The 58402-nt window shown below is 39.0% G+C and overlaps 2 protein-coding genes across 5 annotated transcripts; both read right to left on the bottom strand.

Annotated features, from left to right (window-relative positions):
* Window positions 1-761: 761 nt before the first annotated feature.
* On the bottom strand, window positions 762-7641 carry FAM162B (family with sequence similarity 162 member B). Of its 2 annotated transcripts, none has more exons than XM_046006583.1 (4): window positions 7427-7641; window positions 7156-7267; window positions 3734-3842; window positions 762-897 (listed from the first exon to the last, which is right to left on the bottom strand). In XM_046006583.1, exons 1-4 carry the CDS (start codon window positions 7596-7598, stop codon window positions 799-801), a joined length of 492 nt encoding a protein of 163 aa, XP_045862539.1. In that variant the 5' UTR covers window positions 7599-7641; the 3' UTR covers window positions 762-798. The 2 variants fall into 2 exon arrangements, with proteins under 2 accessions (XP_045862539.1, XP_045862540.1); XM_046006584.1 differs by having other exon boundaries at window positions 7156-7264.
* Window positions 7642-31080: 23439 nt separating this feature from the next.
* On the bottom strand, window positions 31081-50784 carry GPRC6A (G protein-coupled receptor class C group 6 member A). Of its 3 annotated transcripts, none has more exons than XM_046006384.1 (6): window positions 50591-50784; window positions 47402-47705; window positions 45012-45848; window positions 38243-38455; window positions 34709-34832; window positions 31081-32195 (listed from the first exon to the last, which is right to left on the bottom strand). In XM_046006384.1, exons 1-6 carry the CDS (start codon window positions 50782-50784, stop codon window positions 31081-31083), a joined length of 2787 nt encoding a protein of 928 aa, XP_045862340.1. The 3 variants fall into 3 exon arrangements, with proteins under 3 accessions (XP_045862340.1, XP_045862342.1, XP_045862341.1); XM_046006386.1 differs by having other exon boundaries at window positions 45537-45848; XM_046006385.1 differs by lacking the exon at window positions 38243-38455.
* Window positions 50785-58402: the final 7618 nt, after the last annotated feature.

Genomic DNA, 58402 nt, shown 5'->3' with positions numbered 1-58402 from the left:
TTTGACTAGAGTCAGTCATCTATTTTTTTAAAAATCTCTACTTGTTTGAGAGTTCATATTTTCTTGTTACCCTAGAGATCTTAGCATATATATTTAACTTAAAAAAAATCTAAAGTTGATAGTTTTACATTCCTCTCAGTCAGTGCAAGAGTCCTACCCAAATACAGTGGAAATTTGGTTGAAAATTTAGATTTTGAAGAACACTTAGTGAATGACATACACAGAGTGCTCATTTTAGCATTATCTGTATTGGCCCCAAACTGGACCAAATATCCAGATAAACTGTTGCATATTCACAATGGAATACTTTAACAAAATAAAGATGAATAAACTCATGTTACACAAAATTTGTGTAATGATCTCACAACATAATGTTGAGTCTAAGAATTCACCCTCACAAGTGCATATTGTGTAATTCTATTAATATAAATTTCAAAAAGAAGCAAAACTCATCTATGGTGATAAAACTCACAACAATGGTTACCTTTGGATGGTAATGACTGACAGAGGGTGGAGGAGAGGTTTCTGAGATGTTACTGGTGTTCTGCATCTTGACCTGGGAGGTGGTTTTGCAGGTGTGTTCACTATGTAAATAGGTATCGAGCCATACACACTTCTGTGCACTTTTCTGAATACAGTTCCACTTCAGTAAAATTTTACTGAAAATAAAAAGACTTTTTGCTTCTCTTTACCAAATAAAACCATGGCAGTTATTTCATTAAATATTCTATTTTACCTATCTTTTATTGTTTTGGTAATAGTAATGATCCTCTGATTAACATCGTGTCACTCGTAATTTCATTTGGCCTTAGCCTGTGCGGCCAGTGCAGCTTCTTCACGCCACTTAGCTTTCTTCGCCAGGTTCCAACTTGTTAAGGATTCATGTCGTTCTGCTGCCTGAAAAATAAGAATAACGAACAAAAACAAAACAAAAAATAAAGCAAAGCATTGCAACTCTCTGGAAAGAATTTGTATTTCAGACATATACGAGATCCTCTGTGAAAAGGAGAAAAGTAACTTAAAACATCTGTCACAAACAGTATCCAAGAAACATGATCCTTTGGTGTAGAAAAAATAGCTATATAAGTTGCGAGACTTGTAGTCAACAGGACAACTGACAACGGAAATCTGCCCTGGATCTCTTGGCACACAAAGACATATTTTTTGGATAAAAAAAAAATAACAAAAACATTTTCAAATAGTTATGCTAAAAATCAAGAAAGGGAAATCTTCAGTTATCAGAAATGGAAAGAACTCAAAAGGCATGAAATGGTGGGGAATAAGAAGGGCTGAAGCCAGGAAGGGAAGGAATGATTTCAGGCAGGGGGCATTAGGGGAAATTACAGGTTTTAACAGCTGGGAGCTGGGAGTTTAATCTCTGCCCCAAAAGGTGAGTGCAGAGTTTGCGTTGGAAGTATCAGGTACTCCACTGAAATGACTAAAATTCCTCTTACTAGCCCAAGGAACTGGCAAAGAAAGTAGAAATTTTCTGGGGGGAAAATCGCTTCTGAAAAGAAAAGATGATCAACATCATAATTAAGACATAAAAACTCCAGCTAGAAAATAGATCTGCAGGAATAATCTAAGTGCAGATACAAAAAATAGAAAAAAAGTTAAGAGACATGGAGAATAGAATTTGGAAGTTCCAACATATATACAAAACAGGTGGAAAGAATAGAGAGACTGGGTGAAGGGGCCATATTTGAAGTTACGACAGCTTAGACTTTTTCAACAGTGAGGAAATCTATATATAGGTCCTCAGGCTGAAGAGTGTATGAAGTCCTTAGCAGGAAAAAAACAAAAGATACTGATGAATGCCTAATCTGTCCCTCACACTTACTATATTCCCGGTATCGGACTCGGTGTATTTTGCCTGTTGTGCCTACCAGTTCTCTCCCCAGCATTACACATCTCCACAAATGGTGGCATCATCAACCTAGTTGCTGAAGTAAAAAACCCAGGCTTTTTGGTTTCTTTCTTCCATTTACTTTCTTCTTCCCACATCAAATGTACCACAAAGTTCTATCCTTTCTACCTCCCCAAATATATCTCAGATTGCTAAACTTTTCTTCACCTCCATCTGTCACAATCTCAGTTAAAGTATATGCGTTAATTATTTAAAACAAAAGAATTGGAGAGAGGCAAGAGGGACAGCCATGAGTACTCTTTAGAAGATATTGGAATCAATTTGGCAACAGATGTTGGTTATCTCAGACCAGGGTGATATCAAGAGAGATGGTGAGGAGTGGTCCAGTCTTAGGTATATTTCAAAATGGAATCAACAGGATTTCTGAGGTATCATGGCTTACTCATGAGCAGCTGAGAAGATGATAAAATAGTGAGCACCTGGGCAAAGCCATGTTTAAGCAGGTGGTCATGGAAGGTCTCTGCCTGGAGTGAGAATAAGCCAGCTATGGCAAGGCCAGAGGAAGGAAGGAAAGCCTAGTGAGGAGAAAGGGTTTAGTGTATTAAAAAAATAGAGAAGACCCAGAGTAGATGGAGCATAATGAACAAAGAGAAGATGTTATAAAACAAGGAGGGTCCAGACAGTATCAGGCTCCATTCTGTCATTCAGGAGCTAGAGAATCATCGCCGTGGTGGATAGTCATTTTATCTACAGTAGGTTATAAATAAGAGGTCACCAAATTTCTTTATTCCTATGTTTGAACACTTAAGAAATATTTAATAAATTTCCCCTTTGATGAGAATCCTTTCAAAGCGCACATTCTCTGACACATACCCTTGAATGGGTATGTACGTGACAACAGTCAACTTACAGGCTCAGTTCCTATGTGAATTACTGGGCTCAAATATTCTCAAAAACCTGAAAAGTAACCCAGGGCAGAATCACAGGACGAGGGAGAATGGTAATTGGCTACACACGCCCAGAGAGTGAAGATGTGCAGTTCCAAGCAAATTCTTCTGTGTGATGCGGCTGCCAAAACTTGCTTTCAACTCTGGTTGTGTTACTAGAATACAGTTCACGAACAAGAAAGTTAGTCGTGCTCTAGTGGGTTCAGTTGCAAATGCCACAGTGAAGGGAGACACTGATAAAGGGCAGTGTGTTCAGAGGAGGGGAAAGTTGTACAGGATAGGGAAATTAAGACTGGAGAAGAAAAGACTCATAGGTATGTGTTAGATGTCTCCCAATATTTGTGGGGCTGCTTTTCGTGGTAAAAAGTGATCAGCAGATAGAAGGATTTGGGGAAGCAAGAAACACAATTAGAGTAAACATCTCTTAATTTCTCTCTAGAAACCAGATACTGGAGATGACAAGGCAAGGGCTCACGTGTAGGATACAGACAAGTTGGCCTTGAGCACGTCCAGTATTTGCCATTTCTGAGGATTTCATAATTCTGTGCGATAGTTATGATTGAGTTCATGACTTAAGGAACAACCAAGTTTGGGTAACTTTCACACAGCAAACTTCTTCTTGCACAGATTTTAACCAGGCTATGAACCGTCCTGTTTAACCAGGCTATGAACTGTTTTTACCTTATAAACGGAAACAAGCTTTTGTTCCTCCTATCTAACCATGTAGTTTGCATTTGTGGGCTGAAATTTTCATGACAGAAATTGTTTCCAGGAGGAGAGATATTTATGGATGGCTCAAGGAGTCTATGACGAAATTGTGCTTGCATGGAAAATAAAACAATAATCCCCAAATCAAGAATAAAGCTCATAGTATTTCTTAAAATTCACCGGTCCAGCTGTATTTTAAAGAGATACTCACCCTTTTGGCTGAGACGATCACCGCAAAACAGGCAATAATGGTGAGTCCAATCATTATGTAACAAGCTTTCACTCGAGCCTTGTTTCTTGCAGCATCTATCATTTCTGGCCTAAACCAAGATTTGTATTCTGTTAATTATATTGCAGCAATCTGCTTTTCTCTCCCTGGCATGATAGGCAATCCCTGAATGCCAACTGCAGACGTCCAAAGCCGAGCCCATTATATTCCCAATTTCAAAATAACAGGTATAATTATGTCTTCATTAATGTTAGTCACCATGAAACCACAGTGTAGTATATTTAGTTTCTAACTTCTCAAAATATAACTTCTAGAAATGATGGCCTGATTCTCCTTTTTTTTTTTCTTTTTGGTCACAAATCAGGGTAAAGGTTAAGAATTTAATTCTATATATGTCTATGACCTGTGTTCATTTGGTCCCTCTGTTATTCAGTGGGCTTCATCTTTAGTTTTTATTAAAGATTTTATTTATTAATTTTGAGAGAGAGAGTGAGCAAGAGAGCATGGGGGCAAGAGGGAGAGCCAGAGGGAGAGGGAGAGAGAATCTCCAGGGGGACTCTGAGCTGAGCCTGAAGCCCGAGGTGGGGCTCCATCTCACAATCCTGAGATCATGACCTGCTCTGAAAGCAAGAGTTGGGCCTTTAACCCACTGAGCCACCCAGGCACCACTCCTTCTTGGTTTTAATGAGGTTGTTTTTTTAAAATTTGTTTCCCTCATTTTGTTTTCTCACTGGGCTCCCAATCCCTTCTGGCCGTCTCCCATTCTATCCTGATTAGTTTTGTGGGGATCTCTATAGAGAAAAGGTGTTTCCTTTGTGGCTTTTGCATGAAATTTTCAAAATAAGTGATCTAAATGACAATGATTTGTTGAAGAAAAAGAGAAGGTCACCTTCGTTTTCTTATTATTCTGAAATTTTCTATACTTGATCGAATACTGGGGATACTTATTTATTAATATAAAGTTACAGGCAAGTTCTTTAAGATTTTTAGCAATGTTACTTAACAAAGCAGAGTGACAAACTTAATTGTGTCTGTGGGCCTTTTATACCGAAATAAACTTTAACAATTTGCAATAATATGAAATGGCAGTTTATAGATACACATGATTAAAGAATGATTCTTGAGAATGTAAGCAACAGTATTCTTTCTTATCTAATGCCAAGTTTAAACAGAATGTAGTTACAGTCTTCTATTACTTCTATTATTTGTAGTTGCTTCCTTCTATTACTTGTCAGAAGACAAATTGCAATTTCTCTTAAAAATGAAAAACCTTTTCTTTAACTTTTCCACCAGTTTAAAGAGCATGGCAAACCAATATCTAGCCTGTTTTCCTTAGATTTGAGACAGTCAATGTGCGTTTTAAGATGTTAGTTGCAAACAGGTAAATATGAAGACATTATTAGATTATATTTGTTGCTGACTTTTGTTCCAGATGGAGCCTAGAAGATATGATCTTTTTTACCCATCCATCTGGCTTTGATCTGCTATACCAAATTAGGTGTGCACTGAAAAAAAAAAACAAGAGAAAGCACAGTTATGATTAAATATCACTAGTGTATAATAAAAAATTATAGCTCACTTGCCAATTACATGTCCATTAAGAGCATAAAAAGTGAAAGCTGTTCACATTGTAAGTCTAAACTTAGTTTGGGAGGTATATCCCTCTTCAACAGCAATGTTTTAAAAAATTATAGAAAACAGCAAAGTGAAAAATATTCAAATACTTTAATGTTTCCAACACCAAGCTACAATTCGTTTCTTAGACAACTTATTTGAAGTTAAATTCTGTTTATAACACTTCTTTTGACTGTGATCCTGGGGAAATTAAATTATTGCTATAAAATGGGTCTCTTCACACACAGAGCTGTATTAATGCAAAACTAGGCCTACTGTCTCCTGACAAGTATTAATTTACAATACTGAAGGTTCTTTACATTCTTTTTTATGTTTATTTTTATTTAGTTAATTTATTTTTATTTATTATTGAAGGATTGATTATTCTGTTATAGCACTGAGAAACTCAAAATTCCAAAAAATTAAGGATGGTATTTTAGCCTTTCTGAGGATGATTTCTGCTTTGGGCTGAGTCTGTAGTTCGAAGTCTACAGATCTCAAGGAAAACAATATTTGTCTTATAATATTAAAAAAAGTCTCCGGGGTTGAATAAATGCTGAATATAGATTTCAAATTCTGTGTTATTTCAAATTCCATGTCCATTCCTCATTAAATAATTTGATCCAAGAAAGGGATAAAAAGGTTTGAGAATTCACTATTGAGCCAACATTTCCCAGCACGTGTTTCTTTCCTCATTTTTTTAAATATGCTTTTGGTAACTAGTAAATTACAAAGTAAAAAAGTGTTGACAAGTACACCTGAAACTAATGTAATATTGTGTGTCAACTATACTTCAATGCAAACAAATGTACATTTAAATTTTGATTTTAAAATGTGTAGGTAATATGTGCAGAACAAGCTGCAGGCCTAGTTTCCGTTATTCATTCCACTAGGCATGGATTATTACATCGTACAAAAATTATATACAGGACCTCTGTAATCCGTATCTGATATTACAGTTCTAGTCCCGTCTTTTTTTTTTTTTTTAAGATCAGCTTAAAAAGTAGTAGATTGGTTTTATGCTTAGTTTCCTTCATTCCCTTTTTAAAATCCACTCCCTTGTAACAAATGCTGAGAAGTATTTTGGGCTTGCATAAACCGAAACTGTAGAAAAATGATTTCTACAGGTTAAATTTACCCTTGGGGTGAAATTGTCAGCTTGAGTTTTATCATTTAAGCGACCCTCTAACTTGGTTTTGGGATGGTGAAGAGACCAGCGATGCTGAGGCTCCGAGGGCCCCAGCCCGAGGGAACCCCGCGCTCTGTGGGCTGCAGAACCAGGAGCATCAGGCTTCTCCCGCCCCAGAATATGAGGTCTCGTGGATGTGGCTTCCTCCCAGAGGCTCTTTAGTACTCCCAGGAGCCACGAGCCTTCGTTAGGTGGAGCAGGGAGCTGCTCCCTGGGCAGAGTCCCTCTCCCTCTCTGGGAACCCTGCAGCCACCCCGGGTGCACGCGCCGACCATGCAATCTGTGTGACCCAAGCGCTCCGCTGCCTTGAGGGTCTGAGCTCCTCGGGGCGGGTATCTGGGCGATGGTGCAAGTGCCCACCGAAATGGGTTTTCACCCAACTTTAACAATCTCCTTGTAAGCTTAGGTGCCCACTGTTCAGTCAAGGCATTTGACATTTAACCGCATTAGGGGGAGGCTGGGGAGGGGTATTCCTCAAGGTGGTGGGTGTTGTGAAGCACCGCGGCTGTCTTTTTTCCGGGGCGCGCCGAGGTCGGGAGGTGCATGGAACCGGCACCCCTCCATGCGCACGAAAACTGGCCGCCGCACAGGCCACACTTACGGGATCCGTGGCGGGATGTCCTCCATCGCTTTGAAACGCCCGGTCCACACCAGGATTTTCTTATCGAATTGCGAAGGTTTGTACTCGGCGGGGACCCGGTGGACCTTTCCTGCTGCGAAGGTGACAGGGGTCGCCGGAGGAACCGACTGACCGATGGCACAGTGGCTCAGAGCGCACTCACACCGCCCCCTCCCTGCCTCACCCCAGGCGCGGCTCCTCGCCCGCTGCTCGGCACCCTCTCCTTTCCAGGTCTTTCCCAGCCCGGGCTCACCTGGACCCTGGGGCTCAGAGCCGCTGGCGCCCCGGCCGTTGCAGTAGCGGGGCAGACCCCGAGGCTGCAGGGGCGCGATGGGCCGCGGCGCTGCTTCTCCGTGCGCTCCCGGGGCCCAGCGGAAGATGCGCCCCAGGCGGAGGCCCCGGAGGCCCCCGACAGCCGCGAGCATGCTGCGCCCTGATTCTGCGCTCCCAGCCCGGGACGAAGTTCTGCTGCTGCTCCCCGGCCCGCCCCGGCCCGCCCCGGCCCGCCCCGGCCCGCCCCGCCCCGCCCCGCCCCGCGGCGCTCCTAGGGGAGCCCGGGCAGTGCAGCTGGAGCCTCCTGTACGTGCACACTCGCTCCCGGCCCCCGCCCCCGGCCCGAGACCCTGGCCACGACCCTGGGGGCCGAGTCCCCTGCGAGCAGGGCCCAGGAGGCTTCTTGTCTCTGCTGGAAAACTTTCCGAGCAGATTCACCACCTCCTGAGACCGCCCCCGGCAGTTTCTTTTAAAGCCATTACTTTGAGTAGAAACACTTCCCTCAGACTTTACTCTTTTGGTTCCAATGTTTGGTGTCAAGAGAATAAACCTAAACTCTCTCCTCCAGAAAGAACCAACAGTTCCTCAAGGGCAGGGCACGCCAGATGTTTTCCAAGTAAGTGTGAGGCCATGCAACAAACTTCTGAATTCCCCATGAAGAGAGATTTTGAAGTTGGCTCCTCATTCCACCCTCCGCTCCCACACTTTTTCTCTTTCCTAGGCAAAACCACCTCAGTTGCTGCAATTTCTTTTTCCCCATCTTTCATTTCTTCCTAAGATCACACACTCCAAACGTTCTTCAAAATGAGCCTTTCTTCTACCTTCCACCATTTTCCCTCTGCAAGAAAGGGGTGAGGAGGAATCTGCTATTCTCTGGCAGACTCTGGGAAAGGCAGTGAGGAAAGCTGCCTACTCTGAAGGACTTTACTTAACTCTGCTTATTCCTATTCCCCGGACAACCAGGTAAGGGTGCTTTTCAGGACCCTGCCCCAGGCCCTCCTCACCTTCCTCCCATTATTGTCTCTGAGGTTCCTTCCAGAGCCAGACACTGCCTTACACATTTAGTTGGATCTCCAGATATTTCTTTTCTTCCTACCCAGACTATCAGGCTCTTGAAGGCCAACTCCCTGTACCTCCAAGTGTCTTTCACATAACAAGGCTTAGCAAAAGAAGAGAGTCATACCTCCGTACAGAAATATGCATTTGAAGGAGTGGCTGTAGAAAGAACACTGACTTTGCCTTCATACAAAGGTTGAAGCCCCTGATTTATGACTTAAGAGTCTCACAGTCATAATAAGCAAATCATTTATGCTATCAGTCTTGGTCTCATTTGTAAAAGTATTCCTACCTCTCAAGTTCATTCATGAAATGACTACAAAAACGGTACAATCGGCCAGCTACTTCTTAGAGCCGGGGATAGAGCCTTGAACAATGTCAAGTGGGAATGAGTAGTTGAAAAAACAAAAAGCAGGATGAAAAAAAAAAAAAAAAGAAAGGAAGCAGGGTGGAGTGGAAGATATTTAGAAAACTTGGTTAGGGATACCCTTCTAACTGCGCCTGGCACATAGTAACATTTCAAAAGATGTTATCATTTCTTCCCTTCACATCTTTTTGTTTCACTTGTCCCAAAACACACGGGCATTTTAACTTGTGAAATCTCATGGAGTGAGTTATGGGAGGCTATGACCTTCCGGAAGGTAAGGGTTATGTTTTATATCCTTAGGATGTAGCTGAAAAATTTGGCACTTAGATCCTTGATATGTATTTGTTAAATGAATAAATGAGTGCAAGTCTTCAATGATAAAATAGACTCTGTTTGGGCTAGTTTAAGAAAAGACTGAAGTATTTAAGAACACAATGAACTGAATGAATTCCTGCTTGACAAAGTATATCACCATGGATGACATTTGATTGTTTCAGGAAAATGCTACTTGAAAATTCTCCCATTGCTCAGACACATTCCTTTTCCTTTTAAGATTTTATTTTTCTTCATGTTTCTGAGAAAAATATCTCTTGGAAACAACCCGTCATTAATCGTTCACCGAGGAGTTATTAAACTGGCCAAGTAAGTTTATTTCCCTGGAAAGAACCAAATGTCAAGCATCTGTGCATGATTTTCTATCTCCAGCTTCTCTAGAAAGGCAGAACTACAGAGCAAGAGTGTAAGAGTTTCTATCATGAGAAAAAGAACAATTTGCATTCTATTCTCTATTCCTTATGGGATTAAAATGCCACTATTTGGCTGTGGTCTGCATAAGAAAAAAAAATACAACTGCATGGGAGATGTTCTCTTTAGTTCTAGAATGGGACCAAATTAAAAACAAACAAACAAACCTCAAATCAACTTTTAATAGACGAAAGCACTAATTGTAGCTAATTGTATTCTTTTCTTTTCTTTTCAAACCAGGACAGCTTATTTATTCATTGAACAAATATTTACTGAGTGCCTCCCCTGTGCTGGGCTGTGTTCTAGGATCTGACCTTGCAGCAGGTAGGCGAATAAAACTCTTTGCCCCTTACAGAGCTTATTACTAATCCGTGGGGGTTTTAGTCTACCCATTGTGTACTATATTTATATTACTTTTCAATCCCATGGTTCATCTGATTTGTATATACTATTTTCAGTTTTGTTCCTTCCGGGTTTTTGATTAGTATGGTTTATGTTTTCATTTCTTAGGATGGTTTATGTTTTCATTTCTTACAGTTAATTTAGTTACTTCTTAAGATTCACAGTTAAGGAGCACCTGGGTGGCTCAGTGTGTTAAAGCCTCTGCCTTCAGCTCAGGTCATGATCCCAGGGTCCTGGGATCTAGCCCTGCATCTGGCTCTCTGCTCAGCAGGGAGCCTGCTTCCCCCTCTCTCTGCCTGCCCCTCTGCCTACTTGTGATCTCTGTCTGTCAAATAAATAAATAAAATCTTAAAGATTCACAGTTAAAACTAGGACTATATTTTAAATGAAGCTATTATGTAGACTGAAGGGAAAATGGGAGCAAATTTTAATTTATTTTATTATTTTTATTTATTATCAAGAGCCACCGTGTGCTCTCCACTGGGATAGACAGGAGATGCCAAAATTGCCACAGAGCTATCCCTGAGAATTTCCCACTCTGGCTAGGATGATGAGGGGTTGGGAGGGAACTTGGCTAATTTATTTTCTAATCCCCTACTAGCCTATCTGTAGGGAAAGTTCTAAGGTGACTGTTGACCTGCAGACCCAATTCACTGGAGTCTCCAGTGGTTCAGGCAACCTTATTTAAGTGCATGGTCCAGGTGGTAGCCCAGTTACCCAATAGGTGTTAAGCGTAACTTTACAGCACAAGCAGAAGCTCAAAATGAGATCTGAAAAACCATTAATGAGCTCCTACACTCAGATCTTCTTGTTATTCCTCTTAATTCGCGTTTTCATTCTTATAGTTCAATCTTTCATTCTCTCTCAACCATGCCCTTGTAATAACCTCTAAAGCCTTTTCCCAATGTCTAGTTAATTCTTTCTGTCATCCTTTCTCTGCCTAGCCCCCAGAGATAGTTTTCGAAAACTCAGAAGCTATCATATAAAACTTTCATGGGGCCAGTCTCTTCCCTATTCCCTCCCTAATCCTGCCCTCCACCTCCTTATCCACAGACTACAAAGAGGACCCTGAAAAAAATCATAATGAGGCAGGGAGGATTCTTTCAAAGTCTCCTGCTTTGATATTTTGCAAAGTCTGATTCAAGTTCTTTGCCTTTGTCGTGTCCCTAGACATTGAAAATGTCACTAACCACAGGTAGGTGGGTCACACGGAATTATTGTGTGCTGTCACTGATGTGTGCTATCAGTTAACATCACAATGTAGCTCTGGCTTGGATGGTGGGATAGGCACTGTGTGTGTGACCAGCGCTCATCAGGACATGGCTGAGTTCTGACTGGATGAATTGCTTTTGTCCCATTGTTTTAAACATTAGTCGGAGAAATACATTCGGAAGAAAGCAGATTGGATTAACTTCTCCTGCACTATTTAATAATACATGGCTTTTATCAGAAAGGATGAATACCCAACATTTGCATCAACATGGCCGGGACTGGAGATTGTGCTAAGTCAAATAAGTCAAGCCGAGAAAGTCCATTATCACATGGTTTCACTTACTTGTGAAGCATAAGGAATAGCATGGAGGACATTAGGAGAAGGAAGGGAAAAATAAAGGGGCGAATGAGTGGGGGAGACCAACCATGGAGACTGCGGACTCCGAGAAACAAATGGAAGGTTTTGGGGAGGTTGATGTGGGGAGGGGTTAGTTAGCCCAGTGATGGGTATTAAAGAGGGCACGTATTGCATGGAACACTGAGTGTTATATATTAAGAATGAATCATGGAACACTGCATCAAAAACTAATGATGTATTGTATGGTGACTAACGTAACATGATTTTAAAAATAATACATGGCTTTTATTTGTTCTGGAAATAGCAAATCTGAAATGCATGTATATTTATTAAGTACTGTTTAGGCAGACTGCTCCAGGACAGTGAAGGGGCATCTGCGATGCCATGTCTCTCACATTCTTTGGCTGTTTCCATATCTAATAAGCCTCTTGCATGTGTCAGATTGTATGCAACTGCTTAACCACTTCACAACAGGGCAGCCTCTGGTCCTTCCCCAGTGATCAAACTTCAAAATTTCTGGTAACAATCTCTTGTAGCAAAATTAGCATTTTACAGTCCCAGGGTCTAAATCTGCTACAGACTTTTCACCCTTGAGGCACAATAATGATTTTATGTAATTCAAATCTGTATGCTTTGGAAAGAATTTTAGGATGACTTAAGACTGCTGCTCAGCACCCTGTCCCACACCACCCTCTTCAGACGCGTATAGAGAAGAGGTCTTGCAAAATGAATCAGACCCGTTATAATTGTGCAGTGTGATACCTTTCCTATCTAATTACAATTAAAGAAGGCTGTTCGCAATCATAACGTGAATGATGCCACCCCGAAGTCCTATAAGATAATTTCCTTTTGTCCTACCTGCATTTATACAAATCTTAGCTTCTCTCAGCCGCTTGTCTCTCTCTTGACTTATATGGTCATGTTTTCTTGGAAACTGGGAACTGACCTGTTTGAGTGTTTTGCCTATTGAGGGATAAAAACAAACAAACAAACAAACAAACAAACAAAAAACTTATCAAAGAATTTTCTTTGTTTCTCTTTCAATCCTTTTTACTTGGGGCTACATGTACTGATTTCTGATTTCCAGTGTGAAGTATAGTAATATCTAGGCAGAGCTAATTAAAAGGGCAGAGACTAAGTTTTTTTGTTTTTCATACTTCTCATGACACCACCACCTACAGATGGAAACAATTTTTATTTATGATCATGATAATAAAGATATACAACAGAATTTGGTACAGATGATTAGCACAAATCATTTAAATTACCGAAGCTCTCCAACAAGAGGTTAGGTTTGCTTGGTTTAAAGAACCAAAATCTAGGGAAATTTTTTAAGTTTGAAACTGAATAATCTATGAGAATGTTCTAGAGGTTAAAGATCAGCTATTTTATTTGTTCATTAATTTATTCATTTCTTCATCTAGTCTCCTGTCTTTTGAACTTTTATTATCATAAACTATGCTGCAATGAGTATTTTTGACATAGCTCCTTGGGTGTGTGTGTAATATTTTGTCTTGGGATATTTACCAGTAATGAAATTTTTGAATCTAGAAATGATCTCATTTTAGAAATTAAATGTCGAATTTAGTATAACGATAAATATCCTGGGCTTTATTTAAAAAGAAACTGGCCTCTCTCTCTGAGCTCAGGTCTATTTCAGGCTGGAAGACTGCCACCGGTATGGGCGTGTGTCATCAGTTTCTTGTCTGTCACCTCCCTGCTACCTGCTGCTCTTCTACCTCTGATTGACCCTCCCTCTCATCCCCTTCACCAGGACCCTGGGGGTTCCTGCAAACCTGGAAAGGAGAGGGGTGGAAAGAGAGGCAAGGGACAAGAAAGGTCTTGCTTGACAGATTTATTTATTTATTTATTTTTGTGATCTGATGTAGGCATTCTGTCTTTGATGGTTGTCAGAAACTGACCTTTTTTCTTGGTGGGGGCTGGGGGTTTTCTGGAGGTTCCTGAGGGATACTGTGTACAGCCTGCCCCCACATCAGTGGAGGTAGGGCTGACTTCTGAAGCAGCCATCAATTCTCTGAGGCTGGATAGATGGCTTCTGTCACAACCTTTTGCCTTTAAATGTGATAGTCATGGGTCAAACTCTGGGTTACATGGATCAGGTTCTCCAAGAGGTTTTTCCAGAACTTGTCTCCCTGGAATTGAAGTGAGAGAAAAGAATTGCTCCTCCACTCTCCTCCTAACTTACATCCCGTATGGGAATGAGGGAGATTCCAAAGCACTTCAATAGCTTTTTCCAAAAATGTCTCTCTTAAACACATACATCCTCCTGGCTTGTCCAACATCTTAAATATTCATAAGGTAGGTAATAAGGATCCTGTGTCTTTTGCATATGACAAATTTGTCTAAACCGGAGGGATTATTATGGATAGTGTGAAGCTCCTGGTATCATGGGAATGCTGGAGGGGTGCCGCTGAGCTTCCAGTAACTGCTCTTGGAAGCCCACACAGAATTGGCCTGGTAGGCAACTCTGTCTTCTCCAACTCAGAGCCACCCCAACCCTGTCCCAGTTGGGCAGCTCTTGTTGCCATGGTTGACCCCAGAACATGCTGACTTGTCACTGCTAAGCCTAAATTTCATATGGAGGCATAGCAACAGCAAGGAGAATGGGAAATGTATCTGTTGTTATTTTTTATTTCATCTTGAAAAGCAGCACTCAGGGTGGGCATCCGTGAGTATGTCCACATGTCCACAATCAACCACAGAGTTCTTTTTGGTGATTTCTTTTTCATGTCTTCATGGATGGTCTAGCACCTTGCTTTGAGACATGGAGATATTTAGCACCTAGTGTTTTGTGTGTTTTGTGAGTTAGGGATCTAATTTTTTTTTTTTTTCCCAGTAAGGAATGCTGCTTGTTCCTGTCATTATTTAATGAGCCACCCATATTTCTGCATTGATTTTTATGTGGCCAAAACATAGATCTGGCTTTCATTTCTGTTTTATTGGTTGGAATGCTTGTCCCTTCACATCACCATGCTCTTGGATCCCTTTTCCTTATTTTCAAGAGTAACTTAGTTCTTTGTTCTCCCTCATACATTTAAAATCTGTCAATCTTGTTGAGATTTTATTGGAAATGTGTTGAAATTAATCATGTAGAAGATGACCTCTCTATGATAGCAAGTCTTCTAATTCATGATTAGAAGTTTCCATTTATTCAGGTTTTCTTTCATATCCTTCATAAACATAGTTATTTCTCCATAAAGACAATACTGTATCTCTGTTAATTTATTCCTAGGGATCTTATAGTTTTTGATGCTTTGGGAAATGAATATTTTATCAATACTAATTTCTGACAGGTTATTAGCAGTATATGGACATGCTATTGAATTTTCTATGCTGATCTTGTATCCACTGATCTTGATGAATTTTGTTATAGTTCTTTTAGTTTGTTTGTACATATTCTTGAATTTTCTCTTTATATAATTATATTATCAACAAAATAAGGCATTTCGGTTTGTTTCTTTCCCACTTTTGTACCTCCTTATAACCATTGGCTATGAACTCTAGAACAGTGTTGATAAGAAAGCATCATAGTGGGGGCGCCTGGGTGGCTCAGTGGTTTAAGCCTCTGCCTTCGGCTCAGGTCATGATCTCAGGGTCCTGGGATCGAGCCCCCCATCGGGCTCTCTGCTCAGTGCGGAGCCTGCTTCCTCCTCTCTCTCTGCCTGCCTCTCTGTCTGCTTGTGATCTCTGTCTGTCAAATAAATAAATAAAGTCTTTTAAAAAAAAAAAGATTTAAAAAAAAGAAAGCATCATAGTGGATTTTTGTCCCTGAATTTGATGAGAATACTTTTAAAAGTTTCACCACAAAATCTAATATTGGTTCTATTGTCTGAATGTTTGTGTCCCAAGATTCATTTCTTGAAATCCTCACCACCACGGTGGTGGTGTGGAGCCTTTGGGAAGTCATTAGGTCATCAGGGTGAGGCCCTCATGAATAGAATTAGTACTTTTACTAAAAAGGTCCAGGAAAGCACCCTTGTTTTTCTACCATGTGGAGCTATAGGGATGGTCATCTAGGAAGTGGACCTTACCAGACAGGGACTCCGCCAACAACTTGATCTTGAACTTCCAAGCATCCAGAACTACAGTAAATAAATGTTTGCTGAGTTTATCAGATTTTTGTTGTAGAAGCCTGAGTGGACTAAGACAACTGTCTTTAAAGTTTGGGTGGTGTATTAGTTTCCAGGAGCTACCATAACAAATTACCATAAGCTGAGTGCCTTAAAACAACAGAAATTTGTTCTCTTTGAGTTCTGGAGGCTAGAAGTTCAAAACCAAGGTGTTGGCAGGGTCATAGTTCTTTGAAGTCTCTAGGAGAGAATCCTTCCTCGCCTCTTCTACATTCTGGTGGATGTCATCAATGCTTGGTGTTCCTTGACTCACAGATGCAATCTCTGTGTCTTCACATGGACTCCTCCCATGTGTGTTTGTCTCTGTGTCCAAATTTCTTTCTTATAAGTACACCATCATAAGATTTTGGATGCTTGTATTAAAAGCTGTTTACTATATTATTATTATTTTTTAAAATTTATTTATTTTTTTCAGCATAACAGTATTCATTGTTTTTGCACAACACCCAGTGCTACATGCAAAACGTGCCCTCCCTATTACCCACCACCTGTTCCCCCAACCTCCCACCACTGACCCTTCAAAACCCTCAGGTTGTTTTTCAGAGTCCATAGTCTCTTATGGTTCGCCTCCCCTTCCAATTTTTTTTTTTATATACTGATGAATTTTATTTAACCAGCACATTTCTTAAAAGGACCCTTATCCTAAGTTAAAAGCTTGACTGAACATAAAATTCTAGGACAAAAGAAATTACAGTTTTAAAGATTGTTCCATTTAACTTTAGCACCAGTATTGCTGTTGAGACGAGCAGTGTTACTCAGATTCTTAATCTTTAGAAGTAAACGCTTTTTCCCCCTTAAAAAACTTTTGGAATGTTCTCTCTGGCTCTGGTGATTTGAAATTTCAGAATGCAGTGCTTTGTCATGGATATTTTTCATCCCAAGCACTTGGTGTTTTTTGGATTCTGTTTTCAAAAATGCATGTTACTTACTAATGAGAGTAGTAGGCAATTTCTTGAAATCTTTCTCTGATGAAGTCCATCTATCATTTCTCTGTACTCTATTTCTGGAAACTCTATTTAGATGTGGGTCTCTTAGAGAGGTTGTCTGATTTTTTTTCTAAATGTTTCCCATCTCTTTGTCTTTTAACTTACTTTTCAGAGATTTTTCTCAGGTTTATTTTTCAAACCTACTTTTATTTTAAAATAATTGTTGATTGCCTATGCTGTGAAAAAAGAACAGTCCTAAGCACTGTGATAACGTCAGTGACTAAAATGAAGATCTCTGATCTTTTGAAATTATTAGTCTGTTCGGAGGAAACAGAGCAAAAACTAAATGTCATAAATAGGAGAATTAGTATGTTAAAAGTTATACAAAAATTTGTTTTAAATATAATATTAAAGAGGATTCAGAATGCCACGATTGAAGGCAGATTGCAGTTTTATATAGGGTAGATATATTTTGAATGTTCAGTTAGCAGAATTTCTGTAGAGAATGATGGTGGCATATGAGATAAAGAGAAGACTCAATTCAAGAAACTTGATAGATGTAGTTGTCAGTAGATGGAGAAGAATATAGGACTGTAGGCTGAAAGTGTTTGGGGGGGCAAGATATGTTGTTCAGTTTAGGATATTTTGAGCTTAAGGTGTATTAGAGTTCTCCAGAGAAATAAAATACATATGTATGTATGTATGTATATGTATGTGTTTATATCTATATATGCTTTCTGCCTCTCTCCTCCAAATATTTACATATATATTTGGGGGCTGGGAGAGCGGGAGGGAGAGAAAGAGGGACAGAGAGAGACAAAGAGAGAGAGGGTGAGAAATCAACAGATTTTAAGGAAATTGCTTGTGGTTAATGGGATTGTGGAACCCGACAAGTCCAGAAACCACACTGAGGGTCAGCAGACTGGAGACCTAGGGAAGAGTTGGTGTGGCAGCTTGAGTCCAAGATAGTCTGGGGGAAAATTCCCTCTTCTTTGGAGGACTTCAGTCCTCATCTCTTAAGACCATCAGCTGATTGGATGAGGCCCATCCACATTATAGAGAGTAATCTGCTTTACTCAGAGTCCATTGGTTTAAATGTTAATGTCATCTAAAAAAAATGCCTTCACAGAAAAATCTAGAATGATGTTTGACCAACTATCTGGGTGAGTATCATGGCTTATCCAGTTGACACATAAAATTAACCATCACCAATGTCTATTAGACATCCAAGTGGAGATGTGAAGTCAGAATATGAATATACAAGTCTAGAGTTTAGGACATGAATGAGAGATATCTCAGTATATTTAGGGGTTGGTTGAGATCACCAAGACAGGAATATAGATAGCAAAAGGGACCAAGGACCATGTCCTGGAACATTATGACAAAGAGATCAAGGATTAGTGGAGGAACCAGCAAAGGAGATTGAAACAAAGGTCTACTTGTTTGGAAGAAGAAGGAAAAAGGAATGCAATGTTTCTGAACCCAAGTAAAGAAAGTACTAAGGAGGAAATGTGATCAACTGTATTCACTACTACAGAAGGTCAATAAAACAGATGAAGAACTGGTGATTTTAGTCATTAACAACATGGCACCTTACTGAGAGCACTTTTGGTGGGGGATAGAACCTCATTGCAGTGGGTTTAGGAGAGGATGGGAATCCCCAAGGGGTTGGGATGACTGTTGTCCTGGAATAATTGTTATTAGTGCTTTCTTTCATTTCCAAAGGGTCCCTGTTTGGATGATAAAATTATATATCCCCAGAGGAAAGAGGGAATATAAATACCTCTGAAAAGGAAATTTGAAATAGACATGAAAGAGCAGAAAACTCCTTAGACATTAAAGAAGCAACGGTTACTTTGTTTTGATTTATTTATTTTAAAGATTTTTTTAATTAATTAATTTATTTCACAGACAGAGATCACAAGTAGGCAGAGAGGCAGGCAGAGAGAGAGGGGGAAGCAGGCTCCCTGCCAAACGGAGAGCCCAATGCAGGGCTTGATCCCAGGACCCTGGAATCATGACCTGAGCAAAAGGCAGAGGCTTTAACCCACTGAGCCACCCAGGCGCCCCTGTTACTTTGTTTTTAATCTTAAAGTTTAGTACATCATGATGAATGGATGTCCAGCTTAGCAGTTTTCTCCTTTTTTCCTTTAGTCTGAGGCAAACACTAAGGTGTATTTAGTAGCTCAGCAAGAACCCAGCTGCAAATCACTGGAGAATATATACTTCAGACACATTTAGTCTTCCAGTTGGTTATTCCCTCTGCTCCTGTCCATCTCATCTTCAATACTCCAGGAAGAGCAGAGTTTGTACCTGGAGAAATGCCAGTTCTCCTGTGGTGCCGGTATCATCAGGTCGACTGGTAATGGCTAAGAGTCTATCAGTGCCCAGTAACCAATGTCATAGCACCTGTGGCATGTTTTTGCCCTGATGCTAAAGAAGCTTGAGCTTCTCACCAGGTCTTCTTTGTTTCTGATGCTCCAGCTTTTCAAATAATTCCTAGAAGTAAATCTTAGCTATGATCAGGACTAGGCAACTGAGGCTTTGCAAACTTAGATGATGCAAAACAAAATTTCTAATAAAGATTGTTAAAAATTGTGCAGTTTTAAATCTTGTTTCATTTATATGTTGACAATACAAGTACTTCTTTGACATCAGAGAAATACTTAAATATAGTTCTGAGTTAGCACAGAGTTAAGCTAGGAATACCTGAGGGTGTTTAATGCCTATTATAATAATCAATGAACCAGGACATGAATTATACAATATATTTGAAATACCTCAAAATAATTTTCTTTTTACTTGCGTCAAGGCTGCCGTTGTACACATATGGTGAACGAATAAATGGTGAAATTGTTTAACAGTTTTCTATGAAGGTTTTGTTTGTATACATTATAAATATTTGGGAAGAAAGAATAATTTCTAAAACCAATTTTTCCTAAGGAAGAAAAATGTGTGAAAGTTGAAAATGATGAATTATTGCCCTGCTGATTTAAAAATTGTATTTTTTCCCAAAGAATCAATTCAAAGAATCTTTGTTTCTAAGAATATATATCTACATTATCATTTCCTAATTTTTTTGGCAAACTAATAAAATAATTAAATATCTAAAAATTTTTAAATATATTTAATATATTTAAATATATATATTTTAAAATATTTAAAAATTAAATATAAAATAATTAAAAATTTTAATGCCTGTATTAATCAGTATTGGTCTAAGTGGAAACATCATTACTAGTGTTTTCTAAAAGTGTTCACGAGGGTTTCAGTTCCCGTTATTCTATGGTCTATAAGTAAACAGTAAAAACATAACCGTCCACCAGGTGGCAGTAGTATATCAAATTGTTCTACAAACGCACATTTGCCAAAGTAGGGGCCCCTTACTAAATTCTTAGGATGTGAAGAAATTGAGTTCTGTCCCGGCCTTCAGCCAACTCACAGTCTGTTCTGCAACATAGATATATGTACTTCGTGTCTCTTTTTCTTTTTCTAGTAAGAATTCTAAGTACAGACTATTCTCATGTGTTATGGGGGGAAACGAGGCTACCATAGCTCTTTTGCTAGTGCGGACCCTGAGCTACCAAATGGTTTTGTGATGTTCCTGGAATCATATTATGAGCCTCGTGTCCCTCCCCTGCTGTCCTTAGATTAATCTAATAGACATTCTGTGATAGTATTTCCACTAAAAATATATGTGATTTTAGGCATTGCACTTTTTTGTGTGTTATTCTGTTGCTCCTAGACAATTAAAACTGGTATTTATTGATAAGAAAGTTGTGCTTTCAAGGTATCCTGTCACATCCTAACTAGTGGCCACGGAATTGCAAGTTGGTGGGAAAAATCTTACTCTTGCCATCTGTACATTTCAATATGCTCCATTAGGTTATTTAAATATATATTGTTACAATAAAATTAAAGGTAACACAAAATTATCTCATATTCTCACATTCTCAACACAAGTATTTTCTCTCTCTCTCTGCTTCCTGAGAATCTTTATCTACATTTATACAGAGTTCTAATTAAAGTACCCATAGCACCGAAAATCTTTCACTTAGTTTGTAAACCATTTTTTAACTTTAGCCTCATCTTTATATCTATCTTTTTGTGTGGATTTTAAAAAATTGTTTTTATTTATTTATTTGACAGAGAGAGAGAGATCACAAGTAGGCAGAGAGGCAGGCAGAGAGAAAGGGGGAAGGAGGCTCTCTGCTGAGCAGAGAGCCCGATGTGGGGCTCAATCCCAGGACCTGGGATCCAGGACCCAGGACCCAGGATCATGACCTGAGCCGAAGGCAGAGGCTTAACCCACTGAGCCACCCAGGCACCTCTTTTTGTGTGGATCTTACTATTTAATTTGAAAGACATATTATAATTTATTTTACTTTTGTGGTGGATACAGGTTATATCTAATTTTATATGTTGTGGTTTCTAGAATGTATGATGTCCCAGATGGGCTTGAGGTCAGATATCTTGTTTAATTCTGTCTGTAAATACTCTCATCTTTATCAAAACATGTTCTGAATTTGATTCCCAACACCTGTCAAGAACCATGTAAATTGTGTGTGTGTTTGCCAAGAGTTTTATTCTGGGAAATTGACTTAAGGAAATAGTTCAAACAAACAAACTAAAAAGTCTGAGTAATACAGTGTTAGGATGTTTCTTCATACTTTATTGAAATTCTGGAAATGTTAGCATAATGTTATTTTTTGTAACTAATGTTTTCCTTTTCTTTTTTCTTCTTTCTACGATTCTATAACCAAGTAATTGATAGGGAGTTCACTTGAGGTATAAGTTTTAGTCTAAATCAATTTTCTGTATATTGTACTGTAATTATCCCTCTCTATTTATTAAATAATATTCACTTGCCCAGAATTATGTGGGATTTTTTTTTGTTTTTTGTTTTTTAGAGAGGGAGAGAGAGAAGGAGGGGAGGGACAGAAAGAGAGGGAGAGGGAGAACCTTAAGCAGACTCCATGTCCAGGAGGGAGTCTGATGTGAGGCTCGATCTCACAATCCTGAGATCATGACCTGAGCTGAAATCAAGAGCCAGACACTTAACTGACTGAGCCACATAAGCATCCTGAAATTATGTAATTCTTACTTCACTGAACACTTAAACATAACATATAAATTGATATATCTAGGTTTTAAAATTCTAATTTATTTATGTTTGTTTTTGTGTCAGTTTTGCCTCATTTAATTACTGTTACTTTATCTGGAAAGACTAGAGATGCTTGGCACTTCTTCCACCTTTATCCTTATTCTTTTTTGGAATATTCTTTGCCACTTATCTTCTATTTTTATTACATAAAACACAATTTTATGCTTTTCATTGAGATAGCACCAAATCAACAAACAAACTGGTTAAGAAATTATCTTTATTTTGAAATAAAACATGCTCATTTTAATGAACATTCAGACAATAAAATTAAGAAAGTGAAAGTCTTCTCAATCACACACTTAAAAAAAAAGATTTTATTAATTTATTTGACAGAGAGCATGCACGCACAAGCAAGGGAGCAACAGGCAGAAGGAGAGGGAGAAGCAGGCTCCCCGCTGAGCAGGGAGCCCTACACGAAGCTCAACCCCAGGACCCTGGGATCAAGACATGAGCTAAAGGCAGACGCTTAACAAACTGAGCCACCCAGGTGCCCCTCAGTCATACGCTTTTAGGGAAAACTTGTATTTACACTCAGATACATGTCTTTCTAATCTTTGTATATATTATCTATGCAAAAATTATATTATTCTGAGGCTGGTTTCCATTACTTACAATGGATGGCACGGTCTTTTAATATCTGTTCATATAAACTTACCTCACTTTTTCAAATGGCCGAACAGTCTTTTAATGAATAAATGTGTTATAATTTATTTAACAAATTCTTTAAGGACCTTCAATTTTTTTCAAGTTTCTAAAATTTTTTTATTATTGTAAGGGTTGTTATAAAGAACATCCTCTAAATAAATATATCTATGTGTAGTTGAGAATTTCTATCTGAGGTTTAAATTTGTAGTAGAAGAATTGCTAAGTCAGAAACTGTTTAATTATGATAGACACGGACAAAATGTCCTCTAAAAAGTTGCTCTGAACTGTCCTTCCCTGTACAGCATGTAGTAATTCCCATGTCCAAACTAGTATATTTAACATATTTTGAAGGTCTGAGAATATCTGTCTTTTTATGGCTGGGTAAACATTCTGTGGAACAAACACATCCTCTCTTCTTGTTTCATATCTGGTTTTGGTTGATTCACTGGACAAACAGATTTATGATTCTACCCTGGCATTTTGACTCAGATGCCTGTGAAATTATTTAATATAGCTCTTCACAAGTTTAAGCATGTTAGATCAAGGGTATGAAAAAAAAGTGTTCCTGTACGACTCTGGAAATCTTTTCTCTTTCTTATGTTCAGAGCACGGATTTTTATGGTCTAGTAGCAACTTAGGGGGTGTGAATTCATATCACCTTGGGCAGCAAATAGTTTTGGGACTCGAGGCAAGACACTTAATCTTACTGTTCCCTGATTTCCTCCTTAGTAATAGTTACCAACCTCACAAGCTTGTTGTGAAAACAAATGATGACAGTGATGAGGATAGTAATAATATTTCGAGTAGTGATATATACCTTTCAAAGAAGCACTTTAATGCCCATTACCTTTTTGATCTTCATAATAACCTTATATGGTAGATAGGACAAACATTTTTATCATTGGTTTTTCACATAAGAAAATGAAGGTACAGTTAAGATTGATAAAAATATCAACAAACGTTCCTTCGAGAAGTTAAAGTTGTTTCACAAAGTTAATACCAAGGACAAGGAAACCTAAGTGTTGCTGGCAAGGAGCTTTGGGGAATGCAGTATGTGTATGTGTATGACATGACTTTTCCCAACGTTCCGGAAGATGTTTGTGACCAGCCTTTCCCCCTTCTCTTTTCCCATCCAAACTCCTTGTATGTGGTTATAGAGAAAGCTTAATTACTAGAAAATGGAAATCTGCATGTGATTTATAAACGTTTACATTGTTTAGAAACCGAATCATCAGACAGGCATTGGGTTCATATAACACTTCATCTCATCCATGCCCAATGAAGATAGGACAGGTACGTTTTCCTCCCTTGATCACCACTGGAAGCCTTGACTGTGCATCTGGCTTGTAGCTTCTCTTTTCTGAGCTTCCACTGGAGCCTCATTATAAGCCCTGATATGTTTGTATACATATATATTTTGTATACATATATATTTTGTATACATATATATTTTGTATACATATATATTTTTTGGAGGGGAAGGGGGTTGACTTGAAAGAGAAGAAAGCCCTGACATTCAGAGAAGCAGGAGTTCAAGTTCTAAAACTTGGATCATACTTTAACCTACTGATCCAGCAAATCCTTTAAAAATATTCCCTGTTTTCCACCAACAGAAATCAAGAAATATCAGATCTTCATGTTCATTATGAATGGAATGATTAATCATTTGCCCCTCTAGCTTGGTCTATGTCAACAATAAATAACTCTTTTGGGGTATTATACTTCCCATAGAATTAGATTTGCTGTACAATGTGTATTTCTCACTTGGGGTTTAAACACATTCAGTAATTTAATTACATTATTTAGCTCCTTTCCCAGGAAAGGGAGACTGGGGAATGTGTATCTGACACTGCTTTTTGGGGGATGTAGATGGGAAATAAGTAAGCAAAGTTTTCTCATAAAAGGATAGGCTTAGAGAGTGGCCACCCTATCCTTTACAATTACTACAAGAAATAGTTATTGAGAGCCTACAAAATATTAGAAATTCTGGATACTAAACTAGGTGAAATAATATCCCTGTCCTGAAGAAGTTCATGTATTAACCTAGTTAGAAATATAGATTTTAGGCTCAAAAGGGAAGTTTAAAATAAATTTAATCCATGATTTCCATTTTACAGATGGGAAAATGTAACCAATGATGTGAAGCACAAGGGTTTTAGTCACAGTTCTTTTGTTTCAATTACAGAAATCCAAAAAAATAATCTGAAGAAAAATAGGAAAATTTTGCCTTTGGTAGCTGACAGTTTAGGATTGTTCAGCTTTGGGCACAACTAAAATCTAAGGATATAGTTCAGCCTTGGGCACAGCTAGATCAAGGTGCTCAAATCTCCTCATCTCCCTCCCCTTACTCCTCCCCCTCCTGTTCACTTCCCCTCTCTTTCCTCTAGCCCTTCCTTCCTCCTCTCTGTCACTTGGCTCTGCTTCACTTTTCATTTTGGCCTCATCATCTCCTGTATCAAACCGGTTTCCTTCATCTGACAGGAAAGATGATGGTTGGAATCCTTATCTTTCACAAACTGAAATCAGGGAGAGTCTTCCTGTCTTCCTCCAAGGGCAGAAAGGACCCAAAAGGACTCTTGGTAAAGTGTGAGCCACCCTTCCACCACTGTGGTGTTCCAGGGGATCGACAGCCCTTCCAGTGGCACCTAGAATGGACAATTCCTCAAAGAATTCTGAAGAGGAAAGGGGTCTTGTAAGGTTATGTGGCAAATATAGAAGGAGCTGAAACCAGAAAACAAACCTCCTAGGCTACAGACTTTCCAACATTACTTCAGTTGATGCTTGTGGAGGACTACGGTGTCCACTTCTTTCTTCCTTGAGACCCAGGGTGAATAGTTCCTAGACTTGATTTCAGTTATCTGCCTTGTCCCACTCCATTTCCGACTTTTAAAATACGTGCTTTAAGAATTTTTAAAATATTTTCTTTTCATAAAATTCACATCAGATCTTGGAAATAGGTGGTTGCAAACATGATAAATAAATCATACCCACCTTCAATTTTCCTGTGCTTTTTACCAACATGGTGGTCTCTCACTATACAGTCTCCCTTCTATTCAGTCTCATATAAGGACATAGCAATTTTTCTAATATGCCAGAATCCATTAGTTTTACACTGCTAACTCCCAGAACCTGGGTCTAGGTTTTCTATTTTATCTTAGTATCTACAATGGATAGCTGTTTGTTGAGAAATATTCCTAACACAGACCCACTGGTTAATTGCAGACTAGATTTTACACTTTCAGCTTGTACATTTTTAGTCATGCCTTCAATGTCTAACAAGCAAGAAACAGATCAAGGTCACATGTTTATGGGTATGAAAGGATGGCTATTTGTAAAAAATGGGAAAATATTTGATTAATATGTTTTCAGATAGGTCTGGAATTTTCAAAATTTCACCTTCTCATAACCTGAGTTGGGGTGGAAATATAATGCCAGGTATCAGAAATATTATGTAAGTGCAGAAGTTGTAAAATGTAAGAAATTTTGATCACCTGAGATTTTCCTACAAGAGGCTCTTGGATGTGAGTGCATCTTTTTGCTGTGTTCAGTCTTCCAACTCTTCACACTGTTTTTGTGACTTGGCCATTCATTAGAGCAGAGGGTCAGCCCACACATGAATTTATCAGGCTGTTTGCTTTCCTTACATATTCTCTAAGCATAAGAAATCCAGGGCTGAAAAGCAAATCAGAGTTTGGCAACCAAGGCTTCTTCAGTCTTGTTGCTCTGCCCTCTTCAGCTGGCAGATCACATCTCGGGGTCCAAGATGGCTGTTCCATTTCTGCAAAAGAGCCAGCAAGAAGAGGAATGGAAGTAGAAGGAGGGCACACTCCTTTCTTTTTAATATCACAGTGGAAGTTCCACTTACTACTTCTTTTTTTAAAAAATATTTTATTTATTTATTTGACAGAGAGAGAGAGAGCATGCATAAGCAAGGGGAGCGACAGGCAGAGGGAGAGGGAGAAACAAGATCCTCGTGGAACAGGGACCCCAATGCAGGGCTCGATCCCAGGACCCTGAGATCATGACCTGAGCAGAAGGCAGGTGCCAAACTGACTGAGCCATCCAGGTGTCCCCAACTTACCACTTCTATGTTTAATTTTTCATATGTTTTTTCTTCACCTTCTTTTAACCCAAGTTTCAAGGATTCTGCAATTAATTGTTTTCTACTTTTACTTTCTGGAAGTCTTATGTTGCTGATAATGGCAGTAAGAACCTGTCTGAAGGTTTGGCTTAAAGACAGCTCAAGAGCTGTGGAGAATCTAACATGAGGGATGAAGGTTGGGAAAAAAATTGTTGAGTTATTGTGCTGATTAAGACATTAAGAATATTTGTGAGAACATTAAAGTTACTCACTCAACACTTACTGAATACTAATTTTGGGGATCACCTTGTATGAATGCACAGAAAACAGTTATAATTGGACCTTGCTTTTGAGATCCTCACAGCCTAGGCTGACCAGCTTCTGATTTCATCCAACCAATAAAGGCTACGGTGTGATGTGTATTGTTCCCTTACCCCCACATTTTGCAATAAAATATTTTAGTAAGTGCATCTCTGTGATCAAGGTAAGAGGATAATTATATGAACCAGTCCATCAGTGAACTCTAAATGCTCCCCCACCCCCAGATCACTTTGTCTTGACCAATGGGAATGTTTCTGTCTGAATAATGATTTGGACTTGACTTAAACAATCTGTAAAAAATTAAATGCTTATATAATGGTGGACTGTTGGTTGGTCATAGAGTGATGGGTTCTTTTTTTGTGTGTTAGTTTTGATTATTTTTATTTACTTATTTTTAAAAAAGATTTTATTTATTTATTTGACATAGAGAGACAGAGCAAGAGGGGGAACACAAGCAGGGGGAGTGGGAAAGGAAGAAGCAGACTTCCCACTGAGCAGAGAGCCTGATGCAGGGCTCGATCCCAGGACCCTGGGACCATGATCTGAGCTGAGCTGAGGCAGATGGTGAACAACTGACCCACCCAGGTTCCCCTTATTTACTTATTTTTCAGTAATATTTAGATATTGATTTTATAATAGAAAAAAAGCACTTTATTCCAAAAAGAGTAAGCAAATTATTTAACTTACACCCTATTGAATTTAAATCCTCAAAATTTGACAGAAAAATTAAAAGTACCATAGTCATTCTCTTGTCTGTTTTATATGATGTCAAAGATGTAGTTTTGGTATCAAGGAATTCAGAACTTAATTTCTTATGTTAAATAACATTTTTAAAATAATTGTTGAAAGCTATGTAACTGTAGTAAAAGTCACAACTCTTATGAAACAATATTCCTTTCATTGTTCTATTGGCACAACAGTGCTGGGATTTCTGTTTTGTGTGATCACATTCAAGAATCTGGAAGCTCTTCTACAGTTTTGCTCTCATGTCAGTAGGAGAAACAGTTTTCATATCAACAGAGCAATGAGTCAGTGAAATAACAAACACAATACTCATTTCTTAACACTTTCATGTACCTCAGGATATTTTACCCTTAACAATTTCGTGAGATGTTATCACCATATTATATGTGAATGCATTTGGGTTAAGCAGTAAACTTGGATTACTATCTTGGTGTTTTGTTTTGTTTTTAACATTCTATCTATGTTGGGGTGAGACTGTGGAAGATCTTGCTTAGCCAGATAGGGGAATTTAATTCTGAAAGGGATAGGAGGTTATTACATTTTTCTGAATAGGAGAATGATAGTACTGGAACTAACTTGAGTAAGAGAAATCTGTGATGATATATTGTGTGTAATAGAAGGGAGTCCTGGGGTGATAGCTAATTTGGACTCTTTCAACAACAGAGGTGTGGGGGATCATAAGAGTCTAAACTGGGGTGATGATAGCAATAGTAGTGGAGAGGAAAGCGCGGCCAAGAGGTTGCTCCAAAAGGAGAACTGATTATTCACTGCAAAATGATGAAAACACCAGAATATAAATTCCTTGAGATGAAAAAATTGTCTTTTTTCTATCATTGTATACTCCCTGTGCATAAAATTATGCCTGGTACACAGTAGGCATTTGGTAAATGTTAGTTGAATCAATTAAAATAAAAACAAGTGAATGTGATGAAGTGTAACAGGTGCCGTGACAGCGGCAGAAAGGATGGCCTGGTAGAATGGGAGACACCTGATTGTGTCTGGTGGATTTGCTGGAGTGTTCCAGGAGGACAGGGGTGGAAAGAACATCATAGGCCAAGAGGAGAGGCAGACACAGGCATGGAGCCGCATGCTGTGGGTACAGACAATCAAAAACAGGTGGCCATTTCTCAAGGGTAATATACCAACTAGAAAGGGACAACCATTGGACTGGAAGTGGAAATACTGGGCATCAAGATAAGGAGTTTTGACTTACTGTAGGTTTTAAGACAACCGAGTAACATAAAGAAGTTTTTGCTCTAGAATCTATGTCAAGTGGAAACAAGTGGAAGGCTTAGTGGGATCTTCTCTGTGTTTGAAATAGAATGAAAGACCCATGTCAAATTAGGAAGCTATTGTAAACATCTGTCAAAGAGGAGATGAAGGTCTAGATTAAGGAGGTAATGACAGGGATAGAGACTGTGGCAAGGTTTTGAGAAAAATCAGGAGTTAGAAAAGACAAGTGATGTAATAAAGGTTTAGAAGGGTGCAGCAGATAGTTCATCAGCAGATGAACTGTAGGGTCCAGTGAGTCCAAAGGTGGTGCAATATGCTGAGAAAGAGAAAACAGGAGGAACAGCTGGGAGAAGGAAGTAATGGATTAAATGTTAGGAATGTTGACTTTGACAAGTCGAAGGACAAGGGACAAGTAAGTGGGTTGGTTAGAGTGACCTGAACCAGAGATGTGGTTTGGGGAGTTATCTGGGTCCTAGTTAAGGTATGAAGATGGATGATATTATAGCGAGAGAGTGTGTGGGGAGATAAGAGATTTAGATTGTGGGTAGAACTCTGGGGATTACCCACATTTAAGAGTCAAGTGGAAGAAGACCTATGGTCAAGATGCCAGAATAGAACCAAAAGAGCCTTTGCATCAGATTGAAGTGTTTTGAATAATTGAAAGCTTTGGAAAATTATGTAGGTAATGAAGAAGGAGAATTTTAAGGAGGAGGAATTATACCACAAATGCCTATCAGTTTCAAGGAAAATGGAGGCTTAACCATGACCATTGAATCTGACAGATTAAAAAGTCACAGGGAACTGTTCTCTAAACTATTTTGGCGGAGTGGCATACTAAAAGTCAGATTCCATTGGGCTCAGTGGGTCACAAATCAATAATGACACTATTCCTTCCAACATTCAGTTGTGAAGAGGAGGGAGAGAGAGAGTTCTAGTTAAAAAGGATGTCAAGATTGGAGATAATGCTATTTTGGAAGCTTATCTGTTTTATAAGGATGGATGACAATGTGAACATGGCCTTCAGATCCTTATCAGCAACCCCGCCCTGTCCCCTGAGCTCAGAGTCTTATATCTATATGGACACTTGATACATCTTGAAATTCCTCCAGGCACTTCAAATTCAATATTCCATCCTCTGTTCTGAACCAGTCTTCTCACATCACATGTATTTTTCAATAAATCAAACTAGAAGCTTATACCTCAACCTTCACCAACTACTTGAGATCAATTACCACTTCCTATTGGCTTAAGTACATATTCATATTCTTTTCTCTATTCCTTTGTGTAGCTCCTAATCCTCTCCCAACTAGACTCTGTCATCTGCCCTGTCTCAGCATGACCTTCTTAAAATGGGATTTTGAACCTGTCATCTTGATGACCTTCTGCACATACAATAAAGTCCCAAACTTTCGATAAAAGAACTCCAGTCTCTGGTATTCCTTCATGGCCTAACCTCAACATGCAAAACAGGACTCCTTTCTAGTGATTCCAAATGACTATACTCCCCTGAGTGCACCTTCTTGACACTTTCTGCAGCTGCTCCTGGCTCTCCCCCTTTATATGGACCAGCTTTCTGTACTTTCTTCGATTAGCTAATTCTTACTCAACTTTTGAGACTTCACCTAAATGTCATATGGTTTATTTTGCTTTCTTCGAAGCTCTTTATCATGCCCCACGGTGGCCAAGTGCCACGTCACTGTACTCCAGTGCCCCATGTGCATGGCAGTCTTAGAATGCCCCACACTGAAATGAAGATGTCAGAATGTAACTGCTGCTCCTGGATTTCGAACTCCTTGAGGTAAGAATGATGCTTCGATCCTTCTTGTACCTTCATATTTCGCATATCACCTGGCACAGGGTAATCATTCAAATGTTTGTTCAACTGAACTGAGCAGTGGAAATGGGAAGATAAAGATGCTTTAGGAGAGAAGGGGAACCCATACAAAGAGGTTTGAGGAGACAGAGGACGTAATATGGATGATGTATGCTGGGTGACTTTTGAATAGAGATGTGCCTAAGAGGAAGGGGGTAAAGATGGAGGCAGGTGGAGAAATGAAGGCAGTTTCAGGGCAAGGGCTCTATATTTCTTTGTTAAACAGATGGTTGGACAGAGGGAGCGTCGGTGAACATGGTGGCAGGGACTGTATTTGTTGGAAAATAAATGCACATTTTAAATACAAAAATCCTAGACACATTTTATTCTAGAACATGCCATCTCTTATGGACGCTTTCATATACTTGAAATTCTTTTTCGAGGCAAAATTTTAGATACACGTGTGGCATTTTCTCTGCATATGGGTGCAAATGCTTGTGCCTGAAGATCCTTGCTTTCCTGCCGGGTTGCCGACCTGCCACCAGAGCTGGGATCGGTCATTGTGATGTTGCTGTTAGCGGAGTCCAATGAAACGTGACTTATGGCAAGGCTGCTCGCAGCCTGGGAGGAGTAACTGTAAATCATCTTGAGAAAGGCAGATTTTGTGTTAGCCTCTTGCTTACAAAGAATAACATAGCATTTGGGGAAGAATGTGCAACACAGGATCCCGTAGTTAGATATTAAAATAACAATAATCTCCACGGCTGGCAAATATTTACCAAATGTCGTGGCATAGACGGGGATGAATATGATCCAAGCTATGAAGTAAATGAGCATGCCAAATGTTATGAATTTGGCTTCATTGTAATGCTCAGGTAATTTCCTGCCTTTGAAGGCAAATATGAAGCAAATGAAGGCCAAGATGGCAATGTAGCCCAGCATGGTGCCAAATGCAAGGATGGATCCCTCCTCGCATTCCAGGAGGATGACTCTGGGCAAGGAGACATTCTCTTCCACAACAGGTGCGGCAAAGATCAGCCAGATTGTGCAAATGACAACCTGGATCCCTGTGCAAGTGAAGATGATGGGGATCGGTTTATAGAGGCACTTCAGGAAGCTCTGCAACTTGGGATCGAAGCTGAATGCTAGCAGAATTTTCAGAGACTTCATCAAAATGCACGAGATGCAGAGGGTGAAACTCACACCAAATAATGTTTGCCTGGTTTTACAGGTGAAGTCTTGGGGTTCTCCAATGAAGAAGCCTGTGCTGGCAAAGTTGAGGAAATGACAGAGAAGGATCACATAGCAGACCAGCAGTCCCCCAGATGATTTCACAATGGGTGTGTTCAGGTTTCTCGTAAATATTATGCCGATGGCCAGAACGAACATGATGCCCAACAGGGAGAGGGCCAGGAGCAGTACAGCCAAGGAGTCATTCCAGTTGAGATACTCGACTTCCTTTTCAAAGCACCTTGTGCTCCTTACAGGGGCCCAGTGAGTTTCATTGTTGCATAAAAAGCAGTGATCCATATCTAAAAGATGGGAGGAGATTCAGTTACATTGCAGACATTTAAACCAGGTAGATTGCCCACAATGATGCTACAAATGAGACTCCTTAGTTACAGTCCCGAGAAGAAAAGAGATAGAGATCATTGTCATATTGGTTACTTATTGAACTAAAGCATGCACAGAACCCAAACGAAGGAAAGAGAGAAAGTGTGAGAGCAAGGAAGAAAAAGAGGAGAACAGAAAGAAAAAAAGCAGCTGGGGTTTGAGTCTTTAGGAAATCCATATACTCAGGATAGATGCTAGCCTCTTAGGAACTTGCTGTCATATAGGTGGCTGTTCAGGGACCCTGTTAAGAAGGAGGGCTTTGGACTTGGATGACCTCAAGTCCTTTTCTCTATCACTTATGATTCCTATAATCTTGAACAAGTAAACTGAATTTCCTGAATCTATTTCCAAATCTTTTTAAAAAATTTTAAAAAGTGGGGCACCTGTGTGGCTCAGTCGGTTAAGTGTCTGTCTTTGGCTCAGGTCATGATTCCAGGGTTCTAGGATCGAGCCCCGTATTGGGCTCCCTGCTCAAATGGAGTCTGCTTCTCCCTCTCTCTCTGCCATTACCCCTGCTTGTGCTCTCTCTCTCTCGCTTGCTCTCTCACTCTCAAATAAATAAATAAAATCTTCTAAAAAAAATGTTAGAAGGCTCTGCTTCACTGGAGTGCTGCATTCAGTGGCAGAATAAACAGAAAATGCTTTGCATGGAGCATTACACATGATAGACACTCAATGTAGTGAGACCTGCTATTATAAATGAGGCTGCAGTTCTTTTAAAAGCAGAGAAAATATGGTTGGGTCACCCTAAAAGCTCTCTAAAAGTAAGATAACTCAAGATTGTAACCCATGACCATGAATGAAGAATTAAAGTTAATTTTTTTGGGTAGGAGGTCAGTAAAATTGAGCCTTTCACACAGGGAGGGATAAGCTTGGAAGTGATTTCTGCTGATTCTGATGGCAGGGCGGGATATAGACTGATATCAGAATGGAGTCTCTGGGAGTGGGATTGCATTTGTTCTCCAGTCTCACGCCCTAAAGATGGCGCCCCATCTCTTGCCAGAAACCCTTCTCTGGGCATCCATCTGAGAGTCCCCACAGTGCCCATGCAAGTTTATATGGGGCCTGCATTTTCTTCATTAACCTTAAAGTCAGGTTGTGTGTCTGTGTACACATTTCATTACCTCTCCAGCCTCTTCCTCTTCCAAACCCTGTTTTCCTGTTCTCCCCTAACTGACTCTGCTAGCAGGCGCCATCTTCTTCACCTGTTTGGTGAACGCTTAATGGTCTTGTCTATGTACAAGAGCTGTGTGCTGGAGACGTGGAGAACAATAGGAGAGGATGTCCTTTTAGATCACCCTAAACTCTTGCTTTTCCTCCAAGGGAAAGACAGTCTTCAACACTTGATCTTTTCCTGGTTATCCAAAGACAACCCATATTTTATTTTGAAAACTCATGTACATCTTTATGGGAAATAAATGCCTCATACTTTCTTGGTGTTTTTATTTATTCCACCTGGCAGAGTTTCCAGACACTGTATTACCTGGAAAATACACACACACACACACATACACACACACACCCAAAAATAACTAATTATTTACACAGTGAAGCCCATCTCGGGTTGGGACAAGTCATATTTTTGTGACCAAAAAAACCCACAATATTTTCTGACAAAATAGTGACAGAACATGACTATTGGAATGTTAACATTGCGTTACATTCCCCTTGGAGGCAATGAGAAAAAAGAGTAAGCATTTGAGAACTGTTCCAACTGTCAGGTTCTCAGCTGTCATAGATGAATGGGGATGCAGCAGTAAACAAGGGAACATGATGCTTTAAAGTAGGCTGAACTCCAGGGCAAGTGCTGATAGCTCCTCTTAAGAGCCTGAAGGCTGCTGACATTATTCTTGTTCTTTAATCTGTGTATTTTGCTCTGATCTTGTGAAATTGTTAAAGATAGGTTTGTCAAACAATTAGTAGCATCTCATCTATGTCAACAGTTCATCCCATCCTCTCACAGAAGGTTCTTTTTAGGCTTTACCATTGCCTCTTGGTAGGAATAATGAGCTCTCCAGGGTATGTACACCTATGGGTTTCTACCATACCCTGTTTAACTAATTTAGCATTTATTTACTTATAGTTACTGTGCCCCGGCTACAAGCCAGGCTTGTCTGTGTGGGGGCTACATGGACAAAAACTGACAGAATCCACACTGTTTTGAGAGATGTGAGAGAGGAAGTCCAGTTGAGGGGGTGACAACTTCCCTTGGAAGTGAAGTTACTTTTATATCTGTTACATATTGGTTGTACATCTGCTGATATAATAGAACAAATTCCGAGACCATATGAAATTTCACTGAAATTTAATCTAGCAGAGGCATAAAATGCTTTTTTTAAATGAAAAAAAAATAAGATTCATGTAAAAAAAAATCAGCCTAAGAGAAATGGTCCAGGTGTGTCACTGTACCTGCTGTGGTGATGATAATTACCTGTCTGGTTACTGTAGTGATTTTCAGGACAGTTCACACATTCATAGCAGCAGATATGTTGGCTTCTTGTGGTTTTCTTCATTTGTCCAGGACTGCATTCCTTGGAGCACTTAGACTGAATTTGCTGCAAAGTGAAAGAAGTCTCAAATACATTTTTAAAAGATTTATCCTAAGTAACTTTGACTTAATTAATTAATTTTTAAAAGAGTTTATTTATTTGAGAGGGAGCGCACAAGCAGGGGGAGGGGTGGAAAGAGAGAGAGAAGCAGATTCCGCATTGAGCAGAGAGCCTGATGTGGAACTTGATCCCAGGACCCTGGGATTGTGACCTGAGCAGAAGGCAGATGTTTAACCAACTGAGCCACCCTGGTGTCCCAAATTTGACTTAATTTAAAAATATGTTTATTTACTCATATTAGTGAGATCACATGATAATTGTCTTTCTCTGATTGACTTATTTCCCTTAGCATAATACCCTCTAGTTCCATCGTTGTCATTGCAAAGGGGAAGATTTCGGGGGTTTTGATGGCTACATAGTATTCCATTGTATATATATGATCTCACTGATACGAGGAATTTGAGAAACGAGACAGAGGAGCATAAGGGAAGAGAGGGAAAAATGAAACAAGATGAAACCAGAGAGGGAGATAAATCATAAGAGACTCTTTATCTCAGGAAACAAACTGAGGGTTATTGGAATGGGATGGCTACATGATCGACACTGGGGAGGGTATGTGCTATGTATGGTGAGTGCTGTGAATTGTGTAAGACTGACGAATCACAGACCTGTACCACTGAAACAAATAATACATTATATATTAATAAAAAAATCAATTAAATAAAATAAATTTTAAAAATACATTTACTAAATAGTATTATGATCTCTTTAAAAAATAGCAAATAGAATTGTTTTGTCATCTGGAGAAATGTGAACAAGTTTAAAAGACAGAAAAATATTTCAAATAGTGAAACTGCCTTAAGAAGAAGTAGTTTTTGTTGCATTAATAACTTCTATAAGAAAATAAGGGAAATTAGTTCTTTCTGAAAGTCCCTCGCAGAGGGACAGATGTGTAACGATGGAGCTAAAGAAGAAATCAATGGCTTAGAAATTTCCAATCTTGTGTTGTATTAAAAAGTTCAACTATGTAAGAAATACTAACTTATTGGGCTTTTATATTCTTTAGAAGCAGGTAATTAATCATGCTGTCCAAGGTCTCTGTCCAGTCTAAACTTCAAAAACAAAACAGTGGAGGGACACCTGGGTGGCTCAGTTGGTTGAACACCTGACTCTTGATTTCCACACAGGTCATGATCTCAGGGGCCTGAGATCAACTGTCACTCCCCACCCCTAATTGGGCTTCTCACTCAGTGGGGAGTCTGTTTGAGATTCTCTCTCTTCCCCTTCTCCCACTCTCTCTCACACACAGTTTCTCTCTTTAAATAAATAAATAAATAAAATCTTTTAAAAAAATGGAAATTTTGAATTTAAAACTAGTAATGTATTAATGAAAAAAGCAACCCTAGATATATAAATAATATTTTAATAATCCTGAGAATATAGATTATAATTGTGCATGTCACAATGTGAATCATATGTAGCACCCTGTTTTTCTGAAGCCCTTTCCAATTTAACTAATAATTCTTTGCACTTCAGCTGTGTTTTTTTTTCCCCATTTACAGTCCCTTTCTCGTGGCATATCTTATGAAATAAACCTGTTATTGTCTCACTTTTACTCTTGGGAAGCCAAAGCAAAATGGGTAAATAAAGATTTGTCTATAGTCTCTTAATAGCTATTCCTAAGCCAGGAACACAATCCAAGGACTAAGCTAACTTGCCCTTTCTCTGGGAGATGAAAACGATCTGGCTAAGAGAGAAAAGAAGCCAAGATTTGGTAGCCCTGTGTCCACAAGCAGTGGCATTATTCTTCTCATCACAGTTATTCTTGATCTGGGTTTTCATTAGGCAGGACATCATAATGGGATACAAGAGAGACCTTCTTTCTCCTCCCCACCTCCCACAAAAGAGAGAACAAAGACATTCTAAAGTCTGGTATTAGTAACTTTGGGATATCAAAAGATTTAGGTTTATCTGATATTTTGGACTATGGGTTTGAAAGTGAAATTTAGATTGGATAGGAAGCATGACAAGGATTCTACCAGGTTTTGCCATGAGCAACTAAAAGGAAATTGCCATTTATTGAGATCAGGGTAGGTTTGGGAGCCCAGTTTTGGAGATAGTCAGTGAAGAGGACCATTAGACACCTAGGGGAGATGTCAATTATGCAGTTGTATATTTATTTGGGTTAAAATTTAGAGGAGTAAAAAGCTGGAAGTCATCTGCCTTCTATATAACGAATGATATTTAAATCCACAAGCCTGCGTGAGATCGTTAAGGAAAAGTGCAGACACAGAAGAGCTGTTCTGAACTCTGGGTATGCCAATATTTATAGGCAGCTGGAACAATAAGGAAGGAGCAAAAGAGACTAAGGAGTGGCCAGAGACAGAGGAAAAAAATTAAGGGAGCATGGTGTTGTGGAAACAAAGAAAGAAAGCATCTTACGAAGAGGAGACTTATTAGCCAGTAAGTGAAGTACAATGATGTTTGGATTTATTAACATTGGTGAACTAGATAGAATTTTGATGGATTGGAAAGAATTCAAGAGAATTCTGGGAGGAGAGAAATTGGGGCCGTGAATGTATTTAAATACTTCAAGGACAATTGCTGTAGAGAGAAATAGAGGAAGGGGCAGTGTATAGAAGGAGAGAAGTGGGGATCAGTGGAGTTTCTTTTCTTTTTTTTTTTTGAAGTTGAAAAGAATAACAGCATATTTATATCATCATGTAGATAATGGAGGAAAGAAAATACTTGAAGATGTGGGAGAGAGTGGAGAATCACCAGAGCAGTATCATTGAGTACAAGTGGAAGGGAATTGGGATCCAGAAGTCAAGGGAGGAGCTGATCTTGGACAGGAACACAGTCCACCCACAGTGCTGGAAGGAAGGTGGATGTGGTGGCAGGGGGACTCTGCAGTTTTCTTCTGATTTTTTCAGTTCGTTAGCAACATAGGAAGCAAGGTCAACTGAAAGTGAAGATGGGGAAGATGTGTTGGAGTTGGGGGAGAGAAGAAAATCTATAGAATAGCTCTCTAGGAAGGGGAGTGAATTATCGGACTAAGGTAATAGTCTGATTGTCCAGCAGCATTAAGAGCCCACTGGAAGTTAGAGATGATGAATTTAAACGAAAACAGTCAACAAGGTGTTTTTGTTTTTGTTTTGCCAAGTTCAGCTATATGGGGGCTCTACTGATTAGGCAGAGAGTTGAATTTACCCAGGATTATGCTTTGGTGAAATGAGGATAAGGAGCAGAGCATGTACAAGAGAGAGAGACACAAGTTGACCAGAGAATTTGAGGAAGGAAGTTGGGGACAGTAAACAGGCAGTAGGGTCACTGGAGATTCTGGTGGGATTAAGGACTTTTGCAACGGTGGTGCTCATTTGATTTGAATGTTATAAAGCAGGCTACCACAAAATTACCTTAAGATTTTTGAACTCATTTTTTGTTTCTTGGTCCGTGATGATGAAGACATCATTCCTCAGATCATATTGCGCCATCCTGGTAATAGCCATGTGGCCATCGATCTCCTTCCAGAGCACAACGTCATATCCGGTATTCATATCCCCATGGGCATCAAAATGAAATGAATTCCCTTCGTCAATGAATGTCACATTTTTTAGTACATCAAGTAACTATAAAAATAGAAATAGACACTAATAGAAATATATATCCATTATGCCAGTTATAACACTACCTTATAAGGAATATCATTTAAAAAGTAGAAAAAGGACATTCTGGATCAATGAGTTTGGTAACTAGTTGAGAAGGTCGGCAATAATTTGAGAATTCTAGCCTTATTTCTGCCAAAATCTTGCTCTGCCAATTTGAGAAATCAAGGTAATGTTTATGGAGGGCAGCTTCTCCAGCTTATCACATTGAGATCTGAGCATCTTTTTTTAACATTATAAAAAATTTCAGGATGGATCCTTCAGGGCAGTTGCCTGGGCTCTAATCTTGGTTCTGTATCTCATTAGTGATGTGGTCTTGACACCCACCGTTTCTTTCTGGGCCTCAGCTTCCCCATCTGTCAAACGAAGTCTACCTTATAGGGGTTAGTTGTAATTAAACATAAAAAGAATTCAGCCCAGTATTGGGCAAAGATTAAGATTAGTAATGGTTCGATTAATATCTGTTAACCCTGTTAATTAGCTAATAGGGATATTGTGACAATAAATAAAAATACTTCGAGTCTATCAATTAATGATACCACCTGACCTTCATGTATTACTTCTAATACTCAGAAGTGTGATATCCTTCTATCCAATAACAACTCAGTGAAACACGCTGAGCGAGGATCATCTTCCTCTTTTCTTAGATGAGCACCACCAGCCAAGGGGCCAAGGGCCTTATCTGGGAAAACACAATTTGACTTCCAGGTCTTTCCATTGTGTCTACAATATATTAACTCAATGTCTTCTTATTTTTTCCTTCTGACTAAAAGCAGTCATGAGTTGTCTTCTGAAGCTATAGAGGGCAGCAAAATTCATCCTTTCCTTCTAGTCACAATTGGATCCTTGGCCAAGACTGAGTGGGTGATCTGAGCCAGTGGTTATTATATTCACCATCCCCAAAATGAGGGCTAAGGAGACAGAGGTACAAACGTGGGAGACAGTCCAGTGACAACAGCACCTTGTTCTTGAGGTGTCTCCCCACCAGAGAAGTTGAGCTGGTGGGTGGAAGGTACTGCCCTTTAAACCCATATTTTTTTATACCGTTTGGTAGGAGGTATGGATCTTATCATCTCCAATGGTTTTCAAATCTGTTTCAGTGATTGTCTAATAAAATGATCTCTAAATTCTATTTTCAATGCAATTCATGAAATGATTATTTTTTAGCTTGAGAGGAAAGAAATGCAGTGAAAAATTACTTGCCTTGTTACCCAATTTGTACAGTAAGAACTTGTAGGCAGTGCATCTAGGACAGGAAATGTTTTCCTGGCAAACAGGGCGGCTCTATTGAGTTTGTGCTGCAGAGGAAGAACTCTGGACTGGGAGGGAGGAACACCGTGCTTCACCATTAACCTGATATGTAACCACAGCTAAGTAAATACCCTCTCTGACCACACTGGGCCTACTCCTCTAGGAGGAGTAAAGAGTTTATGAGGGCTTTTGTTGTGGCAAAATCTGTGGAATGAGGCAACATTATTCTATTTGAATAGAATTATTCTTATTCTATTCCTTCTCAGTTAATCTTTTATGAATGTTTCTTTCCTTCAATTTTGTCATTAAAACATAAGAACACCCAGTTATATTTTAAGGTAAATATATTAGTTACAATTGTCAGGTCAGTGACCAAATGTCACTTTGGAAAAATCTCTAAGCAACACATATTGACTTTATTATATGTCCCCACAGATTTCTTAGTTCTTTTAATGAATATAAATTGATTAGTATTACTTTAAAGAAGGAGGATATCAGATCTAACAGGGTGGAAGTAACCCACAAGTTTTTTTTCTAGCAAGCCTGGAAGAAAAAATGCAAAGGGAACAAAAATTTTAAAACAAGGAAACAAGGATCTACCATCAATGTTTCGACCTCTACCTGTGTATTCATTTTTCTTTGCTTCCTTTCTTCAGCAATTCACACACATGAACCCCAGAAAACCTACTTCTTTAGGGAGCATATCCTCTCCCACTCTGGAGTCTGAACTACATTTCCACCTGTTTTTTCCTGCACTTAATTAGGTTTTCCAGGGTAAAGTTCTGACACATATCAATTCTGTAAATAATGGTAACACTGTATGATGTACATAAGCTAACATAGCTGTAGGCTTGTCCTCACAGGAGAGAGGGTGGAGGCAAGCAAAACAATGCACTCCTGACCTGGTAAGTAAGACAGAACAATTGTTCTGGGTTAAGGTAATTTTGAACATTGCTGCTGTGGTTATGAAGTTATGAAAGGGTTTATCTGTCAATTTTTTTTCCCATGGAGACTCTGAAAGTCACTGTAAATTGACATCATAAATCTTAAACTGGAATTCGCACTTCCACGATTATAGCATTCACCCTTGTATGGCGATGACCTGCTTTTGAGGACGAAAGGCCCAGAAGGCCACACCACTTAAGCTGTTGTGCTTAAGTGTGTTTTTCTTTTCCCTGACTGCTCTGATGTCCATGACATCTCCTTAAGGAGATAAATTCGAGTTCAGAGGACACAGCCTTGCATCTCTGTCTGGTGCTCAACCCATGCCTTCTTCTTTCAAGAAGTTTTCCATGCTATAGTGGATAGCACCCTGGACTAAGGTTGGGGCAATCTCACTGCTACCTGAGCCAGACCCTTATTGGGGAGGTCCCCTTCATCTCTAAATGGCTGCAAGTATTGGTTACCAGTAACATTTCCTTTTGTTACTTCTTTAGGATGGAGTGTAAGGAGCATGAAACGGTGGACCTACTAGAATATTATGGAGATTAGGGGTGATATCTGTCAATGCCTACTATAATAGCCCTTAAAAATTATTAGTTTTGGGGGCTCAGTCAGTTAAGCATCTGCCTTAGGCTTACTTAGGTCATGATCCTGGGGTCCTGGGATTGAGCCCTGGGTTGGCATCCTTCTCCCTCTGCCTTTCCCCCCTGCTCATGCTCTCTCTTGCTCACTCTTTCTCTCTCTCTCTTAAATGAATGAATAAAATCTTTTAAAAATTATTAGTTATGATTCTCCTATTACTTCACAATCACCATCTCCTAAGCACATGTCTCTTCTGACTTCTGGACTAGTATCTGACTGCCATTGCTACAGCTGAATGTCTCAGAAACTCTTCAAATTCAACATCTCCAAAACAGAATACTTCATACTTCACCCCACCAGACATATACTTTTTTTTGTTTCCATCTCGATAAATGGTATCAGTTGTCCAAGTGTGGAATCGCTTGCAACATCTTTGCTTCTCTTCGTCTGCCCTGTTCTATCTCCAGATGCTCTTCATCCTTCCTTTTAAACACCCACATATGTGTGTCTCCATCCATATTGTCACACACAATACCTGCAGTACTTGTACCTGGAGTGTAAGCCATCCTTATTTTATGCCTCGATTGCCAAGTTGGTCCTTCCACCTCTAGGTTTGTGACCTGCTAATCAGTGCACGCCACAGTGGAAATGAAATGCTATTTCTGCAGTGGAAAGCAGATCACGACACTTTCCTGTCTAAAAATATCTTTAATTGACTCCCCTTTGCTCTATCAAGTCCAAACCTTTAAACAGTGTTTGCAGAGTTTCTGTTGAAAGGAAGTCCCTGTACCAGCAGTATCAGCATCACCTGAGAGATATTAAAGGGCAGACTTTCAGGTATCCCCCCAGTGGTAACCGAATTAGCATATGCATGATAACAAGATTCCCAGGCAATTCAGCTGCATATCAAAATTTGAGATGCTCTGATTGATTGGGTCCTAATGATGGATCCCTCACTAATCTCTCTGCTTTAATTTACCTGTAGTTTCCACAAAAAAAAAAAAAAAAACAAAAAAAACAAAACGATTCTTTGGCACTATTTCCTTATCCCTTATGCCATGTTTTCTCTCCCTTCTTGGAGTATTTCTGTCCTGGCTAACTCCTGCCCATCCATCATCTTCTCCAGAGATGTCATGATCTTTGGGGAATGTTCTTTAAATTGTTAATGCCAGGTTGGTTTCCTCCATTATGTGCTTCTCTACCATTTTGTGTCTCTATGAAACATAGTAATGTATCATTCTGCATTGTAATCAGCTCCTTAATTATTTGATAGTATACACCAGTAGACAGATGACTCTTTTAGGAAGAGAATCATCTTGTTTTCCAGAATATTTCTAACATTCAACACAATTCCTAGAACATTGAGACATCCAATAAATATTTGCTAAATCAATGTATGAATTAGAAATTTGACTATTAGGGGCACCTGGGTGGCTTAGTGGGTTAAAGCCTCTGCCTTCAGCTCAGGTCATGATCCCAGGGTCCTGGGATCGAGCCCCACATCGGGCTCTCTGCTCAGCGAGAAGCCTGCTTCCCTTCCTCTCTCTCTCTGCCTGCCTCTCTGCCTACTTGTGATCTCTGTCTGTCAAATAAATAAATAAAAATCTTTAAAAATAAAATAAAAAAAAGAAGTTTGACTATTAGACATTCTGTCATCCCACATATATCACTTACTACTTTCTACATCATCACAAGTAAAGGAAACAAAAACCCCCAAATCACTGGTCACAACAAGAAGGTGGTATCGTCACGCACATCTGAGTAACATTAAAAATCTGTTGAAGTAAAACAATTCTTGTTGCACCATTCCTGAATCCTGCCCACAGATGTTGCCAAATGTGGAGCCAAAGTATGAGCTACCCCCAAATATTGGGAGAAACTTCTTTAAAGTTATTTGAATGTAAAATTATTTAGAAAGTAATATTTAAATATGTGTGAATTTTACCAGGGGTCAACATAATCTTTAAGAATGTATCTTTGATTAGTGACCTTAAATATTGCTGATCTTTTAAACTTTAAGTGTGTGGAGATTTCTTCATAAAAAGGCAATTGTCTGCATTATTTGTCCCACTGAATGTGGCACAGATGTGGTTCACTCACATTGTGATCAAAGGAGCGAGTCACTCAGATATTCCTCCTTTCCAATCTTTTTTTGTTTGTTTCTAGATAACCAGGCTCCCAGGGGGAATAAAGAACAACCCCAGACCCCTACTGTTTAAATAAAACATTTTAGAAGACTCTGCTCCGATTATACTTTCTCAAGTCTTTTCCTCAGAATGTTTGAGGTTTATTCCTGATTTAAAATAGTTTCCCAGATCTTTAGTGGATCAATAGCTCTATCTGAATTTCTCTTTCCTTATGAGGCTCTTTATGTCTCCTCCCCTTTATCCTATCTGTCTATAGGATTGTCTAATTTCTCTCTATTACTCCTCAACCTCTCATTCCAAAAATTCTGTGTAATGGTTTCATTATTGTGGTTCACTTAATTTTCAGTTTTTACCAATCCCTCACTAAAATTTTACATTCCAAAGAGTGTGCTTTCAAACAGATATCTTAAAATAGCTAGACATAAATGTATATATTTTAAAAAGATAGTTTTAATTTTTAAAAAATTCCAATCTCTAGTCTTACATCTTTATTAGTTTTTTTGCCTTGCATTTACAAGATCAAAACTGGTTTTAAAATGACCAATTTGAAACACCCTATGATCGTCTCATGATCCACCTAAAATGTAAGCTGATGACCTCAGACCTTGGACTGTGTGTTTGGGAGTGTTTAAAATGAAAATGACAAATGTAGAAATAGCCTGTCCTGGAACTCATGTATATGGTAAGAATTGAGTCTTACCTCCTTTCACCTTCTTTTTCCTTTACGCATTTATAATAACTGTATTTTTGGAACATGATTCTGTATCAAGACAAACAACCTTGTCTTTGAGTACACACTCCTGAGAAATCTGTTTTAATGAGTAAAATTTATCTTCATATAAAGCAACAATTTGCTTTTAAATATCTTTTTATCGGCATTTAAAAAACACAGTGGAAAATTTTCACTAAAAAGGGTCACATTAAGCTTGAATTTGAGTTTCTATAAACTAATCAAAGAGAAGAAAGGAAAAGACTTCCTTTACCCAGAATTTGCAGCTCATTTCAACCTGAGATATCATAAGAATTGTGATGACTGATCTAATTAACATTCATTTGAGAAAGAGTGGAGTCTAGGAAGACTGTCCTGAGAGTTATACCTGAAGGCTATAAAGACTATAAACCACCAGAGATACCATGAAAAACAAAGGGCATGGAGGCAGAAGGCCCAGACTAGAGTCATATTTCTAGTGCTTTCTAGCTTTAGTTTCCTTATTGGTAAGATTTAGTAATAATAAAAAGGACCATTAAACATGGCTGGTCTCATGTTTCTCAAGAGCATTACAAGGGATAATTCATATGAAAGCATTGAAATACTATAAGATCAGATACAAATCCATAAACTCATGGAAAATACTATCAACTGGATCTTCTTGGAAAATTAAAGAACACCATTTTAGTGGGTCAGTGTAATAGTGAAGGCAAAATAACAATTCTCAAGAACAAAGAACTACTAATGATAGAAATGCAGGCTGTTCAGATGCTGAGGGTATCTACTTACAAAAGCAATACAATTAAGAGCAGTTAATATAAATATCTGCAAATTAAAGCAAGGAAAGATATGACTGTAGGGGAATTTTCTCAGATGTGTGAGTGAGTACCTCCCATGGTTGAAAGGCGTTGGGGTTCTGACAGTCCCGAGCTTGGCAGAGATCCCGAATGGCATAACCAAGGGCAAGAACCGCGAGCTGGATACTGTGAACAAGTCCCGGCTCGGTGTAATCCCACAGGAAATCATTTCTCAGGGAGAAGTTCCTTTCTATATCCTCGTTAGCCTTGTAGGCCAAAGTCCCCTGAGAGTGGTTGGCAATGCATTGACTCAAATCACTGTCCTTGACATGGGCACAGGCAGACAAGAGCATGGCGTATTCATGTAAGGCCTTGTTATTCTCACTGGGAAATACATGCAGATTTTGAAGAAAGGAATGGAAAGAAGACATATTCCCTCTTCTAAAGGCAAACCCCACAACTTTGCCAATCTTTTTAACATTGGGAATGGTGGTAATCTTGGTGGCCGTTGACCAATTATCACTAGCAATCCAGATCTTATTTATATTTCTTTCTATAGCTTTACTGAAGAGATTGAAAACATGGGATTGCCTCAGAAATACCACAATGACATTAACCTGGGCTTCTGCTATGATTTTCTCAAGTGTCTCATTGATCCTGACTTCGAGGGTGTCATCTGAGAGGAAGGCTGGGAGAACTTCTTTGAAAGCTATGCACACATTATTTGTTGCGGTCTGAACTGCAAATGTGTTGAGGGCCAGTCGTCCATAGTCATCATCTGTGGCTATGATGCCGATCCAGTTCCATCCAGATTTCTGAATCAGGTGGGCCATTGCTTTAGTTTGATAGAAGTCACTGGGCACAGTCCGTAAAAATGAAGGAAAGCGAATTTTGTCACTTAGGATTTCTGCAGTTGATTCATAACTCACCTGGAAATTGACAGAATCATTTAGTCATGGTGTTGATGAACTCCAGGTGGCTGTTCATATGCTTTTTCATTTCTGTGAATTTCTGTAATCTTTTCCTAAATTGTTTTTACATTCTTTACATTCTTCACCTTCACCTTGGCACATGGTGAACATTGACTAAACCTAACTACCATGACATTGCTATGCAGACCTCATTTTATACCTGGCATTGCTAGGCTCATCTCCGTTTGACACCTGGACTTCAGTAAAATTAGTGTTCCCTGCGAGTAGTCCTCTTTCCTTTTGTGTTGTCTAGTGTTGTCGATCATGGAGATTATGTTTTTACATGCCATAATCATTGTTGAAAATAGTCTACTTTTCTTACTTATCAGCTAACTAGCATTATACGTAGTCTAGAAAATTTGAGCCAAAGCCTTATCTCTGAGCTCTTTGGGGAAATAATTCTTTTGTTTTGTCATTTTGGGTATAAACTTATTTTTTTAAATCAATTTCACTGGGCTAGATAATGGAACTCTTAGAGTCTTTCATGGGTATGTGCTCTTACTGACTCTAACTCCAGAAAGTTAGATATTCTAAGTTCTTATGCAGTTACTGACATATATATATATATTTTTTTCTATCTATTCTCTTCTATCAGATGGCTATTTCTTGATAATCTGATTATAACTCTTCTTCCTTTCTAACTTTTGGCTTCCAATCTTCCTAGAGCCTAGAAAGCACTGGCCAGCGAGTCACAAAGCAATGTGATGAGAAGGGAAGTTCGTTCAAAATACAAGCTAAGGGGACTTGCTGGACTCTGAGTAGAGTGTGCAGGACTCTAGTGAAGGGTTCTCTGATGTTGGTCTTAAGAGGCCTTTTTGCTTACTTTCTGAGTATTTATTGGCTTTCATTACAAGGAGATTACCTAGTTCCATAGTCCCTGCTCAAAACTTCCCATCATATTCAGAAGAAAATGCAAATTATACTACAGCTTATAAGATGCTGAATGACCAGCCCTTGCGTATCTCTGCAAATACACTTCTTACTGAACTCCTTTCTATACCCCTGATCTAGCTGTATTTACCTTTTGTTATTCTTTGGACATTTCCTCTTGGTCTCAGTGTGTTCTCAGTGTAGATGTACTGTGTTCTCAGTGTAGATGCTGTCCTCTTCTCCTCATCTTCCCTTGCTTGTCCCTTCTCATCTGAGTTTCAGGAAGTGTGTCTTGACCTGCCTGTCCCCTTACCCCTTAGTCTCTGTTCAGTTTTCCTCATAGTACCCAACTGATGTTATTTCAGAAACAAGGCAGTTGAGGCGGCCCTCAGAGTTTTCAGTCTTATCTGAATCCTGCTGAGAACCTTCAGAAACTCGATCTGACAGATTGAGGGGGAGATTATATTCCCTTAGTGCTCTGTCCACTATACCATGCAGAAGAGGGCACCATGCCTTCTTTGACTGAAGAGAAAGAAAGGTTAAAGTACAAGCAACTCCCTAACTGGTTTCCCAGGTTGCCCTGACCCTCTCATAATAAAGAATATGCTCAAAACCAACGTCCGTGGTAACACAAAACCCACCTGCGGCATGAGCTGTAAATTCAGCATCCTGGAGACAGCCATCGTTATTTCCGAGTAGCCAGCACCTATGACAGCCTTAACTCTTGGCATGTAGCTGGAATAGTCACACTTAAACTCCACCATCTCTCTGGAGCAGTTGAGCTTAGACAGAAACCTCAGAGCGGCAGCCATTGCCACTGTGACTTCGGTACAGGTGTCATAGATTTCGTACCCCAGTGTGACTCCAGATAATAGTGGTGAATTGTTGATCATCTCAATGCTATGAATCATGGCAAGAGCTTGAAGAAAAATTGATATTTCAAAGCTGTTGGGAAACAAGGTTTTTTTTTTAAAATCAGAACATAACTCTTCTATAGACGTTATGATGGTAACTTATTTTATTCACATAAGTTATGATGTGATAATAAGTTACGATGTGTGTTATACTCACACAATAAGTTATGATGGTAACTTATTTTATTCACACATCTGCTTTAAAATAGATGATTTCTGGGTCAGTAAAGCTTACCTCTTAAAGGATAAACTCCACTAAACTTCATTTATTTAAAAATAGTTCTTGATGGAAACCTTTCTAAAGGGTATATAGTTTCTCAAATGGGGTCTGTGGAACAGGATTTAACTTTTTCTTGATTAATTTTGGGATCATTTGAATACTCAGTTTAGTATTCTGCAGTACGAGGATCTGTTTGGTATTTGCTCTTTTTTATAGTTAGATGTCACCATCTTATTGCTGTCCAAGTATCTGCTCTTTAGATTCACTAGCCTGGCTTTTGTGGCTGGAAACCAGATTAATAAGACTTCAGAATCACATATAAAACAGGCTGTGGGTATAAGTTCAGCAGCTTTCTCCTAGATAAAGTGCACACTTGAGTTATGAAACATAGCTATTTCCTCTTTCAGTGGGTTTTCCAGTTGACTTCTGATTTGCGATGACTTCGGGGCACTGAGTTGCTTGGTTACTGATTTACTGTTCAGTTTATGTCATCAACCACTGTATATAAAAGATTACAAACTGCCTAATATATAGTAAAGATTCAAATTTTTTAAAACAAATTAAGGAGAACATTATTATTATTATGTTAAATTTCAGTATAGTTAACATGCAGTGTTATGTTAGTTTCTGGTGTGCAATATAGTGATTCAAAAATTCCATATCTTACTCACTGCTTGACATGGTAAGTATACTCTTACAATTCTCTTCACCTATTTCACCCATTCCCTCCCACCCCATCCACCTTCCCTCTGTTAGCCATCAGTTTGTCCTCTGTAGTGAAGAGTCTGCTTTTTGGTTTGTCTCTTTATTTTTCCTTTGTTCGATTGTTTCTAAATAGGGGAAACCATATGGTATTTGTCTTTCTCTGACTGAGTTACTTCACTTAGCATTATACTCTTTAGACTAATCCATGTTGTTGCAAATGGCAAGATTTCGTTCTTTTTTATGGTTGAATAATATTCCATCACACCACATCTTTATCCATTCATAGGGAAGAATATTATTGTTCAGGGTTTTAGTATTTTTAAGTGTCCTTTTAGTTCATTGAATTACGATAAATTAAAGTATTTTAATAATATTATTTGTCATTGGAGACTATCTAAAAGTGAAGTTTGGCAAATCAGCATTAAGTTTTTAATTTAAAGAAAGAAAAAGGAGAGAAAAGTTAAGTAATGAATCATAACAAAAATAATGCATTGTATGACAATTAAAATGTATATTTTCAGGGTCCCCCCCCATGTTAGCTCCATGAGAATCTAAACCTTTTTGGTATATTCACTTTGGTATCCCAGTGCCTAGAAGAGGGCCTGATAATGTAGGCCCTTAATAAATAGTTGTTTGATGCTGAGTGAATACTGTTTCTCTTAAGGAGTGTCAATAAGGTGAAGGAAGTTCAATTCAATTTTTTTTCCAGAATAAATTTATTAGATCAATGATTTTTTCATATTTTCCATCCTTAATTGTTGGCCTGTAATTGTGGGCCTCAAATCTTCTTTGGGTACCCATTCAGTGCTCTGAAAATCTTCATTATTTATCTTGAGGCATTTGCTGGTATTTTTGATAATCAGCATTTAAAAAGACAGTAGCTCAAAGTGCCCAACTTCTAGGGCAAATGCCAGGAAGGAATTTTAGTGTGATGTGGAACCACATTTATCTGACAGCATTCCTAGAGGAGTTGCTAAATATTTTTTGATACAGAAAGAAAAAAAGAGAGGGGGGAAAAGAAGGTCAAATTTACATACAAAAACGTCAAGGTAGAAAGCAGGATTTCCCAGTGGAAGGAAGCATGGCAAACACATTGCCATAGGAACAGAAGCTGATGCTACCTGTGTCCTTAGAAGTTATCCGGGCCCTTCGTTCACAAAAGAGAAAACTGGAAACTGGAACTCAAAGAGTTTAAGTGATTTGCCTAAATCTACAGAGTAAGTTTTTTCCCAAACTGAAATTAGAATTCAAATATCCTGCTCTCCTTAAAGAAAATCCATTTGTAACATCCTCTGCCCAGCTTTACTTTCCCATAGTACACTGTGCCATGTTTTTTCTGTAGTCAAACTTTCAGTGAAAAGCGTTCATCACAGAAGATGGAACCCGTTAAGTTGAAGTAAAGTCTTAATTTATCATGAAGGAATTTAATTATTTCAAGAATGAAAGGAATGCAGCATTGACAAAATGCTAGTATAGAGAGAAATTTTAAATGTAGCCCATTTTAAACAAAACACTAAATAATGCATTTATATCTAAAACAAAATGCATATTGTGGGGGATATAAACATGAACAATACATACTATAAATAGATAGTGTAATATAAATTCGTATACATTAATATTAGTATATAATAAATATATATATAATATAAATAGAAACATGCTATGTATGTTTGTAATGGATAGTCTATGGTGTCTCCTAATTGGTTTTCTCAAGTGACTTCAGGGGTTGTTTGTTTTTAGCCAAATCTAAATACATATATTAAGGGAAAGCATTCACTACCTCTGCACTTAGAGGTTGATTATACATACGGTGCTGATATATTTCTCTTTTAAGGAAGGATTACAAGACTAACTCTATGCAACTTAAAAATATAAGAATTTAAATTTTATTAAAATAATTTTAGGTGTTAATACAAGTGAATGCTTACATGCCTTAGTGTTATAGTATAATCAGGAAATCTAAATGTGTTCTTCGACACTTTACTCACCCGACACACTTTTGGATTTCTGGTCGTCTGGGATAGTCTTCTGAGGACAGCATTTTTTCATGAATGGCAAATAAACCTCCAATCATGATATGTCCTGGAGAAGCGGCAGCCACAAAGTCATCAGGGGTCTGGCAAGGCTGGGAGGCAGCAAGAGTACTCCCAAGGCAGGTCACTGGTATCATCAATAGTGCCATGCTTCAATCCCATTTGCTCTGTTCATGTGAGTTCTTAGGAATCACTGAGCTCACAGAGTGCCAACAACAGGGTTTCTATTTCACCTGTAAACACCATGTAAGGTATAGGGCAGTGTCAAAGGCCGGAAACATTCAGTTTTCAGACGCTTGATGATAGTCAAAACAGTTCCTCACCAGTAAGAACATATCAGACTCTACCATTCCATTCTTGGAAATGGACGCTAGCAGTCATGGTAGGAAAAAAATTATAGAATTAGAAATACAGGTCTTCTCTGGTTTAGTATTCTTTTACTTTACTGATATGTCAAGGGCTTTGGGGTCATGTTGGCATTTCTTTTGAAGTAGAATATAGAATCTTCAAAAGGGAGCAGTTTGGGAAATGCTTCCCACTTCAGGCATGGACCGTATTGCGTTTCCAAAAGGTCTTGCATTCAAAGCCCAAAAGCTTCAGTGTCATTTATAAACTGTTTAGAAAAATAGCATTCTGCTTTTGTTTTTCCAGTAAAACTCTATTTAGAAAAAATGAAATTCAGTTAAGTGTAAGTATTTATCACTTCTAGTTTACATATGTTAGAAATAAATAGTTTTGGTGATAATGGGCAAAACTAAATTTGAGACAAAACTTACCTGATACAGTGTTTGGCTTTGAACAAGAAAGGTCTGTCACAGATTGTCGACATTGCCATAGTCTGTGGATTTTATTTTTATAAATTTGGAATGAATTTTAATTTACATGTTCTTAAATGTTTAAGAATCTGAGCTAACTTGATTTAATGGATTTCCTTTAGAATCTAACAGGATCGATACACCTCAGTGACTTAGGAACCATTAAGAAAAAGTTAAAAACTATAACTTACCTTTTTAAAATCAGTCTTTCCTAGACATTGGATTAAGAAGGAATATATCATGGGTAGGTAGTTCCAAACCCCATACAGCCAGGTTGTTGATGGGTTGCAGACATGTTTAGAGACATTTCAGAAGATAAAAGAGTACAATGACTATTACAGTGTTTTTCATTACAGTGTTTTTATGTTCTATTGACATGTGGGGTCACATGAACCAAAGAGTGGAGAGGTCACAGCTCCTCACACAATGTCCAATGTTCCTTAAGTCCTACATTTTTACCATTAGCAGGATTTCCTCTTAGGATCCAAACCAGTTAACTTCAGTTGTTCAGAAAGTTTAATATACATGGGTTTGAAATCTCTTCAAATGTATAATAATTGCATTTTGCCCCTCGTAATCTTATTACTCATTTGTGCATGTGAATGTGTGCAGTTGGATATATTTGTTTTTATTGGTGCAGGTTTTTTTGGCTCAGTTATCTTTGTTACAAATTCAAACATGATTTTGGCAAAAATATAATAAAAAATAATAAGTTCAGATCATTGTCCAGCAAAAGTATGTAATGGGTATTAAATAACTCAGAGTGATTCTGAAGGTATGACCCTCATGTGACCCTATTGCTCAAACCTGACATTTATTTGAAAACTCGGTGACAAAGTTGGACCAATGATTTCTCTTTGGTTGCAATTTTAACAATATTTAGGGACTTTGTTATCTGACAAAAATTAAAGATAAATCACATTTGCTTATTTTAGTAAATATAATCTAAGTAGAAATATCTACTTCTATAAATCAGACTTCTGAAGGTAGGAAAAAAAGGTTTTGCAAGCCCTCATCCTATAAAATGCAGTGTTGTATGGCAGACAGAACTCAGACTTTGGAAACAGACAGACTGGTTGGCTCGGCCCATTACTTAGCGTGTGACATGAATGAGTTACTAACCTTTTCTGAACAATAATTTTCTAATTTATAAAATAGGTAGGCAGCTATTCTTTCTCACAGTACATTTTGAGACTTGAACTGAATTGATTTGTAAAGCTCCGTATTCTCCTAGGCATTCACTAATTAACTCCTATCTTAGTCCATTAGGGCTGCTACAACAAAAATACCATAAACTGGTGGCCTATAATCAACAAACATTTATCTCACAATTCTTGAGTCTGGGAAGTCCAAGAACATGGCACTGGCAGGTTCAATGTCTGGTGAGATCCTGCTATAAATCTCACATGGTAGAAGAGGACAGGGAGATTTCTCGAGATTGTTTTTAGATCAGCATTAATCCCAGCCAGGAGGGCTCTGCCCTCATGATGTAATCATATCCTAAAGCCCCCACCTCCCAATAACGAAGTCTTTGGGGTTCTGTTTCATTATATAAATTTTAAGAAGACATAAAACATTCAGAACATAGCAGCTCCCACCCTCCCTGTACCAAAACCCAACTGAAAGTTACTAATTCTTTGGAGTTCTACAGTCGGCATGGCTCGGAGCTCTTTCTCAAACACCATAAATGCGTGCCTAGTGGCAGTGACGACGCTTGGAACAGCACCACTGGTTGGTTATCTTCTCCCTAGAAGTTAGATCATTATTGAGTTAGGCTTGAAGGAAGATACAATCTATCCATTACTTCAGAATGCCACTGGACATATTCTCTCCACTGTTGCAGTTTCTGTCATTTTCAAGGTTTAGTTGTGAATTATGGACAGCACTTTTAGCCATAACTTTGAGTCTACCGTTACTACATATTTTCTACTATTAAAAACAGTTGCAGGGGCATTTGGGTGGCTCAGTCAGTTATGTGTTTGCCTTCAGCTCAGGTCATGATCCCAGAGTCCTGGGATCAAGTCCTATATCAGGCTCCCTGCTCAGCGGAGAGTCTGCGTCTCCCTCTTCCTGCTGCTCGCCCTGCTTGTGTTTGCTCGCGCTCTCTGTCAAATAAATAAATAAATCTTTAAAAAAAATCAAAATACTTGCATATGTTTGATATGTAATAACAGCAATAACTATTACTAATCCAAAAGATCTTTTTAAAACAACAGTTTCTAGGGGTGCCTGGGTGGCTCAGTCCGTTAAGCATCTGCCTTTGGCTCAGGTTATGATTCCAGGTCCCGGGATCAAGTCCCAAGTCAGGCTCCCCACTCAGCAGGGAGTCTGCTTCTCCCTCTGTCTGCTGCTCCCCCTGCTTGTGCACTCTGTCTCTCTCTATCGAATAAATAAAATACTAAAAAAACCCCACAGTTTCTGAAGGATTAAAAACTCTTGAAGAAAGTGTGAGAGATGAATTACTGATGGCAGTAGTTCTTTCCTCCTTTTGATCTCAAGGTTCTGTATTTCTTTGTAACTATCTTGATGTGAAGCACTATCTGGTTAATATTATTTAAGAGGAATAGTCTGGAAGTGAGAGCACCACCCACATAATTCTCCTAGAGACACCATTGCCCTGCTTAGACAAGTACAGCAGGGACATATACTCAGTGAGTAGGGACGCTCTGTTCTGTCATCACAGCACTGATGGTGGACTGACCCCCACCCACACCCCCAAACCTGAAAGGCTGCGGTGCAGACTGGTGCAGGTCAGGCTGGAAATGGTCCTCTGTGGCCTGAGGCTCACAGTATGGCATCAACACTCTAAGAAACTTCTGGTCAGTAAGTTGGACACCTGTCAGTTCTTAGCATGTGCGCATCCTCTCCTGCTACGACATCTGTCCATCCGCCCACTCTAACTCCACAGTCCTCCTTTCTGCTTTGTTACATTTCATACTGATAATGACACCACAGTATTATTTGCATCCACAATGAGGTTTTTAAAACAGAACCATCTTCAAAATTAGAGGAATCGATGTAAACAATGGATTTCAGTTACCTGCGGGAGGAATTGCAGGGAGGTCCAGCATGGCTGGGGTTCGTAGGGGGACTTCTGGACTTCACGAGCCAGGCAGTGACTGCTCTGCCTGCACACAGCCGGCCTGACGGAACAGCTCAGCATGCTCACCCTAAAACGAAAGAAGCCCACCCCAGCGTTAGGCAGGGGGAAGCCAGGATCTACAGCCTGCAGAGAAGACAGAGTTTAAGAATTTGTTCTGATCCGTCTGTCTGTGTTGTCCGTGGCTGGTAGTTATTTTTTTTTTTTTTTCAGGGCTGCACAAACAAGAATATATTTAGCTACAAGAAGCAGGTATTCAAAGCACAATACCAAAACGACATTTTATTTGGTTAACGTGAAATTTGAGTGCTTTTGTATGTTCCTTATGTTTCTTTCGCAAGAATCCCTTATCAAGTAGTTGTAACAGGAGATCGTAGCCGTAAGAACACAACTGCTCAGGACTGAGCCCAGAATCCCATGGTTAGGTGCTTTCACCTGCCATCTATTGTGCTGATGTTTTCTATGTTTACTTACTCTTCTTACTCTTTCCTCATTTTTTGTGTGCTTAACTATTACATCTTCCACTAGACAGACACTTTTTGTAGGGCTGATGGGGTTTGATAGGTCTTTGCACATCTTACAATTTATTGTCTTTCTGAAAAAAATGAGTTTTGTCATATATTGGGCAACATTGCAAGTGTATTGCTCAGTGTGATCTTTTTAACAAGTCATCAATGAGGTCATAGCAGATAAGCCCCAGTAAGCCAACATGAGCCAGAGGACATGCTAGATATGATCAGCATTTTTGTAGTCTATTATTATTATTCACTTGCAAAAATCAAGTATCAGTGCATATTGCATAAGCAGCAGGGAGTGCTGGAAGAATCTATTGTCCTGTAAATCACAAAGTTCAGTAAAACTTCAGCAAAGGGTAAAATTACATGGCAAAGGCCTAAATTCCCAGTGAACCCCACTGACTGTGTAGCTAAGCATTTTATTGCATTTAGTTGGATTTCAAATAGATCCATAAGATCAGAGATGGTTCTTAGCAAGGATATAAAACAACAATCAAATTTTGGTCCTCTTGCAATCGTTCCCCTATCAGGTTCCCTGCCTTTACCCGTCTTGTTTCAGTATTTCCTCACTGTGCCATTCTATACTGAATTCTCATTTATCACTGCAACACTTCTGTTCCACCCTATGTCATCTTCTCTGATTAATTAAAATTTCTCTCCTAGCGTTTTTTTTTTTTTCATTTCGTATATGGTTTTAACATAGGGTCATTAACTTCTTTTAATATGCAACATAAGAGATTAAGAGATATTATCCTACTCAGGGAATCCCTGGAAATCTGTGGATGGAGTTCATGGAAGTCTGTCAATCCCTTAAAATTGTGTAAAAATTTTCAGTGAACACGCATATGTGGATTATTCTGGGGGGAGCATTCGGTCCTTTTATCTGTTCATCAATGGGCCTGTTACCCCCAGAAAAGTTAAAAACACTGTCTTCGATTTAAGCCTCTCTTCCCAGAAAACCCAAGAATGTTTTCTGAGATAATGATCCAGCCTTTGTTGCTACCCATTCGTAACTCGAACCATCCTCACTAGGCACAACTTCATTATTTGCTTGATACACATCAGCATTTAACACCACCAGCCAAAAGATTATGTGAACAGTTATTACCCACAAATCTCTTCTCATCCATCTCAGAGAAGACGACTGGATCACTACCCTAAGGACCCTGGACCTACTTCCCCTACTTCCCACAAAAGGAAGTGAAGGATAGTTATTTCCTGGTGAAGCTAAGCAAGAGAAATAGACTGTATCAGTTACCACAGAACAGGCCAGGTGTTCATTTTTCAGAGTTATTTCCTTTGTAGTTTTCCCACAAATCATATAAAAGATACTGTTATTAAAATGTTTTCTTGGGGCGCCTGGGTGGCTCAGTGGGTTAAGCCTCTGCCTTTGGCTTGGGTCATGATCTCAGGGTCCGGGGATCCAGCCCCACATCCGGCTCTCTGCTCCGTGGGGAGCCTGCTTCCTCTCTCTCTCTGCCTGCCTCTCTGCCTACTTGTGATCTCTGTCTGTCAAATAAATAAATAAAATCTTTTTTTTTTTAAAGGGAAGACTGCTAGTATTTTTTCTCCTTAAAGATTCTATTTATTCATTTGACAGACAGAGATCTCAAGTAGGCAGAGAGGCAGGTAGAGAGGCAGGCAGAGAGAGAGGAGGAAGCAGGCTCTCCGCCGAGCAGAGAGCCCGATGCGGGGCTCCATCCCAGGACCCCGGGATCATGACCTGGGCCGAAGGCAGAGGATTTAACCCACTGAGCCACCCAGGCGCCCCATAAATAAAATCTTAAAAAAAATAATAATAAAACATTTTCTTGTCCCTTGGAAGTGTGTGTGTGGGGGGGGTTCCCCTCTCGCTGAAGGGAAGAACTTGATTATTTTAGGTTACCGTTTAGATTGACATTGTGTGGTCCCACATGGTGTGTTAATGCAGCATGTCATGATCTTTTCCTTTCTGCTATTACTGTTCCACTTACAAAAGTACTTCTTTTGCCTATCCCGTAACTAATTGTAAAATAGGCAAGAAAATCAAAATCCTGACAGATCTACTTTAGTAGCCAATCATCGCCTCACTTTTCTCTTATGTATTAATTGAATCTCTCCTATTGCAAACCATATTTTATTTTTAGTGGCATTATTAAAAAACTGAACGGATTTGATCCTTTGCATAACAAGCTGCATGTGCTTGAAAGCCATTTTTAATATCGAAATAAACTATAAATTTAGTGGAAAAACAAATCTGCCATATCACCACTTCAGTGCTATTGATATAGTTTGTTGATTGAGTGAATGTCTTACTGTTCAGTTCATTGTTGTTGTTTTTTTTTCCTGTGTTTAGACATAGTGCAAATCAACCACTTGGATCCCTTTTCTCTATGGTAAATAAATACTACTTAATTTGTAAAAATATTTTTTTCAGTAATTTACAAACTGTGCCCCAATATCCCCACATTCCCAAAGAAACATTCTGCACACAATAGATGCTTGCATTGGCAAGAAACCTGTTCGTTCTTGCCCGGTTTGCTGTGTTGGACTCAAAGTTGAAAAAGTGTAAAGACATTATTTTATTTACCTTGCAGATGTTGATATTGGAGGTTTTTCAACCTTCTTGTATTTGATTTTTTTAAACAATTTTTTTAAAGATTTTCTTTATTTATTTGTTCAAGACAGAGAGACACACACAGAGACAGAGAGAGAGAGAGAGAGAGAGAGAGAGAGAATGATGGGGGAGAGGCAGAGGGAGAGAAGAAGCAGATTTCCTGCTGAGCCAGGAGTCGGAAGTGGGGCTTGATCCCAGGATACTGGGATCATGACCAGAGCTGAAGGCAGACACTTAACCGTCTAAGCCACCCAGGCACCCCTTGTATTTATTTTGGCTTACACCTCACTCCCTGAGATAATGTATTCATTTTCTTCACAGCCATTTATGAGTATTTGCTGCTGTTGATTATTTGTTTACAGTGCATCTCTTCCATTGTATTTTAAAGCTCCATAAAGACAGAGATTATGTTCATATTTTTACTTGATTATACCCAGTATCTTATTGAGTGCCTAGCCACATGGTAGACACTCATTAGTTGTTGAACAAATGAATGAATACATTGGAACAGCCTAGAAATGTATGATTACAGTTTGGACCACCCTTCTTAGCTGGTGGATGTCGCTTTGAGAACCTGCAGCCTCCGGAAGAACTCAAAGCTGAATATCGGTGGAGACCATTCACAAGCTAAAAGCAGGAACTCCAAGTTCACATTGGTTTTCTCCAGTTCGTAATGTCAGAATGATGACTTGTTTGGGGAATCATCGACACCAGTGCTCTGCTCTCCACTTCTAGGCACCA

The sequence above is a fragment of the Meles meles genome, chromosome 5, assembly GCF_922984935.1.
Source record: "Meles meles chromosome 5, mMelMel3.1 paternal haplotype, whole genome shotgun sequence".
Lineage (NCBI taxonomy): Eukaryota > Metazoa > Chordata > Mammalia > Carnivora > Mustelidae > Meles > Meles meles.
This window is presented reverse-complemented; position numbering and strand designations above follow the sequence as displayed.

Coding starts and splice junctions, on each gene's coding strand:
- FAM162B (XM_046006583.1), bottom strand. CDS start 7,598: ATGCTCGCGGCTGTCGGGGGCCTCCGGGGCCTCCGCCTGGGGCGCATC. Junction 7,268..7,426: donor CTCTGAGCCCCAGGGTCCAG/GTGAGCCCGGGC, acceptor TCACCTTCGCAG/CAGGAAAGGTCCACCGGGTC. Junction 898..3,733: donor TGATCGTCTCAGCCAAAAGG/GTGAGTATCTCT, acceptor CTTATTTTTCAG/GCAGCAGAACGACATGAATC.
- GPRC6A (XM_046006384.1), bottom strand. CDS start 50,784: ATGGCACTATTGATGATACCAGTGACCTGCCTTGGGAGTACTCTTGCT. Junction 45,849..47,401: donor ATTTACAGCTCATGCCGCAG/GTGGGTTTTGTG, acceptor GTCAATTTCCAG/GTGAGTTATGAATCAACTGC. Junction 38,456..45,011: donor ACGCCTTTCAACCATGGGAG/GTACTCACTCAC, acceptor CTATTTTTATAG/TTACTTGATGTACTAAAAAA.